We start from the raw sequence: 72,089 nt of genomic DNA, 5'->3' as shown, positions 1-72,089 counted from the left end.
AATGTCGTTTTTTTTTTTTTAGCACAAACAATAAAACCACAGAGGTGATAAAATACCACCAATAGAAAGCTCTATTTGTGGGAAGAAAATTATAAAAATGAAGTTTGGGTACAGTGTTGCATGACAGCGCAATGGTCATTCAAAGTGCGACAGCGCTGAAAACTGAAAATTGTCCTGGGCAGGAAGGGGGGAAAGTGCTTCAGTATTAAAGTGGTTAAGTAACTTTGAACATGGCATGGTTGTTGGTGCCTGTAACAGGAGTCACTTTTGGGCACAGATTGAGCCAGGAAATAAAGAGACATATATTGGATTGTTTTAACATGGACAGTAATCTACTATATATTCTTTAAATGTCTGTAAAGAATATTGTGACCCAACCAGTCAATAGTGACTAATTTCTATGATTAGCCCTGGCTAGTGAGTTGTTAAATGAGCCTGGCTCTTGAAAGGCCTTCCATTGTGTGAGGCTGTTGAGATGCTAACTAAGACGGCTTCTGTGGATTGAAACTGAGAGTCAGCCTGGCTCTTAGACCTTTCATTATGTATACTGTTTATGTGTGGAATGTACTTGTCGGAGACGCAACGTCTTGGGGATAATTAACTCTGAATATCATAATGTAAAAGAATGTGATTGAAGTTGTCATTACATTTGAAACCAGACCACAGAGCAAGTCTCGTTATTCTGAGAAATGGGATGTCTGATGTCTGTTGGACGGTTGGAGTGTCAGATGAGCTGTGGTGGGTTGATGGAAGGTCGTAAACGGTGGTGACCGTTACAGTGCCAGACGGGCTAGTCTGAGTATTACAAAAACTGCATCTACAGGGATTTTCACACACAGCCATCTCTAGGGTTTACAGAGAATGGGCAGAAAAAGGAGAAAATATCCAGTGAGTGGCAATTGTGTGGACGAAAAGGCCTTGTTGATGTCGGAGGTCAGAGGAGAATGGGCAGACTGGTCCAAGATTATAGAAAGGCAACAGTAACCCAAATAAACACTCGTTACAACCAAGGTACTGCCCTTGCTATTTGTAAACAAATTTCAGGATGGAAGTATGCAGTGTAGGTGTCTAGTTACGGTGGCTGTAGTGTTTTTATTTTTTTTTATTATATGTTTTTTATTCCGCTTATGCCCCGTGCACACGATCGAAATTTCCGATGGAAAAAGTCAGACGGACTTTTTCCATCGGAAATTCCAACCGTGTGTATGCCCCATCAGATTATTTCCATCGGAAATTCCGAGGAATTCCGTCGGAGTTTAGATAGAGAACATGTTCTCTTTTACTCCGTTGGAATTCCGATGTGATTTTGGTCTGACAAAGGTCCGCCCGTGTGTAGGGGGCATTAGGCATTACGGGCTAGATTCACAAAGAATCGCGGCGGCGTAACGTATCCCGTTTACGATACATCACCGCAAGTTTTAAACGTAAGTGCTTGATTCACAAAGCACTTGCCTGTAAACTTACGGCGGTGTAACGTAAAGGCGTCCGGCTCAAGCCCACCTAATTCAAATGGGGCGTGTACCATTTAAATTAGGCGCGCTCCCACGCCGGACGTACTGCGCATGCTCCGTTTTGAAATTCCTTTGCGCGAAGTGACGTCATTTTTTTGAACGGCGATGTGCGTAACGTACTTTCGTATTCCCGGACGTCTTACGCCAAAAAAAAATTGAAATTCGACGCGGGAACGACGGCCATACTTTAACATGGCTCGTCTAAAGTTAAGCCATGTAAAAGCATGCTTAACTTTGCGATGGGAAAATATTACTAGCGACGACGTAACGAACGCGAAAACCTTTGTGGATCGCCGTAAAAGCTCATTTGCATACCCGACGCTGGAAAACGACGCAAACTCCACCCAGCGGCGGCCGAAGTATTGCAGCCTAAGATCCGAAGGCGTACGAAGCCGTAAGCCTGTCGGATCTTAGCCAAAAGCCGTCGTATCTTGTTTGTGAATCACAAATTAAGATACGACGCGGCAAATTAAAAATACTCCGGCGTATCTCTTCTGTGAATCTGGCCCTACGTGTTTAATGTGATTTTGTCTATGTATTTGAATTCTTTGTAATAAAACAATACTTTTATGAATACATTGTACCTCTGCCTATAAAGTTCTTATCCTTCTTCCTATTCCAATATTGGCTTTTACCCATGACCTTTCCGTCCAGATATGCAAGTCCTCTCACACAGTCTCCTTCTTTTCTGCTCTGCAGGAGTTGGAGAAATTCTCCTACAAGGGAACTGCTCTACATCTTACATTTGTATTGTGTTTGTATTGCACTTGTATATGCTTGCTCTTGGATGCTTTAGACATAATTAATCTCTTTTTTATGAATAGCGGTTCAACACATTTTACTATAACTATATTTAACTTACCACACCCAAATGTTTTTTTGTTCTATTAAGGCACAAGTTAAGCTCAGCAATAGAACGTGATTATCTCCAATGAAAGTCATGGAATGGGCACTTCAAAATGCAAACAGTTCCAAACCCCAGTGTGCACATAGCCTTGGGGTGCCAGTAGCTGCTATGAACAGAAATTCAAATAAGAAACGAGGGCCAGAAGTAAGCTTATTGTCCATTATTCTTATTGGAATGCAATAGTATATCAGAGTTGTGAACAAAATTATATTCAGGCATTTGTATGATTCCCCCCGTTGTTTTTTTTTTATTTATTTTTTTCAAACAAAATGAGAAATGCCATTTCCCTAGCATCAGGTAGAAAATTCAGTACATTTTTGTTACACAACTCAGCCTGGGGCACATAAATTACTAGGCTAAGGATACAGATGTTATAATGATTCCATCTACTACTGTACATGTTGTGACAGAGAAAGAACATAAAAGCTTGTTATCTAATGCTAACCAGTTTCTTTAAAATGTATTTACTTGTCCAATTATGTTTCCATTGCTTTCTGCATTTTTCTGCTATTTCACTGTAATACTAGGTGATAGAGCAGCCGCATTCAGCAAGTATTACCAATGCTTAGTGAGGTGTCCCGTGGATATAATAAAGCACTCTTTAAAATGCACTATTTGACATGAGCATAGCTGGATTTATACATTTTTTGCCCTCCCCCAGGTCTTCTATCACTATCCTAGATTCATACTAACAAGATCATATCTCACAGCCACACAACAACAGAACCAAGTGGACTCTAAAGAACCTCGCGCTATGAAATAACTTTAAATAATAACAATATATTTAGTGAAAGCTGCTCCCCTCAAAGTTTTGAACTGCAAACTTTGTGAAATGTGGGGTATGTGTAAATTGGAGGTGCTAAGTCAATTAAACTAATTTGCATACAATAGTTGCATCCATATTCAAATAAAGTGCATTAGTGCTCAGTAAATATTATGAATATTACATGAACATTGCAGTGATTGGTCTACGTTTTTATTGATAATATTTTAACGTAAGCGGCCACTTGGTTCATGTTTTAATTAATTGTTTTAATAAACAGAATGTTGCTATAGCCCTGCCTTTTTCGTTTTATTTCTGAACAACATTATGGTGGAGTAACAACCAGATCCCAGGCTCTTTCTCTTGGTGTGTACCAGTGAACAGAAGCAGATCCATAACCATACAAAGCTCCACCTGACCTTCCTTTTTAGCTAAAGGGGTCATGGTGGTCTGGAGAGTAGGCATTCCTACCTTATTCACCGGGTGTATTTTTTGTGACCAGTTTTAATAAAAGGAACATGTTTTGGAGTGCGGCTGTCCAAGTTTTCCTCTATATTTTTTGCATCATTATTGCATTGCCGGCACCCATGGTTTGGATCCAGTGAGAAAGCTCTTTGGTCTTATCTGAGCGGTTACCCTTTATTTTCTCATTCACCGGGTGATGTCTTGGTAGCTGTTGGCAATGGTGATGATGCCCTGGCCCTGAGTCGTCTTATAATAGGACCCTATGGACTTTCTCAAATTGATCACACTTGTCTTTGTTTTTGTATAATTATGCACTTTGTTTATTTGATTAATTATCTCTGAACACTGCAATGTTCACGTAATATTCATAATATATACTGAGCACTAATGCACTTTATTTGTATATGGATGCAACTATTGTATGCAATTTAGTTAATTGACCCAATTAACACATACCCCAAACAACAGAACAAGGCAAGGGTGGCGAGGCAGAAAAAGTCAGTTTGCCTAATTTGTGTCAGTACTTCTAATGCCAAAGTGTAATACAAATTGGTAGATTTACTAAAGGCAAATAGACTATGCACTTTGAAAATGTAGTTGCACTTGGCAAGTGCACTTGCTCCAGAGCTTGGTAAATGAGAAGAAGCTCTGCTGACTTCCATCATCCAATCATGTGCATGCGAAATGCTGTTTTTTCTTTCCTTGCACGTGATTGGATACTCTTTACAAAGTTAAACTTTGTCTCATTTGCTAAGCTGCAGAGGGTAACTGCAAAGTGTACAGTCTATTTGTTTTTAGTAAATCAACCCCAAAGTGTCTGCTAGCTAGAAAGGGTGAGCTATAGGTACGCATCAGACTATTCCATCCAAACAAACGTACAAACAATGCAGGGGTAGCAACAATGAGGACCCAGCTAGATGGTACTGGTAGGTAGGGTGGCACTGGCAATCTGGAAGCTTGTTGCAATGCTGGCAGTAACAAGACTTGTGGTTGTCTGGCCGCCAGACCACTGGGTTTGTTGTTTAATTCCGCAATAACTGGACCAGTGGAGTGCAAAATAATTGAGAATACATAATTGAGAATAATTGAGAACGCAATGAATACTAGCACATTATGCTATTGTCTTGCAGGTTTTTTTTTTTCCAGTGGTTTACTACTGCTTTAATGACATGCAGGTTGTGAATAAGAGATGAGTCATGCTCTGTTAAATATTTACATCATCTTTACATCGTCTTTATATCATCTGTGTAAAAAAATTTTTTTTTCATAAAATCTTGTTTGAAAATGCAGTTTCTCTAATTTTCTTATTTTAGCTAGAAAAGGTGGGCAAACAAAAAAAAATTAAGAAGATCACACCTGTATGTGCCATCAGTTAAAGAAAACAACTTGGACGTCTAATTGTGTACATGTGTAGCAGCTAGAAGAGGAAAATAGGGGAGCTTACAAAATGGGTTCAAGCATTTGAAAGACAAAAGCAACTGAAGACTTGATAGAATTGTAAAGGTTGAAGTTGAGGGAAACCACCTCTCACTCCTACTCTAGATTATTGTGGGCTGGTGTGTTGCTGGTAATCCCTTTCCTCCTCTAATTTGCTTATTCACATGGTATAAAAACCTATCTCACCAAATATGATAGATAAGCAAAAGAAGAAAGGCAGAATCTAGTGCTCGCCGTTTAAAATATCTAATAATATATAAAAAAAGGTAAGGCATAAACTCACAAAGATGGCACTGTAAGCTGTGCAAGCTGAAAACACATTTTAGACACAATAGGTCTCAAGATGGCCACAGAAAAATGTCAATATGCAGGTTCTGTCCCCTAGGTGCGTATCATCAAAGCATCAACTTCTTCAGTAAGAGTCTGAACATTTTAAATGGAGAGCACTAGATTCTGCCAAGGTCAGCTTCTTGCTCTGCTCTGGTCACAAGACTGAGGCCCCGTACACACGACCAGTTTCCTCGGCAGAATTCAGCTTCCGACCGAGTTTCTGGCTGAATTCTGCCGAGGAAACTGGTCGTGTGTACACTTTCGGCCGAGGAAGCCGACGAGGACCTCGGCGAGGAAATAGAGAACATGTTCTCTATTTCCTCGTTGTTCTATGGGAGCTCTCCTCCCGCCGAGGTCCTCGGCGGCTTCAGGGCTGAACTGGCCGAGGAACTCGACGTGTTTGGCACGTCGAGTTCCTCGGCCGTGTGTACGAGGCCACAGGATTTCCCCCCTTTCTGCACTGCCGTTGCACATTGAGTTGGGAGGTAAGTTCTTTAGTGAAGGAGGGCGGTCAGTTTTGGGAGGGTGGGTCTGTTGTGCAAGGTTAGGCAAGGCTTGGAGAGGTACTATACTGAGAGGTTAGGCTGGGAGGGGGGACTGTATTAAAGGGAAATCAGTACTCAAGGGTTGTACTAAGGGTTTGGGTTGGGAGAAAAATCTACTGGGAAAGGGGGGCCTGTACTAAGGGGCTAGGCTAGATGAGGGGTTCTGTACTGGGGGACTGTTCTGAGAAGTTAGGCTGGTAGGGGAGGTGTACTGACAGATTAGGCTGGAAGAGAACGGTACTGGAAAGGTTTGCTAATACAGGGGTGGGCTGGAAGTTGGGATATGGGGCTGTGGGGGCAGATCTGTATTTTGATGGATTGGGGCTGCTGATGCTGACCTGTACTGTGGGGGATGGAGAGTTGTACTGGGAGGAGGGGGTAATTTGAGCTGTACATTGACCTGTGTGTTACAAACTCTAGTCTAGAGCCATGTACTCTTTGCTTTAAGCACTCTCAACCCCTGCATTTTATGCATTGCACTGCTGAGTGCTGCACTCTCTGTATTACATCATTTTGACCCCTACATTATTTAGACTGACACACCGTACTCGCGGGCACGGGCCAGCATGTTATCCTGCTGAACTTCATATGACACCCAGTCAGGATAACAGGATTCTGCTATATGCTGGGCTGGGAAGTGGTAAATAGGGTTTCTTCCCCATTCACACCTGAGTGATTTTCTGCTTGAAGCTTGTAGCTTTAAAACATTCAACAAGCCAAATTCCATTCATTTCAGTGGCCCCTGTTCACATCTGAGCTTTCTGTCACCTGAAGCAAAACACTTGTGGCTCAAAAAAGTACACAAGCTTCTTTTTTGCAGATTACAAGCGTTTTTGGCTCCATAAACTTCAATAGAAACACCTGACTTGAGCGTTTTATAAGTGTTTTGTTGCATGTTTTCTGCTCAAACAGCAGCTCTCCACTCCTATCCTCCTTTCCCTTTCCTGCCCTTAGTGCTTTCTATTGGCTAAACAAAAATTCCTGAAGCTGTAAAACACTTCTAAACTGCTTGTAAAAAGCTGAAAAAGTGCTAAAAATACAACTGAAAAACATTGGTAAATCGCTAAGCTCAGGTGTGAAAGGAGCCTAAAGAAATACTGTCATCAGGTAACACTTTTTGGACCGTTTACATAATATGTTGCAAATTAGCACTTACTGATGATGTGCTTTCTATAACAATTCATTATGCTTTTAATAGTAATAGCCCTCTAGCTTTCTTCACTCTCTGACACTGTGTTGATGGGCTTTTGCTCCCTTTAAATAGGTTTTGCATCCCCATACAATAGTCAGCCTATATTTCGCTCCGCCCCAGGTGCTTAATCATGGGGAACTGCCACTTTTGTTAGACACCTAAGGCCCCTTTCACACGGGGCGGATCAGTAATGATCCGCCCCGTGAACCTCCGCTTGCTCAGCGGGGATCGCTCTGTTGATCCCCGCTGAACCGGTGGATGACAGGGCGGTCCCCGCACACTGTGCAGGGACCGCCCTGTCTTTTCTCCGCTCTCCCCTATGGGGGGATCGGATGAGCATGGACCGTCTGTCCGTGTTCACTCGATCCGATCTGCCAGACGGATGGAAAAGTAGGTTTTTCCTCCGTCACACTTTGGCGGATTGGAGCGGGTCGGATGTCAGCGGGCATGTCACCACTGACATCCGCGGCTCTATAGAGGAGCACGGAGTGCCCATTCAGGTCCGCCTAAAAAACTGGCAGGCGGACCTGAACGGGCCGCCGGTGTGAAAGAACCCTTAGTCTGTTAACCATTTCAGTCTCGGATGGTTTTGCTCCCTTCATGATCAGGCCATTTCTTGTGATACGGCACTGTGTTACTTTAACTGACAATTGCGCGGTCATGCGACGCTGTACCCAAATAAAATTGATGCCCTTTTTTTCCCACAAATAGAACTTTAATTTTGTGGCATTTGATTACCTCTGATTTTTTTTTTTGGGGGGGGGGGGGGGCTGTAAACAAAAAAAGAGTGAACATTTTTGAAAAAAAAACAATATTTTTTACTTTCTGCTGTTATACATATCCAATACAAAAAAAAAAGGATTTTGTTTTTACCCTTTTAATCATTTTAGGCCAATATATATTCTGCTACATATTTTTGGTAAACAAAAATCCAATAAGTGTATATTGATTGGTTTGCTCAAAAGGTATTGAGCCAGATCCAGAAACGAATTACGCCGGCGTATCTATGGATACGCCGCGTAATTTCAAAGTTCCCCCGTCGTATCTGTGTTTTGTATCCACAAAACAAGATACGACTGAATCTGGGCTCGATCCGACAGGCGTACGTCTTAGTACGCCGTCGGATCGTAGGTGCATATTTACGCTGGCCGCTAGGTGGCGTTTCCGTGGAATTCCGCGTCGAGTATGCAAATTAGCTAGATACGGCGATCCACGTAACGTACATCCGGCCGGCGCATTTTTTTACTTTGTTTACGTAAGGCTTTTTTCGGCATATAGTTACCCCTGCTATATGAGGCGTATCATATGTTAAGTATGGCCGTCGAATTTTGTTACGTTGTTTGCGTAAGTCGCTCGCGAATAGGGCTTTGCGTAGAATGACATCACCGTCGTAAGCATTGGCTTGTTCTGGTTTAATTTTGAGCATGCGCACTGGGATACCCCCACGGACGGTGCATGCACAGTTGAAAAAGAACGTCATTTACGTCGGGTCAAGACGTATTTACATAAAACATGCCCCCATCACATCCATTTGAATTGCGCGCCCTTACGCCGCCTAAGTTACGCTACGCCGCCGTAACTTACGGCGAAAATTCTTTCTGGATACGAAAAAAAACCTGTTAGTTACGGCGGCGTAGCGTTTCAGAGATATGCTACGCCGGACGGAGGAATGCGCCGCGCTACGTGGATCTGCCCCATAGTGTCTACAAATGATAGGATATTTTTATGGAAGTTGTATTTATTTATTTTTTTACTGGCGGCGATCAGCGATTTTTAGCGTCACTGCCAAATTGGAAACCTAACTGACACTTTTGACACTAATGCAGTAATCAGTGCTAAAAATATGTACTGTTACTGTACTAATGACACTGGCAGGGAAGGGGTTAACACCAGGAGTGATTAAAGGGTTAAGTGTGCTTACTAACTGTGTGGGAGAACACAGATATCCATGTTCCTGCTTAGCAGGAACACAAAATCTCTATGTTCTCCCCTGTCAGAACGCGATCTGCCTCTCTGGGGAATGATCGCAGGTGGCCAGCAGACATCGTGTCCACCAGACCTGCTGATTGGCTTCCCCTCTGTCCAATCAGCTACTATAGCAACAAAGCGACATACAGGTACATAGTTTCACGCAGTCGGGCGGAAGACGGAAGGCGGTCCAGAAGAGGTTAAATGGAGTGGAAAAATAAAATACTTACTGGCAGGATCAACAAGTAATACATATTTGGATTACATTTTGGATAAAGAAGGAAAATGGTAAACCCTGTCAATTTAATTGTTGTCTTTTATGTGCCAATGAGAAACATTTGGCTTGACTTTCTATTCCAGAGATGCAATAGGAAGTTAGAGGAAATTTCCCAAAGAGGGAGGCCCGGAGCAAAAGCCAGCAAGACTAGCAGAGGGCCGGGCATGACAGAGTGTCTAGTGACACAGGAAGGGTTAAGCTAGAGGGGGTAGGAGGTAGGAAGAGCAAGATTGGTGTAGAGAGGGGCGGGGGAGTTAGAAAATATCAGGTTCAAGAGGAGGAGCAGGATTGGCTGCTAGTGTCAGGGGAGTTACCCTATAAAAGGGTGGGGCGGGGCAAGGCGGTCACTTGCAGTCAGGAGAGCAACGAGGAAGCAGCTTTTCCTCCTGCTCTCGGAAAAACAAAATGGCGTCCGTCGACCTCGTGCTTGCGCGCTTGCGGGCCGAGGCAGCTCATCGGGGCACAGATTGGCTAGAGAGGCGCGCTGCGGAGTGGGTCGCGGACCAGGCGGGCGGATCGGGAGGATCGGGCGGCGGTGAGTTGACCCCACGCGGGCGGAGGTCGCGGCCTCCGGCCCGCTATTCTCCGGGGCCCTCATCCAGGACTGCAAGGGGGGCTCGGAGCCCTCCGGGGGGGCGGTCGGCCCCCCCGCCGAAGCGGGTGACCAGGAGCGAGACAGGGGGGACGGGACAGGACGCACGCCGCCGACCTCCGTCGGTGGGCGGGGCCACGGGCCGTACCGGCGCCGCTTCCCCAGATGCGGGCGGTGGGGGGGGACACCTTCTCCTTCCACGGCAGGAAAAGGGGCTGCAAAGGGCAGAAAGAAGGCCTCAGACCCACCTGGTACGGCCGCGGGGCCCTCTACACGTGGGGCCGGCGGTTCCGCGGGTGGGCGGGGCTCGGAGCGGGGGTCATCAAGCAACACTGAGTCATCGTCGGGTGGTCTGCCTGCTGCAACAACGCGGGGCAGAGGAGCAGAAAAAGGCCGGCCGGAACGGAGGGGGGACTCCGGGGCCTCCAGGTCATCTTCTCCTGGGGGACGGTCGGCCGCACCGATCCCAGTCGGGGAGGACAGGTCGGAAGGTGTGCCATCGGAAGACGAGGATGGGGAGCCGGAAAGAGAGTCAGCGGTGGAGGTCCAGTCCACGGCGGCGGGGGTGTCTCCCGGCAGGCCTGGTAAGTCCACTACGTTACATGTATCCTCTTTAGCTGACGCATTGTGTGAATTGTTGGGAGTGGGGAGGGGGGGGTGCCGGCACCTCCGCCGCCAGTGGCGGTGGCTGCACCGGTGGTGGCGGGCGTTGCGCCTGCCGCCTCTGGGGCTGACGCCCTGTTGACGGAATTGGTGGGGGGCCTCAGGGAGCTTTTGGGCCGGGTGGCTGCGGTACAGGGCCCTTCGCCACAGGTGGCTCCGTGGGCACCTGTGGCTGTGGGCGCGGCTGGGGGGGATGCTCCGGCCGGAGGGGGGGTTGCGTCTTCGCAGCTTCCCCCGGTGGTCCCGGTGGCAGGACAGGTGGGGACGGTGAAGGACAAGTCAGGGGGGGCCCCGGAGGTGGTGACTCGTTCCGATATGGTACGTATTGCGGATGCGGCAAGGGGCGAGGTTTATATCTGCTACGAGTGTCCGCTAGGGGGTCATTTAAAACAGGAGGTGAAGGAAAAAATTTACAAGAGCGAATATGTAGAGATATTCTCCCTGTTGCCGTTGGAGAAATTCAACCTCGATAGGGTGAAGCCGGATGATTCTAAAAAGGAGGATGAGGAGAAGCGGCGTTATAGGTTGATTCCGCGCACTTTCGTGAACTGGCTCCAGGCGTTCGCCATTATGGCTAGCGTCGTTGGCGAAAAAAACCCAGAACATTGCTCGGCGTTGTTCGGGTACATGGATTCAATTGGGGAGGCGCATCGGGTGTACGGGGGGTCGGCTTGGCTCAGGTACGATGAGCAGTTTCGGCAACGGCGGGCAGTTAGGCCCTCTCTGCGCTGGGATCAGAAAGATATCAGCCTCTGGATGCGGCTCATGGCGGCGGCTAAGGCCCCGGCGCAGTCTTTTCACGGTGGGGCCGGGGGTGCTACCTCCTCAGGACCGTCGGCCGGTAAGAAGTGGGGAGTTTGCTGGCAGTTCAATGAGAACGCATGCAAATTCGGTGGATCGTGTAAATTCAAACACGAGTGCTCAGGGTGTGGGGGCTCCCACCCCGCGGCCAAGTGTTTTAAAAAGGGAAAGCGTGCCGGTGACGCTGCTCAAAAAAGGGACGACTCCGGTGAAGGGGGAAAGGATGCGGCCTTTCCTAAGTAGGTACCCGGACAAGGCAGCGGCAGAACTATTGTCCTCGGGGTTCAGGGACGGTTTCAAGATACCGTGTTCGCTGGCGGTGGTGCCGCCGGTGGCACGAAATTTGAAATCGGCTCTCCTTAATCCGGGGGTGGTGGGGGAAAAGTTGGGCAAGGAAGTGGCACTAGGACGGATGGGCGGGCCGTTTGCGGCCCCGCCCTTGCCGGAGCTGGTGGTGTCTCCGTTGGGGGTGGTGCCTAAGAAGGAACCGAACAAATTCCGTCTTATTCACCACCTGTCATTCCCAAAAGGGGGTTCGGTCAACGACTTTATCGATCCGGAGGCTTGCACGGTGTCCTACACGTCGTTTGATGCGGCGGTACGGTGGGTGCGGCGGTGCGGACGTGGGGCCTTAATGGCAAAGGCGGACATCGAATCCGCCTTCCGGTTGTTGCCGGTGCATCCCGACTGTTTTAGGCTGTTGGGATGTTGCTGGCAGGGCCAATATTATGTTGACCAGTGCCTACCCATGGGCTGCTCCATCTCCTGTGCGCTGTTTGAGACCTTCAGTTCCTTTTTGGAATGGGTGGTCAGGGATGTGTCGGGCCTGGACTCGATCATTCACTATCTGGATGACTACCTCTGCGTGGGGCCGCCTTCCTCTGGTGTGTGTGCGACTCTACTGTCAACGTTGCAGCACATTGCGGGACGTTTTGGCGTGCCCTTGGCGGCCGACAAGACGGAAGGCCCCACGACGGAGATTAGTTTTCTGGGTATAGTGATCGATTCGGAAGTAATGGAGTGCCGCCTTCCAAGGGATAAGCTCGAGGCCTTGAAGGCGGAAGTTAGAGAGTTTCAGGGCTTGCGGAAGGTGCAGCTGAGGACTTTACAGTCACTGCTGGGAAAACTTAATTTCGCTTGTAGGATCATTCCCATGGGCAGAGTATTTTGCCGACGGCTGTCGGCGGCTACGGCGGGGGCTAAGGCCCCCAATCATTTCATTCGTTTGGCTAAGGAGCATCGGGAGGACTTGAAGGTATGGTATGAGTTCCTGTCCTCCTACAATGGCAGGTCGATGTGGCTGTCCAGTCCGGTGAGTAACTTCGACGTGGAACTGGTGACGGATGCGGCGGGGTCCACGGGCTATGGGGCTTTCTTCAAGGGGCAGTGGAGCGCAGAGCCTTGGCCGAGGTCTTGGGTGGAGGCAGGTTTTCTCCGGAACCTAGTGCTGCTGGAACTGTTTCCAGTGGTGTTGGCCATTGAGCTTTGGGGGAGGCCTGCAGCAACCTAAAACTCCGGCTGAATTGTGACAACATGGGAGTGGTTCAGGTAGTGAACCGCATGTCCGCGTCGTCACAACCGGTCATTCGGCTCATGCGGCATTTAGTGTTGAGGTGTTTACAACTGAACATTTTCATTTATGCCGTGCATATCCCGGGCGTCGAGAACACGCTGGCTGACTCATTGTCTCGTTTTCAGTGGGACAAGTTCAGAGAGCTGGCCCCGGCCGCGGAGGCTGTCGGGGTCCCGTGCCCGGGCTGGATTTGGGAGCTGGCGCTGGAATAGCCGCCTCGTGGATTAAGCAGTCCGTTAGCACGGCTACATGGTCGGCCTACGCTAAGGTATGGAAGGAATGGTTGGAGTTGGGTGCCGAAGCTGGGGTTGTGAGCGGGGGGCCAGAGGAGCGGTTGCAGGTAATTTATTTTGTAGCCAGGAACATGGAGCTAGGCGTGTCTGTGTCCTCCATTGAGAAAAAATTGGCGGGTTTAGCAACTGTTTTTCGCAGTTGCTTGCAAGAAATGGGCTTGGACAAGTCCGAGTTTTCGTCTCACTCCTTCCGTATCGGGGCGGCTACCGAAGCTGCCAGGTGCGGGATGAACGAGGCGGCAGTACGGAAGATCGGGAGGTGGGAATCTCGGAGGTTCAGGTCATACGTGCGGCCTCAGTTGGTGGTTGGTTAATGGGGAGGGGAGAGATGCAAAAGGGGGGGGGCGTTTTAGGGTTGGTGTTCGTTGGTGAGCATTGTGGATTGTTTATTTCATTTCAGATGGAGGGACTACACGCCTCGTCTGGATTTTCGGACATTCGTACGTTTGCTGGGGGGCAAGAAGGGCTGATGAGAAGCCGGAAGGCAGGCAGCTGGGTATTTCCAGGAAGGAAGCGGTGTTGAGGTGGCTGGGGATACCTGGGATGATGTGGGGTAGGGTGCTACCAGAGGTCGAGAGGTACGCCCGATTGGACAGGCCCCCCGATGTTCTGGTTATACACGCGGGGGGGAATGATTTTGGTGTCCGTAAAATCAGGGCTCTGATTACGGACATCAAAGCGGACTTTGAGCGGCTGCGAGCGGCCTTTCCGGGGACGGTGCTGGTGTGGTCGGAAATTGTCGCCCGCACACAGTGGCGCAAGGCTCGGTCAGTTACCAGGCTCAACAGAGCCAGGACTCGGGTTAACCGGGTGGTGGGTAAATTTTTGGCACGCCTTGGGGGGCTGGTGGTACGCCACCAGGAATTGGAGACTAATGTGGGAATGTATCTGAGGAGGGACGGTGTCCATCTGACGGATGTGGGGATTGCGCTTTGGTCGATGGGGATACAAGAAGGGATTCAGAGAGCGTTGAGGTTGGGTGGGGGCCCTTAAAGGTTGAGGTGTCATCCTTTCGGGCTGTGGCGGTTAGTTCTGTTGGTCCTTTATGGTGGCAGTAGAAAACGTGTGAAAACGGGGGTGGGGGGCTCATCAATTTTATGGGCCCCTTAAGTGTATTCCAGCGAAAGGTTAGTTGGTATACTGTAACGTTTGCACTGCGGGCGGGGGTTGTCTCCGAGCGTACTACACGGACTGGAGGCCTAAGGTTATTGTTTGCTCGCAGTGCATTGTTCATCTGGTATATGGTAAAATGGTGGAGAATGGGTGGGCTGCCAGAAAGGACCAACAGAGTGGGGTTTTTATTGTATGTCATTGATGTTGGATATTTACTGTTTTCATTTAAGTTGGAGTTTTTTATTGCGATTATGTTTTAATAAAATAGGCTGTTGTGGCCAGTTTACTCCAAAGCAAAGGTGTGGTCTCTTTACTATATATTAAGTGGGGGACAATTAAGGGGTGGAGTACATGGGGTCTCAACGGTCAAAGGTTATTGGGTCACATCTGGACTACACTAGTCAAGGGAGGCCCGGAGCAAAAGCCAGCAAGACTAGCAGAGGGCCGGGCATGACAGAGTGTCTAGTGACACAGGAAGGGTTAAGCTAGAGGGGGTAGGAGGTAGGAAGAGCAGGATTGGTGTAGAGAGGGGCGGGGGAGTTAGAAAATATCAGGTTCAAGAGGAGGAGCAGGATTGGCTGCTAGTGTCAGGGGAGTTACCCTATAAAAGGGTGGCGCGGGGCAAGGCGGTCACTTGCAGTCAGGAGAGCAACGAGGAAGCAGCTTTTCCCACCCTCCCTCCCTTATTGCATTACCAGTTGTTGCCGGTGTTTTTTCTTTTGCAGGTACGGTGTTGGACGGTCGTCACGACAGCTGGGTTGGCGGTTAGTTCTGTTGGTCCTTTATGGTGGCAGTAGAAAACGTGTGAAAACGGGGGTGGGGGGCTCATCAATTTTATGGGCCCCTTAAGTGTATTCCAGCGAAAGGTTAGTTGGTATACTGTAACGTTTGCACTGCGGGCGGGGGTTGTCTCCGAGCGTACTACACGGACTGGAGGCCTAAGGTTATTGTTTGCTCGCAGTGCATTGTTCATCTGGTATATGGTAAAATGGTGGAGAATGGGTGGGCTGCCAGAAAGGACCAACAGAGTGGGGTTTTTATTGTATGTCATTGATGTTGGATATTTACTGTTTTCATTTAAGTTGGAGTTTTTTATTGCGATTATGTTTTAATAAAATAGGCTGTTGTGGCCAGTTTACTCCAAAGCAAAGGTGTGGTCTCTTTACTATATATTAAGTGGGGGACAATTAAGGGGTGGAGTACATGGGGTCTCAACGGTCAAAGGTTATTGGGTCACATCTGGACTACACTAGTCATGAGGGAATATTGAAGATTTCCCCTTAACTTTTGTTTTAGGGACAACGCTGAAGTTTGGATTTTTCCTTACTTTCTGTTTCAATTAAAATAGTCACCAGGACAACAATAAAAAAATTGACAGAGGGTCTAATCCCTTCCCACACCATTAAAAAAAAAAAAAATGCCTAAAAATACACTTTATGAATACAGAAAGCATCCCCATCCTATTGGGGTTCAATATGTATGGCACAAATCATATAAATACTGTAAATATAGAACATCAATTATTAAGCTTGTTATATTTGGTAAAAAAAAATAATTTCTCAAAACGAATACTGTAAATATAGAACATCAATTAATAAGCATGGTAAATTCTAAAAAAAAAAAAAAAAAAAAATAGAATTGATCGAAAACAAATATAATTACAAACTTTACTACTTTACTACTTGTTTAGGAAAGAATAGTTATCAGCAAAGATTAATTATATTATTATGATGTTGTTGCTGGAAAAGAAATAACACCCCTACTTGCAATCATTACCAATTAAAATCGTGTATTTTTTATCCCAAGGTTTAAGGCCAAATCAAATAAATTATTTTTCCAGACAAATTCAAATGATACACAGACCTTACTGATAGAAAGAGAAAGAACAAATAATAATTAACTGCATGGTTGTTAGACAAGAAATAACACCTGGGGTTGTGTACAATACAATTACTCAAGTATTTCCTTGACAGGTACTACCCTGCACTGAAAAGTTTCAACTAAGTATTTCAGTAAAATTGGTGGTGGACAGAAATACCTTCAGTCCTGTTGTCTATTTTCTTGAATTATCTTCAAATGTTCATCTTTCTGTAAAAAGCAAAATAGGAATTTACATATATTAGGATGCATCACTGCCTCAGGGCCTGAACCACTTGCCATCATCTAGGGAAATATGAATTCCCAAGTTTATTAAAACATCCTACAGCATAATGTCATGGTGGCCGTCCGCCAGCTGAAACTTAGTAGAAGTTGGGTGATGCAGCAGGACAATGACTCTAAGCATCAAAGTAAATCCCCCACAGACTGGCTTCAGAAAAAAAATGTGCCTTTTTGATTGGCTTAGTCAGAGACCAGACCTTAACCCCATAGAGATGCTGTATAATGACCTTAAAGTCTCATACACACGATCAGTCCATCCGATGAGGACGGTCTGATGGACCGCTGTCATAGGTTAACCGATGAAGCAGACTGATGGTCCGTCGTGCCTACACACCGTCGGTTAAAAAAACGATTGTGTCAGAACGCGGTGACGTAAAACACAACGACGTACTGAAAAAAAAAAGAAGTTCAATGCTTCCAAGCATGCGTCGACTTGATTCTGAGCATGCATGGATTTTTAACCGATGGTTGTGACTACTAACGATCGTGTTTTTCCCATCGGTTAGGAATCCATAGGTAAAATTTAAAGCAAGTTGGCTTTTTTTTAACCTATGGTTAAATAACCTATGGGGCCCACACACGATCGGTTTGGACCGAAGAAAACGGTCCATCAGACCGTTGTCCTCTGGTTAACCTATCGTGTGTACGAGGCCTAAGAGAGCCGTTCACACCAGACATTCTACAAATGTGTCTGAGCCCTGGTTCACACTGGGCTGCGGGAGTGAAGCCGTGCGAGTTCAGCTGAACTCGCACGATTTCACTCCCGCCGGCAGTCCCGATTTCGGCCGCGATTTAAGAGACATCTGTGCAGGTTTCTGCACAGATGTCTATGTAAATCGCGGCCCGAAATCGCAAAAAGTAGTACAAGAACTACTTTTTGAAATCGGTGCAGCGCCGCAGATGCGGCGTCGCACCGATTAGGACGGCGCCATTGCCGACAATTGGCGGCATTTGAGATGCGATTTCACATGTGAAATCGCATCTCAAATCGAATTAAATCGCACCCAGTGTGAACCTGGGCTCAGGTGAAGCAGGTTTATAAGAAGTAATGGTCAAAAATTCCTCCTGTGGGTGTGATCCAGAGCTACCGAAAAGCGCTTGCTTGAAGTCACCGCTGCCAAAGGAGGTTCATCCAGCTGTTAATTACAAGGGTTCACTTACTTTCCCCCCCCAATCACTGTGAATCTTTAATGGGTGTGCTCGATAAAGATGCAAGTAATTAGAATGGTTTGTGTGCTATCTGATTCAGCACAGTGTGCTTGGCTATTACTGTGATTTAGATGAGAATCAGATAACATTTAATGGCAAATTACTAGGGAAAACCAGTTAATTTCCCATTCACATACTTTTATTTGCCACAGTAATATCTAACCAGTTATAAAGACCAATGATAGTCTGCTTGAAAACCAAACCATATGATTGAGGTTGCATAGAAACATGTATTTTTAGTCAAGCTGGAAAGAGTACTATTACCCTGTGTGTGAGAGTATCTATCTTTCTGTAGTAGTTCATCTCCCCCCTCCACAAAATAAGATTTATTGGTAACCTAGCCATAGGTATTCCTCAGTGGCGGTTGCATGGAGAGGGGGGGGGGGAGTTGGACCACTGCAGAGAGACTACTGCTCTCAAACACACAGCACAGCGGTCCTCTCTCCAACTTACTGACAGGATTAAGGCTGGGTTTACACTAGCTGCAGCAGGGGGTCCTGTGTGTGCCTGTTCACCATATCAGGAATGAATCAGGTTGGAATTTTTGGCTGAATTTGCACCTGAAGCGGAGACAAAGACGCACAGGATCCTTTTCCAGTGCACTCTACGGCTGCCCCAGAGCTGTGTGAACTGGCTCCATTGAGAGCCAGTCACAGTCTCCTGTCATGCGAATTCAGGGCTGGACTGGGCCAAAAATGTGGCCCTGGACTTCATCCAGACTGGCCCACTTTGACAGGTCTCTACCATGGCGGTTGGACAACTCCTGCACCCCCCCCCTCGGCCACCCAAGCCCCCTCTTCCCCTTCACTAGCCACTAGCCGTTCTACTTTATTAGAGTAGAATGGCTGGTACTGGTATTCTTATAGGCAGTAACAGAGGGGAAGCTAGAGATTATTTCACCCGGCGCAAAGAATCAGTTTGGTGCCCCCCCTTATGGGACAAGATTAGGCAGAAGTGAGAAACTCCAAGGCCATAGCTGTTGAGTCAGCTGTCTGTCCCCTCCCCCATGCTCCTATGTCATAACCCCTGCTCCTCTGGTCCTCCCCCTGCTTCTTTGCTCCCCCCAGGTGAGCGCTGCGGGGAGGGAGAGGAGGTGAGTGCTGCGGGAAGGGAGAGAAGGAGGAGCGGAGGGGGGCGGCGGTCCGCTGTCACTGAAGCCAGCTCACTGAGCCATCAGCCCACCGGGAAACTCCCTGTAGTCCCAATGGCCAGTCCATCCCTGTGCGAATTGGACTGCAATTCAAGACTGCAATTGCCTTTAATAAACATTACTTGTGAAGTGCAACTAACCACTATATAATCTGAATATGTGAGAAACAGCATTCCAATGTCCCCAATCCCACAGTAAAACTGTGAGAACCAGAAAATAATACCAGCAGCAGTTTTATACCAACCAAAAGAAACAACATCCTGAACTTGTCACAACAAGGTATCCACATATTCATTCATTACAAATCAAGTATCTAATTTATTACTGGCTGGTAGGCTTATTTGTCTTTGTAGTTACAGAAGGAAAAAGAAAGAGAGTTTGTAACTTTGAGGTTGACACACTAAATGTCCCCTGAGCGTAATGAATGAGGTGAAGCTCTGCAGGTTTTTTAACTTGTATGTGATTAAGTGTTCTTTGCAATGTGAGAATTCACCTCATTCACTAAGGTTTGGGCAAAATTCCCTTGCAAACTGCAAGTTCCCTTGCATTATGAATATAAATTGCTTTTAGTAAATAATCAGACAGAGGCAAAATACAATTCAGTCCTTCTTGCCTTCATGCCCTTTCAGTTAGTTCATCTCAATTTCCACTGGTCTCTAGACAAGAGCCATGTCCCTTTGTTAGTGAATGTGAAACTGGTGGTGGTGGCAGGCCAAAAATAGAAAATTGAATGTCAAATACTTACTGCAATTTTCCTTTCCTAATGAGCTTCATGGCAGCACAATTGGGTAGGTCTTTCCCACTCATACACTCACAGGATCATAGCTAAAAATTGCCAGGCTGCTCCCAGGTCACTGTTCCTTCACTTTCCTCCTCGTATGCTGATAGGATCCAGGAAATTGGCATGTCTCCTACCTGGCCTGGATAAACTTCAGGCGGCTTTGCTGGGATGAGGTCCCTGGGCCAGATTCAGAAAGATCAGCGGATCTTTCTGCTGGCGTAACGTAACTCATTTACGTTACGCCGCCGCAAGTTTTTCAGGCAAGTGCTGTATTCACAAAGCACTTGCCTGTAAAGTTGCGGCGGCGTAGCGTAAATCCACCCGGCGGAATTCAAATTCGGCGGGTAGGGGGCGTGTATCATTTAAATGATGCGCGTCCCCGCGCCGAACGAACTGTGCATGCGCCGGCCGCGACTGAATCCCAGTGCCCATGCTCCAAATGACGTTGGCAACTCGTCATGCTTTCGTCGTGAACGTAAATTACATCCAGCCGTATTCGCGAACGACTTACGCAAACGACGTACAAATTTCAAAACTCGGCACGGGAACGACGACCATACTTAACATTAGCTACCCCTCATATAGCAGGGGTAACTATACGCCGGAAAAAGCCGAACGCAAACGACGTAAAAAAAAAGCGCCGGGCGGTCCTTCGTTTCTGAATCGGTGAAACTCCTCATTTGCATATTCCTTGCGTAAAAATACGGAAGCGCCACCTAGCGGCCAGCCTGGAATTGCAGCCTAAGATCCGACGGTGTAAAACACTTACACCTGGCGGATCTTAGGGATATCTATGCGTAACTGATTCTCTGAATCAGTCGCATAGATACGACCATCGGAACTCAGAGATACGACGGCGTATCAGGAGATACGCCGTCGTATCTCTTTCTGAATCCGGCCCCCTGTGTTCACCTACTAAATGTATTATCTGTCAGAGAGCCTATCTGCTGGACTTTGGCAGCTTATGAAGTGTAAATCACTCTCAGTGGGGAAGCAGTGCAATATCATGGCTGGCACCTTAACTACTTGCCGACCAGCCGCCACAGTTGTACTGCGGCAGTTGGGCACGGCTGCACGAATCTGTGTCATTTGCATCATTGGCCGCTTTAAGAAGCTATAGGAGGCAACGCTGGAGCTGATGCACATGGCCGGCGGCCGCAATGTCCGCCAGCCACCCACGATTGCTCCATAGAGAGCCAGAACGCGGATCTGTATATGTAAAGAAACAGATCCCTGTCCTGACAGGGGAGTAGAGAGAGATCTGCTGTTCCTAGCGATCAGGAACAGCGATCTCTCTCCTCCACTAGTCAGTGCACTGCCCCCACAGTTAAAAACACTTAACCCCTTGATCGCCCCCAAGTGTTAACCCCTTCCCTGACAGTGACATTTATACAGTAATCAGTGGCTATTTTTAGCTCTGATCGCTATATCAATGTCACTGGACCCAAAAAAGTGTCAACAATTTCCAATCTGTCTGCCGCAATGTTGCAGTCCCGCTAAAAATCACAGATCACCGTCATTACTAGTACAAAATAGATTATAATAAAAATGACATAAATATATCCCCTATTTTGTAGACGCTATAACTTTTGCGCAAACCAATCAATATACGCAATTTGTTTACCAAAAATATGTAGAAGAATATATATTGGCCTAAACTGATGAAGAAATTAGTTTTTTTATTTGTTTTTTGGATATTTATTAGAGCAAAAAGTAAAAAATCTATTTTTTTTTTTCAAAATAGTTTTTTTGTTTATAGCGCAAGGGGTGATCAAATACCACCAAAAGAAAGCTTTATTTGTGGGGAAAAAAGACATACATTTTGTTTGTGTACAATGTTGCTTGACCGCGCAATTGTCAGATAAAGAGGCACAGTGCTGTATTGTAAAAAATGGCCTGGTCAGGAAGTGGGTAAATCCTTCTGGTCTGTATGTGGTTAAATATAATGCTGCCTCTTAAGGAAACCGGTGTTGTGCTCCTGCACCTGCCTCCGCTGGCTGCCGCTGACACTTGCCTTATTATTACTGATATACCTTGTGGCTGATGCACTGCTGCTTATAGGTCATTGAACAAGTTCAATGTTTTTGCCTCCCTTCTTTTTCTGCAGGAAAGCCCCTAATAAAAAACAGCACCACTACAGAAGGTAGAGGACAGTGTCTATCTATTTAAGGTTTGGACAGGATTGTCGAAGACAGGCTTGATTTTTACAAGTCGCAAACTACTGCCCCCCTACCCTCTACTCCTCTACCCCCCCTTTCCCCCCCCTTCCCCCCCCATCTCTCTTATTTCTGCTCCTTTGCTACCTGTTTTTCTACTTGCCTGCAAAAACTGGGCAGTTTTGTACTATGTATACAGTTCATACAGAAGTTACCCTATTTCAGAATTATTGTTTGGAATTGCAATTTGACATGACAGGTTACTACACTATTGACTCTGGTTTTTACGTTCTGGATGATACTTGTTATATTCCCCTGCAATTTGCCGGCCAACAATGGCCCTCTTCTCAACTTCCCTGGCATTAATTGGTTGTATTTGTACTTTACTGCTACTGGATCATTTGTATATTTCCTTTTTGTATATGTATGTCTATTTGGAAGCTGACCCTTTGCTTTGCCCTTATGTAACTGAGAATATGACATACATCCTGGAATCACAGAAATGTTATTTCAATATTACGAATTCAGTTATCTTAAAGGGGTTGTAAAGCTTTGTGTTTTTTCACCTTAATGCATCCCATGTATTAAGGTAAAAAAACACCTTGCACTCTCTGCCCCCCCGAGCCCCTGCAATCCTGCATTGCTTTCCCCCGGCTCTTCATTGGATGATTGATAGCAGCGCAGCCATTGGCTCTTGCTGCTGTCAATCAAATCAATGACGCTGCGTCGGGGGTGGGGCCGAGTGATACACTCGGCGGCTATGGCCGCCGAGTGTATCACACGTGAGCAGACCGCCAAGCTAACCCCCTAGGGAGAGCGCTTCCCAAAGGGAGGTTAGCTCTTGTGAGGAGGAGCCGAGACAGAAGCCGAGGGACCCCAGAAGACAAGGATCGAGGCCACTCTGTGCAAAACAAACTGCACAGTGGAGGTAAGTATGGTATGTTTGTTATTTAAAAAAAAATACAAATTAAACCTTTACAACCCCTTTAATACAGCAAAGCAAGGACAAGACAGAAGACAAACTTCAGGACCTGATTTATTGTTTTACTCTTTTGTTTGGAGGGTGGAGGTTCTCAGGAGAAAAGGAATGAAAATGGGGGACTTTAAATGAAATGATGTCATTGTTGCTGCACCTTAGTGATGAGGCTGACTCCGTGTCTAGAATGTCAGCAGGGTGGGTGGAATTGTAGTCTCAGGAACACTGGCAAACTGCAAAAAAAAAAAAAAAACCAGTAGCTCATCTATGGTTTACCTGGGCTTTGACCCAGACCATGTTTAGGTTATTTTTAGTTCCTATTAAGATATTAAAATAAGAATTACCTTTGGTTGAAAGATTCTCTAATTATTCCCTAAACCAAAAAGAAAATTAGCAAGTTAAGTTATTTAAGAATGTGAGTTAATTGTCTGTAAAGGTATTATTTATTTCATTCATTTCTTACATTGCGCTTTTTCTTTTTTTCTTTTTTTCTTTTATGATTTGTAAAACAAGTGACGTTGGACCATGCCTTGGAAGAGTTTTATTGCACAGCATATTACAGCAATACATTTATTACCACAGCAGCATATAGATGAAAACAATTGTCTGTCAGCCCTGGGAGTCACAAATAAGAAATGACCCTAACTCATAACTTGTCACAAAGCAGAGCGAATACCCAGGCTGCAAGATAAAAATCATTAATATAATTTAGTGCTCAAAGACCTTCTTTGCTGTGCGCTGTCAGTCTCACGTAAGTTGATGCAATGCTGTTCTAAAGCTCAGGAAATGATAGAACAAAATGTATTTTCTGGTGTTACAAGTTGAGATTAGAACCAGTGATCTAGTTCAGATTCTACTCCATAACATCATCAAACTGTATGCTGTCTTAGTCAGTGGGGAAGAGGCACAGCTGCACATAAATCGATAGGTAAAAAGAAGACAGGCAGCTAGCCAGCTGCAACTCAGTAGGAGGAGAGGAGGCACCTCAGTAATACAAGAGACTAATTGCATACATCCCTTGCATTATAAGTGCAGTTTTGGAGTATTGCTATGAATATACAAAGCGCAACAGACTTTATCTCACCAAACATCTTTGCATATGTAAAGTGCACTAAGAATAGTATAGTGTGTTCTATGTCCTTCATGCAGGCATTGAAGTTTGATAGGCAAGTTCCATTTTATAGGCATAAACATCTGCTCTCTCCAAGTTGTCCTTTCATCAGAGTCTATTATGTAAAAAAATGACTGCTTATATGTCCATTAAAAAATTGCTTTGCTGCTGAATAAAGCAGTCATGTCCAAGGTACCTATATGTGTTGGAATGCCTCCAGTTTTTTTTTATGTTTACATCCTGTATAGAAAATCTGCAAAAACTATTTGCTAAGGGTTGCACTAGAATGGATTCTAGATTAATGGTAGTGAATAGGTTATATGTCTTTTTGATCATTTCTTTTTATGTTTCCATTCGTTTTTTTTCTTAGTGGGTGAAATTCATCATAAAAGAAAAAAAAAATAGGTCACCAGCACATCACACATGTCTTTGTTGTTAGGCACATAAACTGTAAGCTCTCTTGATGTGGAATAAAGACTACTGTAATATGAATGTTTTAATGTTCCATGCAACTGTTATATATATATATATATATATATATATATATATATATATATATATATATATATATATATATATATATATATAAAAATATATATACGACAAATAAAAAAAATCTGTGCTGTTTATTGAAACCTACAGTTTTTACAAAACCAACTCTAAAATGACTAACCTGGGTGGGGCAAAACATGTCAGAGGGCATGGCTTATGGAGTGGGTAACACATGTTATTTGGCAGTAAGAAAAAGTGAGATGTCGTAACATTAGATCTCGAATAAACACTTTGGCCCGGATTCACGTAGAATGGCGTATCTTTGTGCGGGCATAACGTATCCTATTTAAGTTACGCCTCCGCAACTTTTACAGGCAAGTGCTGTATTCTCAAACGAAAGTTGCAGCGGCGTAGCGTAAATAGGTCGACGTAAGCCCGCCTAATTTAAATGTGGTAAATGTGGGCGGGTGTTATGTAAATTTTATGTGACCCAACGTAAATGACGCTTTTTACGAACGGCGCATGCGCCGTCCGTGAAAGTATCCCAGTACGCATGCTCCAAATTAACCAGCAAGAAGCCAATGCTTTCGACGTGAAAGTAAATGACGCCCAGCCCTATTCGCGAATGACTTACGCAAACAACGTAAAATTTTAAAACTTTGACGCGGAACGACGTCCATACTTAACATTGGTACGCTGCATGTACGCCTCATGTAGCAGGGGTAACTTTACACCGGGAAAAGCCTAACGTAAACGGCGTATCTGTACTGCGTCGGCCGGGCGTACGTTGGTGAATTGGCGTATCTAGCTGATTTAAATATTTCTAGGCGTAAATCAGCATACACGCCCCTAGCGGCCAGCGTAAATATGCAGTTAAGATACGACGGCGTAAAAAACTTACGCCGGTCAGATCTAATACAAATCTATGCGTAACTGATTCTAAGTAACTCGTACGAGAATCCGGGCCTTTGGTAGTAACACAGTTTCAAAGATGAATGCAAACAGGATTTATACAAGCACACAAAAGCTTTAATCTTTTTGATACACACTCTAATATTTTACATGTAATTTACTTCTGGATACTTCCTGTTGCATGGCTCACATTTCCACTCTGGCATTCTACTTGTGCACATATTTTATTCAAATAGAAATATTACAACAAATATAGACAGTAGCCAAGTAGTATATTACAAGAAAAAAACTTTTTGGTGGAACAGCATGTGTATTCAGGTTGGTTCTGCTCAAGCTATTACAGGAATAAGTAATCACATATCCATCAAAGATTGTTCAGAAACCAGGGTAAGAAAATAAACAAAAAGATGGTGAAGTAAACAATAAAAATGTTGGGTTGGTATTCAAGGAACTGATGTGAAAATGTGTTTATAGATAGACTTGTATATAACTGTCAGTACCATTAGCGCTAACCCCAAGCCACACTCGGGAATACCGCCAGGAGGGTTAAAATTCCTTTTAAACCAGACATGCCCAGACAGAACATGCTTGTTATAGGGAAGTGGTAGGTGTTTTCAACTTATTTCTACAAAAACAGTGGAGAATAATAGAGAACATCAAAATGGGGTTGATTTACTAAAATTGGAGAGTGAAAAATCTGGTGCAGCGCTGCATAGTAACCAATTAGCTTCCAGGGGCCAAATCCACAAAAGGGATACGCCGGCGTAACTGCTGTTACTCCGTCGTATCCCTGTTCCTAACTATGGAACTGATCCACAGAATCAGTTTTCCATAGTTAGGCAGAAGATCCGGCATGTGTAAGGGACTTACACTGCCGGATCTTAGGATGCAGTACCGCATCCGCCGCTGGGGGCATTTCGTGTCGAAATGCCGCCTCGGGTATGCAAATTAGCACTTACGGAGATCCACAAAGCTTTTCAGCTTAGTTTTTTCTCCGTAAGTTTTAGTTTGCATACGTAAAATTAGGGCTGCTTTTACAAGGTGTAAAGTTAGTACACCATGTAAAAGCAGACCTTTCTGTCCACCGACGCAATTTTATTTTAATTTTAATTTTTTTTTTTCCCGCCGTATCTTTTTTTCTTCCCGACGCAACTTTATTGACCCGTCGCAATCCACAAAGCTCGGCGTAACGTAATTTCGCGCTATGCATGTCGGGAAAATTACGTCACAAGCATGCGCAGTACGGCCGGCGCGGGAGTGCGCCTAATTTAAATGGGAATCGCCCCCATTTGAATAGGAACGCCTTGCGCCGGCGGAATTTAAGTTACACAGCCCAAAATTTCTAGGTAAGTGCTTTGTGTATCGGGCACTTAGGTAGAGATTTTTAAGGCAGTGTAACTTAAATGGAAAAATTTACGTTACGCACGATCTTTGTGGATTTGGCCCCAGGTTTTTTGTCAAACCTTAATTGAACAAGCTGAAGTTAGAAGCTGATTGGCTACCATGCACAGCTGCCCCAAATTTTGCACCCTCCAGTTTTAGTAAATCAGTCCCAATGCTGTCTTATTCAGAAGGTTCTTTTTTGCATTCTATTAGCCTTCAAAAGCCCCATACACACTATCAGTTTTCCTGCAGCTTTTTCTCTTCAGGTTTACCAAAACCATCTAATATGAGGTCAAACCTTAAGAGTTTCAATTTGTATGCAATCAGGCAGGCCCTTGCACTACATGGTTTTGGTAAACCTGAAGAGAAAAACCTGCCGGAAAACTGATAATGTGTATGGGGCTTTAATCGTTTGCACTCATTAAAAATGCCATATGGTAAGTTTTTTGCAAAACTGTGTTTGAGTTTTTGGTGTAACAATTGCTTGCCATGCATGGATACCGGGGGAGCACTGGGACAATGGGCAGGGAGGGATTCTGGTAGAGGGAAGTCTGCCAACACCAACTTCCTTTGCAATTCTGAAATGTCATGTAATCAAATGCCAAGAGCTTTAAGGTCACAGAGATATGAACCCACTGGAGCCTCTTTGTAAATGATTCAGGGCCCAGATTACCTAAAAGAGATTGGCAATGCCAGACACCTTTCTATTTTGCATCCATTAGGATAGATGGTTCTATCCGAGACCTTAGCGAATGTAGTCTTTATGTCCTGTATTGGAAAGTGAATTACCAAGATATAACTTCTGCGTACCTCATTAACCACTTCAGCCCCAGACCAGGCTACTTTTTGCAATTTGGCACTGCGTTGTTTTAACTGACAATAGCGCGATCGTGTGATGTGGCTCCCAAACAAAATTGACATCCTTTTTTCCCTACAAATAGAGCTTTCTTTTGGTGGTATTTGATCACCTTTGAAAAAAATAATAATATTTTTTGCTTTTTGCTATAATAAATATCCCCAAAAAATATATTAAAAAAATTTCCTCAGTTTAGGCCGATACATATTCTTTTACATATTTTTGGTAAAAAAAATCACAATAAGCGTTTATTGATCGGTTTGCACAAAAGTTATAGCGTCTACAAAATAGGGGATAGTTTTATTGCATTTTTATCAATATTTTTTTTTTACTAGTAATGGCAGTTATCATAGATTTTTATTGTGACTGCGACATTATGGCGGACACATCGGACACTTTTGACACATTTTTGGGACCATTGTCATTTTTAGAGCGATCAGTGCTATAAAAATGCACTGTTACTGTGAAAATGACACTAGCACTGAAGGGGTTGACCACTAGGTGGCACTGTAGGGGTTCAGTGTGCCCTGATGAGTGCTTCTAACTGTAGAGGGGATGGGCTGTGTGTGACAAGACAGTGATCACCGCTTCCAATTACAGGAAGCGGTGACCACTGTCATTGTCACTAGGCAGAGCGGGGAGATGCTTGTTTACACAAGCATCTCCCCGCTCTATCTCTCTGTGAGACGATCGAGGGAATCCCCCTCAGCGATCGAGTCCGTGGGACCCGCAGTCAGACTCACGGAGAAGGCGGCAGGGTCGCGACCACATGGCGGCATCTTAAAGGGGACTTACCTGTACTTACATATGCCTGTCAGTGCCATTCTACCGACCTTAATATACAGACGCCGGTACTTAAGTGGTTAAATTATTTTTAAGAGTTACAGGGAGCTAAATGATCGATATGTTCAGTCACTCTGGATGTATTTGAGCTCCTCTTCCCCTGACCAATCTCAATTAAGCCCTGCATGGGTGAAACGCGTTAGTGGGGTGGTCCTAGGTGGAAGAATGCAGTGTGTGCTATCAGTATATTGAAAGAAGTTGGATTTGAACATGGGTGTGCAGCCTGTTTTGTTTGTACTGTTGAGTAGCTGGAGCTTGAGTGGGCTTCTGGGATTTAACACCTTGCTGTTTCACAGAACGAAGGAGGAAACAGGTAGCTTAGGTGCAGTGAGTGATCATATAATCAGTCATATAGTAGTCACAAATAATGCTGCAGGGGAAGATAAGTGCCTTGGACAAAGAAAACTTTATAATACTGCAACACAGACACTACTGGTACTTTATTTTAGCTAATTTCAAACAACCAGTGTTACATTTACAAGAGATGTATTCAGCAAGGAATATTTCTCTTAAAATATAACTTCAGTTTTGCTGAGGAAAATACTATTAGGCCCCTTTCAGACATCCGCTCCGCCTGTCCGTTATTACAAGTCCGTTAACGGACTTGTAATACATCCCTATGGGATCGCGTCCGTTAGCGTCCGTCGGGATCCGGTTTTTCGGACGGAAGAAAACCCTATTTTTCTTCCGTCTGGCGGAACGGAACTGATGCACTGTGTGTGGGGACCGCCCTATCCGCCGACAGCTGAGCGGGGATCCCCGCTGAGCCGACAGAGACACACGGAGCGGACCCAGAAACGGTCCGATCCGTGTGAAAGAGCCCTTAGGTAGATTCACGTACCTTGGCCTAAAATTAGGACGGCCTAGCCTAGTCTTTTTAGGCTACACCGCCGTAAATTATTTAGGCTAGTAGTGATTCTTAAACCACTTACCTGCTAATTTTCGGCGGCGTAGCCTAAAATGAGCGGGCGTAAGGGCGCCTAATTCAAATGACTGGGAGGGGGGCGTGTAGTATGGAAATGAGGCTTGACCTCACGTTTTTTGGCGTTTTTGTACACTGCGCATGCGCCGGGTGACTACATTTCCCAGTGCGCATTGCGGCTAAGTAGGCCGTACGGGCCTATTGATTTAGACGCGGACTTAAACGACGTAACTCCCGATTCGCGGACGACTTACGCAAACGACGTTAACTTTTCGAAATTTGCGGCGGGAATGGCGGCCATACTTAACATTGGCTAGGCCACTAGAGCATAGCTCTAACTTTAGGCGGCCTATCCCTTACGGAAACGACGTAATTTGACGGCGTAGGCCTGGCGTACGTTTGCGTTCGGTCGTGAATCGGCGTATCCCCTCATTTAAATATTCTACGCCGGCCGCAATGGAAGCGCCATCTAGCGGCCAAAAGAAACATTGCAATCTAAGATAGAATGGCGCAAGCCATCCTATCTTAGATATGTTTAAGTGTATCTCTGTTAGAGAATACACTTAAACATAGGTCGGCTTAGATTCAGAGTTAGGTCGGCTTATTTGTAGATAAGCCGGCCTAACTCTTTGTGAATCTACCTAATTATTTTTAGTTGACCTTTTTACATTGCAGAGATTTTAGAAAAACTTTGTAGCAAATTCATTTCTTTTTCTGTTCAGTTTCCCCATTCACATTCCTTTTTGTCTTTTTTTATGATCACCTAATAATATAAGTGCTTTAATAAAAAAAATCTTTGTCATCTGCATCCCTTTAATCATACTGAGCTTTAGAAAGTATGAATTTTTAAGGATACCCGTAAAATACTCTGTACAACCAACCAGAATACACAGCATGAGCGATGTAGTCCACTGCAATGATGCTGCATTGTAATAGTGTGTTGGGAAGTCTATTAGAAATCTATTGCACCGCAGGACCCCATTTACCATGCATGTTACATAACATAAGGGTGAATAGGCCTTAAATGAAAACATTACCAATTATATAAGTTTGATCTTTTTTTGTGAAAGTTAAATTCTTCTTTAAAATGTGTAGAATTTTTCATATATTATATATTAATATTTGATTTGACCTTGCTAACTGTCATTTTACCGTCCTTTTGGTAATTTAACAAGGTTTCACACAGAACTATTTCTAAGCACCTCTGTTGCAAAGACTCCAATGGAGATTAATATGTGTGTGTTAGCTGGCTGAGGTCTTAACAGGCAAAATTAATGAGACCAGCTTCAAATTAATTAGATCACACAAGTCTTTTGGCCAACTATGCTATATTACTGCTCAAACTTGTAGGTACAATTTCATTTATGCAGCTGTGAACTCTGTAGGAGTTTCAAAAAGTGGAATGTTGTGCAGGGTTGTAGCAGAGATTCGTTAACAAATCTATTTTTATAGTTCATTAATTGCAGGTTAACTTTCAGTCTGTCCTAGAAATAAATAGTCCAGTAACACATGAATGCGTGCAGTACGCTTGTCTTCCTGCAGGGCAAATGGCAATGCATGGCGTATTATCATCTGCTAGACCAAACTGAGAGCTGACCTCTTCCATCAAGTGATAAACAGCCTGTTATAGAGGTTACAGCTGTTCATTATGACAACAACATCAGAGTCAACAGTCTCGAAAGAAAAAAAAAGTCTAATTATTGCATTTTTAATTTAATATATAAATATAAAAAAAAAATGGTTTTAAAGAGAGGTAAAAAGAGGACAAATACAGTAATAAAAAAAAAGTAAAAGCTAGCAAATTACTAGCAAATATAGAGTCTGAAAACTGCAAATTATAACACATTGGGAAAGCTCTGTTTACATTTCTAATCCCTCATTTCTTGCTGCAAGAATACAATCTTTCTACTCTAGAGTCTGCAGGAAGACTAGATCCTGTTAACAGAAAATGATAGCCTTTTTAGGGCCCAATCACAATCATACAGTAATGATGATCAGCAACCAGTAGCACGCAACACATGTGCACTGCAGTTAAACTACATGGCATATGATGTTCCCTTTGTTATGCCGTATTAAAAATTGCTCGGGGACACTTTTAATGCATTAAAGTGATATTGTAGAGATAAGTGTAAATTAAACACAGCATGAGTCAGTGAAAATAAATATAAATTATTTGTCATTATCCCTCTCAAGGGATAATGACAAATACCACACCAAATAATAATAAATTAATTATGGTTAGTGTCCAAACGTGATACTGTTGAAATGTCCAATTCACATGGTGACAACAGGAAAAATGTAATCAAGTGAAGAGAAAAGTCCACCACCGATTTGATTGCGAGTTGCATGGACGTTACTGTTCCTCAAGATCACACCAGAAGTGTAAGTAAACACCCTTACCAGAAGTGTTGGACCCCCTGTTAGACGAGGTCATACAGGCATCAACATCCACCCTGGTGGGTAATGAGAGATCCCAGCGATGGTACGTTGCTCCTCTCCCACCAGATCCTTGTTTGACTCCTGCCTATAGGTATCCCATCCAGATAGGAGCCCTCAGGCAGATGATTCCCCTTGCGCCAAACAGTCAGCTCCTACGTTCAGCGTCACAAAGGGGCTGCCGAAAAAATGGGAGGCTCACAATAGTGAAGTACCGTACTGGTAGTTTTATTGTATAAAAACACAATGCATATAAAAACGCTGTTTAAAAATTGAAAACAGAAAAAATAAAACAAAACAAACGTACACCCGTGCTTCCGGGGTCACGTTAACGCAGTGACGTCAGTGCTTTTTTCTAGATTCTGTTTACATGAATATCAAATGTTTTTTAGGTGTGCAGCTTTTTGTTTAAAAAATATATTTATTTTTTCAAGTTTTTCTTCTTAGCGCATTATATTTTCTTTGTTTGTTAAAGTGATATTAAAGCTTTGTTTTTTAAATAAAAACATGTTTTGCACAGAGCAGCCCCGATCCTCTTTTATTGGGGTCTCCCGCTGGTGCTCCTGGCTCCTCCCCCTCGAGCAGTGCCCCCAGAAAAAGCCCAGAAAAAGCTGCTGCGTGCTCACGCCTGAGTCACTGCACTATGCGTCCATAAGCCATATAGAGCCATGGCTTGGCCCTGCCCCTGCTTTCTCCTTATTGGCTCACTGGCTGTGAGCGGCAGCAGTGGGAGCCAATAGGTTCTCCCTGCTGTATCATCCAATGAGAAGGGTGATTCTACATACAGCCAAGGCTATTGTCCACGTCGGAGGGGGCTCAGTTAAGGATTGTGGGGCCTTAGGGGGCGCTGCACACAGAAGGTTTTTTTTTACCTTTGTGCATAGAATGCATGAAGTTAAAAATAAAAAACTTGGTGGGGGGTTCTATTTTTTTGCGCTATAAACAAAAATAGAGTGACAATTTTGAAAAAAAGGCAATATTTTTTACTTTTTGCTATAATAAATATCCCCCCCAAAAAATATAAAAAAAACACGTATTTTCATCAGTTTAGGCCGATACGTATTCTTCTACATATTTTTGGTAAAAAAATCGCAATAAGCGTTTATTGATCGGTTTGCGCAAAAGTTATAGCGTTTACAAAATAGGGGATAGTTTTATGGCATTTTATTAATAATTTTTTTACTAGTAATGGTGGCGGACAGCAATTTTTATTGTGACTGCGCCATTATGGCAGACACATCGGACACTTTTGACACATTTTTGGGACCATTGTCATTTATACAGCGTTTAGTGCTATAAAAAGGCACTGCTTACTGTGAAAATGCCACTGGCAGTGAAGGGGTTAACCACTAGGTGGCGCTGTAGGGGTTAAGTGTGCCCTAGTGAGTGATTCTTACTGATGGGTGTATGGGCTATACGTGACAAGACAGTGATCACCGCTTCAGATTACAGGAAGCGGTGATCACTGTCATTGTCAGTAGGCAGAGCAGGGAGATGCTTGTTTACATCAGCATCTCCCCGTTCTTCCTCACCGTGAGACGATCGCGGATATCCCTGCGGGTAGTCTGCAGGCTCACGGAGCTTGTGGCGGGTGCACAAGTGCGCTTCGCAATGCCGCGATTTTAAAGGGGACGTACAGGTACGTCATTTTGCCTGTCCGAACTGTCGACGTATATCGTCGTGCGCTGGTCGACAAGCAGTTAAGGTGTGCTGCTAGATGACTAAATGAGAATTTGTGAATATGTCCATCCTTAAGTGTATAAGTCAAGAACAAAAATGTAATATATTGCAGATTACCAGTCCTTAGATGTGGTGGATGCATTATTTTTAGGTCCCTATATTTTCTCTTGGTGACCTTGCAAGTAAAACGCCTCTTATCTTAAGGTGGCAATGCTCATTCTACTGAATATACGGAGGAGCAATGTAGCCACTCTTAAACAGCAGCGTTATCAACCTGTGGATTAGTGGGACAAGTGGATTTGCAGTACATACTTTACATAAGTGACTAACTCAAGCTAACACTTTTATGCAGTTATAGCAACAATCTGTTTCTTTTGTAATAAACATTGTAAGCACCCCTGTTAGTGTTTAATGGTTTGTCTTAACTTTGTAACTGCCACTTTTGATGGGTGCCTTAGTCAGTTAAAGGAAGTTGTAAAATAATAGACTTACTGGCATGGTCAACAAGTAATACAACTATGTTACGGAGGTACTCTTGTAAAATAAAGACTGTTGCCTAATGCTAGTGAGAGACTGCATCGTAAATGTAATGTATGATTTTGCCCATTGTCTCAAATTAAATTAATCATCCTTTTAACCACTTCAGCTCCGAAAGGTTTTCCCCCCTTCATGACCAGGTCATTTTTTGCAATACAGCACTGTGTTACTTTAACTGACAATTGTGCAGTTGTGCAATGCTGTACCTAAACAAAATGTGTGTCCTTTTTTCCCCACAAATAGAGCTTTGTTTTGGTGGTATTTGATCACCTCTGCAGTTTTTATTTTTTGCGCTATAAACAAAAAAGGCCGTTAATTTTGAAAAATAAACAAGATTTTTAAATTTCTGCTATAAAACACATCCAGTAAAAAAAATTAAAAATCAAATTTCTTCATCAATGTAAACCAATATGTATTCTGCTATATGTTTTTGTTAAAAAAAAAATCCCAATAAGTGTATATTGATTGGTTTGCACAAAAGTTATAATGTCTACAAACTAGGGGATATTTGTATTTATTTATTTTATTTTTTACTAGTAATGGCGGCGATCAGTGACTTATAGCGGGACTGCGATATAGCGGCAGACAGTCGGGACACTTACTGACACTTTTTGGGGACCAGTGACACCAATACAGTGATCAGTGCTATAATATATGCATTGTCACTTTACTGATGACAGTGGCAGGGAAGGGGTTAACATCAGGGGTGGTCAAAGGTTTAACTGTGTGCCTAAGATGTGCTTTACTACTGTGGGGGAGGTGTTTGTACTGGGAGAAGGCATGGATCGATGCCTGTGCTTAGCAGAGGCACAGGATCCATGTCTTCTGTAGTGACCGAACGGCAATTTGCTTTTATTACATAGGCAGACCGCGGCTCTGTCAGTGTACTGAAGCATTCGTGTGTGCCAGCGGACATTGAGTCTGCCATACCTGGCAATCAAACGCTCATGCGCCCCAAACCCGGAAGTGCTGGATCACATAATAGGTAAGTGATCCGGCGCAGGAGAGCCCCTTTGCTGCCATAGATTTACAGTATGTGGTCGGCAAGTGGTTAAAATGTGTAAGGTGAAACGTAACTGAATCTCAGCACTGCAAACTAAAACTTTTGAACATTTTTTATATTTACAACAATCTCATCCATCCATGTCTCCATGCTTATTTTGTTGCAAAATCACTTTGAAAAACACAACCTAGCATTTCTAGTCATGGCCATTTTGAGTAAGGGCAGAAGATTCATGTAGCATTTACTTCCTGAAATCCATATTCCCTTAGCTCAGGCATGCAGGCACAAGGGTATGCTTAGCTGAAAAAAACCCTCCTTTCCCCTCCTCCAGATGAAAGAAAAAAAAGTGCCAATGAAGGCTTCTGGGATGTATGACATCATTTTGGCCTAGGCCAAAAACCAGGAAGCAACTGAAGAAATGTCATAAAGTTTAAAGCAAGTAAATATAATAACAGCATAAGGAATAAAAAATGTTAATTTTAATAAATGTTTAATGTTTTTAATGTTTTATACTGGGGACAGTCATATTTAATGACTATGTACATGGTGTGCTTCATATTTAGTAATGTGAATCATTGTTTTACTGTATCCATCTCAGTGGAAATCTGTCAATCTTCTCACATATTCAGAAATGATAAAATCTCTCTGTACTTCACTAATGGCTCTAATTACTTATTAGACATAAGCTAGCCAGAGAATTTAGAGAGTGTTTTGACATGCAGGCACTATCTGGCCTCTCTTGAGTATAAATATCTTTAAGATGCTAAAGAGTGCCCCAAGAGATTCTATGCTCTGCCAAACTGAGCATACAAGTCTAATTGCTGATAGAGCCAGAGAAGTGAGAACAGAAAAGAGAGGATTTTTCCAGCATGTGACAGAGGGGAAAAAATAATGATTGCTACAGGTTTTCATACCACGATTTACTGAGAAGTTCTATGATCCTATTACAGATACAGTACTTTGTAATCAAGACATTCCTCTTATCTATTTAAGGTGGCTAGCAAGGAACACTAGTGCATTCCTTGAGCAGTATTCACTTGAATGTTACATCATATACCTTTACATATTTGTAACTAGGGATGAGCCGAACACCCCTTGGTTTGGTTTGCACCAGAACATGCAAAGAGGCAAAAAATTTGTGCAAACACAGTTAAAGTCTATGGGACACAAACATAAAAAGTGCTAATTTTAAAGGTTAATATGCAAGTTATTGTCATAAAAAGTGTTTGGGGACCTAGGTCCTGCCCCAGGTGACATGTATCAATGCAAAAAAAGTTTGAAAAACAACAGTTTTTTTCTGTAGCAGTGATTTTAATAATGCTTAAAGTGAATTAATGAAAATAAAATATTCCTTTAAATTTCGGGCATGGGATCTTAGTCTGCCTGTAAAGTAGCGCATCTTTTCCATGTTTATAACAGTATCGCAGCAAAATTACACTTCTAATGAAAAAAATTTAATTTAACATTTCGGCTGTAATGTATTGCCAGATGGTATGGATATTAAGGGGAACTCCACGCAAAAATAATAAAAAAATGGCGTGGGGGTCCTCTCCAAAATCCATACCAGGCCCTTTAGGTCTGGTATGGATTTTAAAGGGAATCCCATACTAAAATAAAAAAAAAATGCGTGGAGGTCCCCCCAAAATCCATACCAGATCCTTATCCGAGCATGCAACCTGGCAGGCCGCAGGAAAAGGGGGGGATGAGAGAGCACTCCCCCTCCTGAACTGTACCAGGCCATATGCCCTCAACATGGGGAGGGTGCTTTGGGGTCCCCCTAAAGAACCTTGTCCCCATGTTGATGGGGACAAGGGCCTAATCCCTACAACCATTGCACAGTGGTTGTGGGGGTCTGAGGGTGGGAGGCTTATTGGAATCTGGAAATCCCATTTAACAAGGGGGCCCCCAGATCCCAGCCCCACACCTATGTGAATGGGTATCGGGTACATTGTACCCCTACGCATTCACCAAAAAAGTGTCAAAAAAGTGTACAGTACATCCCTTTTCAATCACGTCACTGATGGCCTGGATAAAAAAACACCAAAGAAACGGAAATACTCCGCCTCCATGGGAGGTGTCCCGCCGACTGCCGTCTTTTCGCTTTGACAGTTGTTATATAGCCATCGGCTTGGCCACCCGATGACGTAAATGGGTGACCCCACTCCACATCTGACGTCACATGATGTCACACGGGATTCCCTTCTTCATTGACTGAGACAGCAACCTGGCACCATTGGCTCCCGCTGCTGTCAATCAAAGTCATTTAGCCAATGAGGAGAGAAAGGGGGCGTGGCCTTGCTTCTGTTCTGTGTCTGAATTGATACAGGGAGCTGCAGTTTCTTTCGGGTGTCCCCATAGCAAGCTTCTTGCTGTGGGGACACTCAACAGGAGGGAGGGGCCAGGAGCACCAAAGAGGGACCTGAGAACAGGAGGATACGGGCTGCTCTGTGCAAATCCACTGAGCAGGGCAGGTAAGTATAAACAGGTTTGTTATTTTTAAGTTAATTTTTTTTTACTTTAGTACCACTTTAAACTGACTGATTGCTCTCACTATGCCCCATGGTAAACTATGTATCTATGCTGCTGCTTTTCACATCCACCTCAAACTGAAACTGACTGATTACTCACATTTCCCTATTGAAAACTATGCATTTGTCTGGCCACAGCGCAGCTGATGCTCAAAGTGCCCATTGTGCCAGGCTCAGGCGCACAAATATGCCCATGTGACATTAACGTTGGCACCAAATGCCATATATAAGTGCAGCAGTTGCACTAGTGCTTTGCTGTCTGATCTGCAGCTGTACCTGTGTTCCTGAACCTGATCCTGCGTATTCCTGTATTTGATCTGGCTTGCCTCTGGCTCTGTTGAACCTTTGCTACCCTGACCCTGGCCTGTATCTGGACTTTGCCTCTTGTCCTTTGCTTATCTGCCTGAACTCACAGCCTGTACCTTGACCATTCTTTGCCTGCTGTCTATGCCTGCATCTGACCGTCTGGTGTCTCTTCTGCTCAGCATACACCTACCTGGCTCCAGCTGCCTGCTGCTACCAACCCAGAGTCTTCAGGTCTGCCAATGCCTGCCGTCTAGCTTTCCTGTCCACCCTGGTAATGCACCATCACACATAAGGTGGTTCAGGCACCCCTACACCTCTGTGCTCTCGAGGCCACTGTTACAACATCCGTGGTCCCTGAGCTGGGGTTGTATGAGAGTCCTTCCCTCTGCATGTCAGGCTCAGCCGTCAGGTATGTAACAGCATCTATGCTGCTGTTTTCACCATCTGTAGCCTGGTCCACATAACTGTGACGTTTACATGACTCTACTTTGCGCTGGTTACAATTCTACCTCCTCCTCGCCTCTTGCTGTTTTCAATGGGGTCCCCAAAGGTTCTGTTCTTCTGTGTCTCGTATTCTCGATCTACACTTCCTCCCTGGGTCAGCTGATAGCCTCCCATGGCTTTCAATACAATTTCTACATTGATGACATCCAAATCTATTTCTCTACCCCTCTGCTCACTCCAATAGTCTTCACATGCATCACTAATTTACAGACATATTAGTCTGGATGTTGCACTACTTCCTCAAACTCAATCTATCCAAAACCAAGCTCATAATAGTCCCCCCCCCAACGCGCCCTTTTTCCTTCTTTATCAAGTTAAATAGCACAACTATCAACCCGCCCCCTGCATGCCAGGATGCTAGCTGTAATCCCGGGCTCTGAACTCTCCTTTTGGTGCCACACCCAATCACTGACCAAATCTTGCCACCTCAACCTCTACAACATCTTCAAAATACAGTATATCCCTTCCTAACCAGTGATAAACCTTCTATTTCACTCCCTCATTATCTCTCGCCTTGAATACTGCAACTCCCTCCTCATTGGATTACCTCTACATATACTTTACCCCTTTCAGTTCTTCATGAATGCTTCTGCCAGACTCATCCACCTTATCAACCGTTCAGTGTCTGCTACCATCCTCTACCACGAATGAGCCCAGCAGCTCCAGCCACTGTCTTGGGTCCTCATTGGACAGATTGAGAGCAGCAGGAGCCATTGGCTCCCACTGATATCAATCAAATCTAGTGACATGGGAGCCGGGGGACAGGGCCATGTCCTGCTGTCTGTGTCAATGGACGCAGCAGCAGGACTTGGGAACGCGCCCACACGGGTGCCCCCATAGAAAGTGTATCTTTACGTGGGAGCACTCCTCAAAGAGGAGGAGCCAGGAACACCACCGTGGGACCCCAGAAAAGGAGGATAGGGGCATGTTTGTTATTTTATTTTATTTTTTAAACCAACCCTTTACAATCACTTTAAGATAAAAAAAATCTGCCTTTACAACCCCTTTAACTATACTTTGTGCACTGATACTATACTTTTTTTTTACAGGTTCTGTAACTTCCTGATGTCCATCTTGAATCACAAAGTGTAATTTCATCAAAGTGAAGTTTTTCCTTTATACAGAGCTTTTATTTTATCACAAGTTGATATCTAGTACTTTCTAATTCAGAAGGGGGATACAATTTCTTTCAGCCAGCACCTATAATTATCCAGAATATGCTTTGAGTGATTGAGTGACATTACATTTAATTGGAAAACCACTCAAATCCAAATGATCTGATTTCATATAACCCACAGGTGATTATATGAAATAGATTCTCTCTTTATAGTTTGAGAATAATTATTTTGTGATACATTTTAGAACAAGCAATTGTGAAAATTTAGGAAAATTGCATTTTTGTGTATAGTGACCTGATCATAAACTGCAGTTAGTTTACAATTTAAATTTTTAAGCTACAGTATGGGGCATAGAAGAATATAATGAACATATACCACTAAAAAAAGGTGACATGTGATGTGGACATCAGTTTATATAGTCTCAAGCAGGGTTCTTAGTATATTCAGCTGGACAAAGGGTCAGCTCAACTTTCTTCAGTAATTCTAATATTCACATTCCAATGCACAGCCCTTGGCCCCTTTTTCATTATTCAATCATTCTGGTTCCACATCATAGTTTATTTATATTAGCAGATTGACCCATTAAGACAGTAGACACACACTGTGGCAGGAACAAATACGAAACACACTAGCAGGGAACATGCTTTAATAACATAAAGTCCAGTATTGTTCACCATCGCTCATTTGGATCACAAGCTCCTCTTACATAAGTTTTTTTTTCCACATAATACACTTATCTTGCTCTTCTTGTACCAAGAATGATTAAGCATGATTGGGGTCAGATGAATGCCTGACACTCTTACTTAAAACCAGCTTTGCCAGGGTTTTGGAATAAAATTGCTTTACCTGTGACTCTCTATCTGTCCCACACAGCAGATACATCAACTTTTGTTTTGCATTATACTATCTGCTTGACAAGACACTGGCATCTGATACACCTCTATTGTTTCTCATATTAATCAGAAAGGATGAGCACTTTCAATTAGAGAGTGTTGACAGTAACTTTGGCTTAGCCCCAGTATTCTCAGCAAAAGTACAGTGCACAGGCTTGTGGAATGCTATGGCCATCTTGGCCCATGAAACCAGTGGTGCTGTTCCAGAAAGATATGAAAGATCAGCCATGCCAACCTGTCTCGCCACTGCATAAAAATACTGATCCAAGCACTTTCCATACATACTGTACACAGCAAAAAGTGAACAATTCCCACCAGGTAAGACTTCTCAATAGTAAAACCAGCAATAAACACTGTAAACAATAAGAATTTTTGTTGTAGATATAATGAGAATATAACATCACTGATGTGTTTCAACTATACTTGGTCCTAAAGTATAACTATGGTCAAACTATATTATCACATATGTGATGTAGGCTACCAATACCGGTAAGACTGAGCTCTTCATTTTACAAATGTCCTGTGGGACATATTAATTCTGCCAAAAGGACCATTGAATTGGCATTTCCTTTGATAAGGTGACAACACTCTTCTTTATTCAGTAATGTTGCCTCAATGTTGTTACCCTTGTGAATGTTAAGATGGTGTCACTGTTGATAGCCCTCTCAGTGAAGAGCCATATCTAGCCATAACCAGACCCCTTAATATTGACAGAATTCTGGTACATATGTGATGTAGGCTACCAATACCGGTAAGACTGAGCTCTTCATTTTACAAATCTCCTGTGGGACATATTAATTCTGCCAAAAGGACCATTGAATTGGCACTTCCTTTGATAAGGTGACAACACTCTTCTTTATTCAGTAAAGTTGCCTCAATGTTGTTACCCTTGTGAATGTTAAGTTGATGTCACTGTTGATAGCCCTATCAGTGAAGAGCCATATCTAGCCATAACCAGATCCCTTAATATTGACAGAATTCTGGTCTATCTGCATAAACCCTGCTATGTCACTCCAACCACTTCCCAATTTGCATTAGAAATGCCTGTTTATCCCATTATTATTATTATTACTGTAAAAATGACTGTTCATCACTCTGAAAGTAAAACAATCAGAGGCATTAAATGGACTTTAAAGGGGTTGTAAAGGTTCAGTGTGGTCCCAGAAGCGGAGTCTTCTCCGTTTTTTTATGTCCTCAGCGAGGCAGCTCATCCCATCCTTCTGAAAGACGACCCCCACTCCTCCTCTATCCCGCTCGGTCTCAATTATGAACGATACCATGAGAATGGAGGAGATGTTGGCCCTTGACAACAATACCCTTGACAAATATAAAATACTGTGGTCCATCTGGCTCCACTACTTGGCCTCTGATACCCTCCTGAACATGTTAACTGGAACACCCTGCAGCATTGCCTGACGTTGGAGTGGGCTGGGATGTATATGCCCTGGTTCCCTCATCCCCTGTCTACTATGTTTTTGTTTTTCGTACGACTCTCTCTCTTTTTCTCTTTCCCATTTCATCTTCAAATCTGACTCTTTCTTTCCCAACTCACGCCCATTCTTGGCCAGCTCCTCCCCTTCTGGTTTCTTTCTAAACTTTTTCTTAATTTCTTAATTTTAATTGTCACACATACAGAGAAATAAACAATTTAATTATTCCATCAATCATATGAGCTCCAACGAATCCATTCAAAATCCAATTAACAGCATTACTTCTATCTTAAATACATCCACAGAAAAACAATAACTAGTTATTTGGGATAGTCCCCATTCTGCCTCCATTAGACCTGCTTCTCTTGTATGCCCTGACAACATACTTTACTAAGAAGAAAAACCTCTACATATCTGAAGAGGAAGAAGGAGAAAGTAAAAAGCCCCATGAGGGAAAGAATTCCTAAAAAAAAAAGAGGAAAAAATCATAGAAAGAGAAAAGGAGAAAAAAAAGACACTGATAGGGGAGGGGGAGTCGGAGCAGAAGGGGAAATGTACCATGGTAAAGGTGAGTTTACTATACCATCACCCAGGGGAGTGAAGGTACCCCTAAGGCCCCCCACTCCTCTCTTTTTCAAATATTCTCAGGAGCAAAGAGGGAACTCCCATCCTCCGAGAATTTAAATGTATTCCATTGGCCCCAAGTTTCTAAATATGTCTCCTTTCGAGATTCTTTTTCTTTTGTCATTATTTACATATGTAGCCAGATTCAGAGAGAGTTACGCCGGCGTATCAGTAGATACGCCGTCGTAACTCTGAATCTGCGCCGTCGTAAATTTAAGTGTATTCTCAAATTGAGATACACTTAAATCTAGCTAAGGCCCCGTACACACGAGAGGATTTATCCGCGGATACGGTCCACCGGACCGTTTCCGCGGATAAATCCTCTCAAGGATTTGCGAGGATTTTGATCCGATGGAGTGTACTCACCATCGGATCGAATTCTGCGCCGAAATCCCATCGCGATGACGTGTCGCGCCGTCGCCCCGATGATTTTTATCCGCTGGAAATCCATCCCAGGGGATAAAAATCCGCGGAAACAGATCCGCTGGATTGTACACACCAGGGGATCTATCCGCTGGAGCCGGTCCGCGGATCAATTCCAGCGGATGGATCCTCTCGTGTGTACGGGGCCTAAGGGGCGTGTACGCTGATTTACGCCTAGAATGCGTAAATCAGCGAGATACGCCTATTCACGAACGTACGCTTGCCCGTCGCAGTAAAAATACGCCGTTTGCGTAAGGCGTTTTCAGGCCTAAAGTTATTCCACCAAAAAGATGGTGCAGCCAATGTTAGGTATGGACGCCGGAACCACGTCAAATTTTTTAATTTTTACGTTGTTTGCGTAAGTCGTCTGTGAATGGGGCTGGGCGTAATTTACGTTCACGTCGAAACCAATAAGTCTTTTCGGCCTAATTTGGAGCATGCGCACTGGGATATGTCCACGGACGGCGCATGTGCCGTTTGTTAAAAACTTCAATCACGTCGGGTCACGATTCATTAGCATAAAACACGCCCACCTCTTCACAATTTAAATTAGGCGCGCTTAGGCCAGCACATTTACGCTATGCCGCCGTAACTTAGGACGCAAGTGCTTTGTGAATACAACACTTGCCTCTCTAACTTACGGCGGCGTAGCGTATATGAGATACGCTACGCCTGCCTAACGTTAGGCACCTTTACGTGAATCCAGCTAATGGAATTGTTTCTTGATGAACAACATGGCCCCTTGGCCAAAATTCATCTAGAGATTGAGCGACAGTCGTTAATTTTAGTACTATACTGCGTAATAGGGGGAGTCTAGCTATGGGCGATAGCCATTGGGCTGACTCACCATATATGGTTATCTGTGACTGTCTATAGAATGTAACTCCTTATGTTGTTCAATGTGACATCTGTTAAAATGATAATAAAAACTTTTTCAACCCTAAGTTATTAAGCCTGCTGAATAGTAAAGAAACACAGCACATGCCCTTTAGGCTGCATACAAAAGAACAGCTGAAAGATGAATGATTTCCAAGGTTTATTGTATCGAGGTGCATTTAAATAAACAACTGAATTATCAGTATCCAAAAATTCACAGCAAGGCCCTCTTGCACACTGCAGCTTGAAAAAGCTCAGCACAGATTTTTTTATACTGAGCTAAAATACAGCCCATTATCTGTAATGTCCCTATGCACACAGGCACATAAACAAGTACTGTGCATTCTTCAGAAGAAAGAAAAAATACAAAAATCTGCCTTTCTGGTCAGTAATTTACACCAAAGGTCCATTTACATATTGTGCAGTACGAGAATGCGAGAAAAAATTGCACATAAATACGCACAAATACATTCAAAAAAAAGTCTGAAAAAGTAGATGCTCAAACAGCAATAGGCCTTATAGATACACTGAAACTTCTTTGTGACAATAATAGTAGAGCAGAAAATGTAGCAATGTATTAAATTGAACAAAATGCTCCATTTGGGATAGGCAGCTCTAGACAAACTTGAGCATGGTGAAGGAGTCTTGGAATAATGCACATTAAATGAATAAAAAAACAGAGGCACTCTCAAGCCCAACCACAGGGAAGTAATTATAACATACTAGCCAGAATAGATACACAGTAACTCTAAAAATATTAATCTCGTAGGAAACAAATCCACATCACATCATATCTCTGATTTATTCCTAATGGAGAACTAGTTCTCAAGTGAAAAAATCCAATATATTTCTCTCCTTAGTATTTTTTCTTCTAATCATAACCTCTTTTCCCCAAGGTTACCTTTGCTATTTTTCGAAAACAAAAGAATCTAAGATCACCATTATGTACTCAATGAAAATGCTTTGATACATAAGAGCTACGTAGGGTATTGGGACATTCGTCTGCCAATCCTTCAATCTTACAATAAGCACACATTATAAGATATACTATATTGTGGATGTTACCTAACAAGGAAAATTCCTTATTGAAAGCACAGTAAACATATTTTTACATTCACTACATTTGTATAAGCATTTTTACCTTCTACAAAGTAGTTGTTCCACTGGCAAAATGACTCGTAGAAAGTGTAGGGATAAACTATCCAAAAAAGAGGGTCTATGGCTATTACACGAAAATCCATTGGACAGATCTCCATTGGACAGATCTCACTGGCACACAAAATAAGAATATTCTTTTTCACAATAGACTTAGTTAACAAAGATAAGGATTTATGTATTAACCATGTGCCTGCAATTTTCGTATCTCATTGCACTCATTTGAAAAATCTGTATTTTGGTTGTCATTGTGTCCTATCAGATCTGAATTATTATTATTTTTTTATTTTTAGACCTTAGCATCCAAGAGAATATTTGCCAATGACTTAACAGAGATGAGAGAACTTGAAAAAAAAATGAATAATTGAGAAAAAAAATACGTTTTTTTGTAAAGAATTTTTTTTTTAATTATTTTCTGCATAAATAGCAAAAAACAATCTTTTAAAATGATAAATAATATATCTATAACAAGGTACTCAAACTATATAACATGAAGACTTTAATTAGAGATTTCTGAGACTTAAACTGATTGTAAAGTCTTGTTTTTCTTTAAATAATAAAGAAGTTATACTTACATTCTCTGTGCAGTTGGTTTTGCACAGAGCAGCTTGGATCCTCCTCTTCTGGGGTCCCTCTTCGCTGCTCCTGGCACCTCCCTCTTGTCAAGTGCCCCCACAGCAACCAGCTGTGTCACAGCTTCGTGTGTCCATTCTGACATGGAGCCCGACCCAGCCCCGCCCCCTCTCTCCCCGATTGGCCAACTGACTTTGATTGACAGCTGTGGGAGCCAATGGCGCTGCTGCTGTGTCTCAGCCAATCAGGAGGAGAGTCCCAGATGGCTAAGACACTCGTGGACATTGCTGAAGAGAGATGGGGCTCAGGTAACTAATTAGGGGGTGCTGGGAAGACTGCTACACACAGAAGGTTTTTGCATAAGATAAAAACCCATCTGCCTTAACAACTCCTTTATTGTAAAGTCTTAAAGTATTGCAAGTTCTCTCAGCGGAATACAAGCAAATCCTGTAATACAATTCAAGTAACACTGTACTTCTCAAGGTTCAATTGTCTGCCATATTCATTTATTTTTTTAATTGATGTTCACCATCATCACAGCATAATATTTCCCTATAGTCTGGTCAGTAGCTTGTTTTTTTTTCCTCCTCTCAGTAAAATGGTGAGACCAGCATCTAGAGTTTGAAATAATTTCCATAGTGCAAATTCTGCTGAGAGCAAAGCTGCAATTTGCAAATATTGTGAGAAGAAATATTATTTTCCAAATGCTACAGGAATGACAAAACACATCCTGGCATGCCAGAGTTGCCATAAAGACATTAAAAAATACTTTATGAAATTAAATGATGAGGACCATACCAAAGGTGTGATTAGCTTTACTGTCCATAAATCTCATTCCAGGAATTTTATTCTGCTGCTTTTGGATCATCAATAAGGGGTCGATTTACTAAGGATGGTGCACTCAGAATCTGGTGCACCTGTGCAAGGTAGCCAATCAGGTTCTAACCTCAGCTTGTTCAATGAAGCTTTGGCAATAAAACCTGGAAGCTGATTGGTTTCTAGGGAGAAATGAGCCTGATTTTGCACTCTCCAGATTTAGTAAATAAACCCCTAAGTGTTTCTTCCCCAGCAGCATCTTCAAGTAAGGAAGTGTTGCAAACCACTGCCTCCCAAAAATCCCTTCATTTATAGAAACAATGACACCTGAAAATCAGGAGAACATTGATTAAGCCCTTGCAATAGCAATATATGCTTCTGGATCAGCATTGTCAATAACTGAGAATGCATATTGGCAGGAAGCCTTTAAATTATTATCAGGGAAAGGGGGGTAGTTACCTGTTCTCGTGTATATTTGAAAAGTCCTTAACATATACAATGCTTGTTAATTCATTTGTAATAAATTAAATTTTAAAAATCAAGTTTTGTTTATTTACTGAAGAAGCTGTGCTTTCCTTTCAAGCGTAATCATTTTATATACACTGCATTGCACATCCCCAGTGTAACTAAATGACTTTTAATTTGTAAAACTACTCCACACTGATTTTTTTTTTTGTTTTTCTCAAAATTTTAAATTTTCTGGAAGAAAATGGCTTCAATTTTTCCCGAAATTTTGCCAGTAAAGCAATACCTGTAAAAGCAGAGTGTAAATATGTACCTTTGCTTCTGCTCATGCCACTGTTTACTGCTCATATCTAAGTAACTGTTCTGCAGCGCAAGTTCTACTGACAAACTGACACTTCAGAGGGTGTTATTCTCCTGGGTCCCCAGAATGCTCTTACTGGTTCCCCTTACTAAAGCTGGCCATACAGCAGTAGATTTTTTAACCAACATTCATTCAAAAATTCTCAATACATTTGATCACTCAAAATGTATTCAAAGCTATGTTTTCTTCTAACATTCCGTTAAAGTAACGCAGTGCTATATCGCAAAAAATGGCCTGGTCATGAAGAGGGGTAAACCTTCTGGAGGTCAAGTGGTTACATAGTGACAGGATCGTTTTAAGTGTATGGGGTTACAAGTATCTGTCTTTAACCACTTCCATACCAGGCATTTACGCACATTCCCGCCCAAGCCAATTTTCAGCTTTCAGCGCTGTCGCACTTTAAATGACAATTGCGCGGTCATGCTACACTGTACCCAAACAAAATTGGCTTCCTTTTTTCCCCACAAATAGAGCTTTCTTTTGGTGGTATTTGATCACCTCTGCAATTTTACTTTTTTGTAAATAAGTACGTTTTCTCTTTCAATTACGGGTACGGATATGGCGGCACTGATGGGCACCGATGAGGTGGCACTGATGGACACTGATGAGGTAGTACTGATGGGCACCGATGAGGTGGCACTGATAGGCGGTGCTGGTATGCGGCACTGATGGGCACTCATAGGCGGCACTGATGGGCAATCATAGGCGGCACTGATGGGCACTCATGGGCGGCACTGGGCACTCATGGGCGGCACTTATGGGTGGCACCGATGGGTACTTATGGGTGGCACAGATGGGCACTGATAGGTGGGCACTGGGCATAGATGGGCACTGAGAGGTGGCACTGATGGACACTGAGGGGTGGCACTGATGGCATTGCTGGGCATCACTCCAGTCAGTGCCCATGTTGCCAGTCAGTGCCCATTTGTGGGCACTGATTGGCATTTATTGTGCATTTTTTTATTTTTTTATTATTATTTTTTTTTGTGGTGCCATGGTGGCTTCCCTGGTGGTCCAGTGTGGGGATCCGAGGGGGGGCTGCGCTGATAAACAATCAGCGTGAGCCCCCCCTGTCAGGAGAGCCGCCGATCGGCTCTCCTCTACTCGCGTCTATCACACGGGAGTGAGGAAGAGCCGATCCACGGCTCTTCCTGTTTACATCGTGATCAGCCGTGATTGGACACAGCTGATCACGTGGTAAAGAGCCTCCGCCGGAGGCTCTTTACCGAGATCAGAGATGCAGGGTGTCAGCCTGACACCCCGCATCACCCGGCATGAAATCCTGCAGGACGCCAATAGACGTCCAGTCAGGGTTTCAGAACCACTTCCTGGACGTCAATCTGCTATTGAACGGGCGGGAAGTGGTTAAAACAGATTTCCCTATAGTAGCTTTATGCACTCAAACACCTATAGCACATGCTAGGAATTCCTCAAATTTGGGATTTTTCCTCACTTCCTGTCTGAGTGACAATGGTTTCCAGGACAAACAAGAGGGTACATTTCCCCAGCAGGGACACAGACAGCAATAAAAACGTGACAAAAAGTTTAAACAAAAAAAGTTTAAACACTAGTAAAATTTTGTTTGAAGTTTTTTATTTTAAGAACATTTGAGTAAATGTGGTTTACGTTCAGAAAAATCCATTCACTCCAAAATTGAATGTTAAAACAAAGGTTTTTTTTGAATGGCATTCGCCATGCTGATGAGAATTTTTGTACAAATGTTTAGTTGAAAGTTCATTTGAAAATCTACTAGTATATGGCCAGGTTTACCCTCCCCTACACTGCTACTCATATGATGACACTTTTTGAAGTGGGAGTAAACTCCTATGGTTGACATTTACCTTTAGGTAAGCCTGTATTAAGGTTTACCTATAGCATAGCTCCCAATTGTCCCTGATTTCGAGGGACTGTCCCTGATTTGGAACAAAGTCCCTCCATCCTCTTTCCTCCTCATTTGTCCCTCATTTTGGTCTGATCTATATAGTTTTATATAAAATGCACTTTTTAGCTTTAAAAAGGGTTCCCCAGTGCTAAACCTTTTATCCAATTTCTAAATTGTTCCATCTGTAAACTCCAAAAGTCAATACACTGGAGTAATAGTGGTAAAAAAAGCATTGAATTTAACCAATCTTTATTTGTATAATGTAACTTTAAGGGGTCCTATGCCTACTTACCATTTTTAATAGGTGTTCCTCATTCCTATCTCAGAAAGTTGAGAGGTATGCCTATAGGTACAGTAAATATCTCCTAAACGTGCACGCGATGCATACTAGCACATTATTACGTTACCTTGCAGGTAAAAAAAAAAAAGCATGGTGGTTTACTACCCTGTTTCCCCAAAAGTAAGACCTCCCCCGAAAATTAGACCTACTTACAGTTTTGCCTCTCGCTGAAATATAAGGCATCCTCCTGAAAATAAGACCTCCCTGATAATAGGGCCTCCCCCGAACATAAGGCATCTCGATAATAAGGCCCCCCGAAGCTACCGTATCTCTATACCCTGGACCGTAGCAGCGGGCGCGGCCACGCAGGTCACTATTGGCCGCAGCGCAGACAGAGCAGACAGGAAGTGCGTGGCCTCTTTTTATCAGAGAGCCTGCATCACCGCCAGGACAAGCTGCTGCCTGCTGCTCACTCTGCCCTGACGGAGTCTGGCCGACTCACAATTAGACAGTGAGTAGCGCGGAGCAGGAGTCGGGCACATTGTGTGGACACACAGGGGTGACTGAGGTAGGGGGGAAATGTCTGATAAAGGGGTGGGGGGGATGTCTGGTGAAGGTGTCCACTGGCACAGGGGTGGGGGGGGATCACTTAAAATGACACAGGAGGATCCGAGGGGGGAATCAAAATGACACAGCAGGATCAGAAGGGGTTATTAAAATGGTAATCCCCCCTCTGATTCTCCTGTGTCATTTTGATGCCACCCCCCCTTTATATACAGGTAATAAATCTCCTTTTTTTTTGTTCAACAATAAATGTGTACCGTATTCTTCTTCATGGAAAAATAAGACATCCCCTGAAAATAAGACCTAGCACATCTTTTGGAGCAAAAATGTATATACGACACTGTCTTGTTTTTCGGGGAAACAGGGTACCGCTTTCAGCTAATAATGCTTGAAAGTATTGCTAGGACAATATACGTATCAGTTAGGACTAATATTAATAGCTTAAAACATGATTTAACATAGTGAAAGTATAAATTTCCTTCAGTAGTAGAAGTAATTGACAACAATCAAAGAACATTAGCACAGCAGCCTTCGCTCTGCAGTGTCAGTTACAGCTTAATAATTTGACTGTGGATATGAAAGTGCAGCTAGAATGACTGCTTTGATGGAGGCTATTTAGTGAATTGTGTGAAATATAAAGCAGACAAAGGTGCTCACAGCCTGTCTTGGGTTCTTCGGCTTGTGTTTGACAGCAATGCCTTTTATTTGCTGGGTCTTTGTCTATCACACACTCCATGTCAGACACACAGCCAGGACATCTCAGTACATTTTAGAAGCATATCTTCTGCATATCTGTTCTTATCTGTCTTCCCTTCTGAACTGCCATAAAAGTCGCCCTCCTCCTTCTTTTCTTAATCCTGCTTTCTTTCCCGAAATAGTTTTCTGCTGCTCATTAAAGGAGTTTGAATGAAGAGATATCACAGTTTCACAGCAGCTATTGATCGCTAGGCAGTTGAATGTATCTTCTAAGAAAAGAATATCTATAGAACAATACACATTTCTCAAGAAAAAAAAATAAAGCTAGGAACACAGTTCAATAACTCAAAGCAGCCAATCAGAAATGTATAGTCTATGTAAAAAATCTTTTGTGGGTGAGATTGTAATAGTTGCTACGGGTTTCTGTACATTCTAGATCTTTGCACCTTTGGAATAGGGAAGAATTGAGCAAAAAATGCCTATCAGGTTTATTTTTTAAAGAGAATGCTTCTTGCAGCTTCTTGCTTATTGGCTATTATTAAATTCATGGTTATATACAATAGAAAAAATAAGGACTAACATGACCACAGCAGCGATGAACATTGGTTAGCCAAATGGTAAGCAAGTAGGTTTGGGGATTATAAAACATGGGTCTGTCTTCCCAAGAGTCCTGACTCCTAAGGCCCCGTACACACGTCCGAGGAACTCGACGGGCAAAACTCATCGTTTTGCTCGTCGAGTTCTGTGTGAAGCCGCCGAGGATCTCGGCGAGCCAACTTTCCTCATTGAACAAAGAGGAAATAGAGAACATGTTCTCTATTTGGCTCGACGAGGAACTCGTCGGCTTCCTCGGCCGGGTTTCTCGGCAGAATTCAGCTCCGATCGTTTCTGGCTGAATTCTGCCGAGAAACTCGGTCGTGTGTACGGGGCCTACTCTACAATGTTTTCTAGTTTCACAACCACAATCTTTGCTTTGATTATTCTAGAACGTGTTTCAGGGAGAGGATATGAACTTGAAATGATAAAAAAACTAAGGATTCTTTTTGGGCATAACACTGGGGGATTCTGAATTGACTGCAAGATATCATCCACAATTATGCTCCAGGCCCGCTCTTCTTCTTCCTAGCTGACTGTGCCTGAAATTGTTTCTGTATGATTCTCCCCAAAGCACATCTATTTGAGATGTCCAAATTAACTCCTTTCAGTTTAAAGACAGATCTCTCAGGTTAGAAAAATGTACAGTATGAAGAACAATTGAAATCCTTGGTAGAAATGGGCTATCGAAAATTGGCCATTTCGGCCAAGGAACGGAGATTTTTGGTACCTAGTAGTAGCAGGATCCCTACGATATATACTTTACCAAAGATTCATAAGGATCTTCAATTCCCTCCTGGCAGACCCATAGTCAATAGTATTGGATCTCTCTCATCACGTTTGGGCCAATTCTTAGATGTCTTTTTACAAAAAAGTGTGGTCCGAACTAAGGCCTACTTAAAAGACACAAAAGATCTCCTTATACTCTTACAAGATATAGATCTATCAGGTAAAGATGAAGTTTTTCTTGTAACCGCTGACGTATCCTCACTTTACACTGTGATTCAGCATGACGATGCCCTTTTGGCCCTTAATTGGGCACTTTCACAGAGAGATGACTTATCTCATACCTTGAAAGTTTTTTTACGTGATTCTTTAGATTTTTGCCTTGGCCACAATTATTTTTGGTACGATGGACATTTTTATTTACAAAAAACAGGTGTTGCTATGGGGGCTAAGTTCGCGCCCAGTGTAGCGAATTTATTCATGTCAGAATGGGAAGATAAAACGATTTTTAAAACTAAACGTGACCATCTGATTTTATACCGAAGATATATCGACGACTTATTTTTTATCTGGGCTGGACCCATTTTATCACTTGAGGCTTTTTTAAAGGAACTCAATGACAATAAGTGCAATATTAATCTAACAAGCGAGTACAATCAGGACAGTATCCATTTTCTAGATATAAATATTTATCGTAGTGGTGACAAACTGGGCACTAGGGTATACTTCAAACCCACGGATTCAAACAGTTATTTACCCACTCTCAGTGGGCACCACCCAAGCTGGCTACGGAATATCCCAAAAGGGCAATTCACCAGAGTACGGCGCAATTGCACCAACGATGAAGATTTCCTTGCTCAAACTAGTATACTAAAAGAGAAATTTTTAGAAAAGGGATATCACGAAAATCAATTGTCTAAAACCATTGAAGATCTGGCTTTGATACCTAGAATTGAGTGCCTTCGAATAAAACCACCAACCACTAAAGTGAACACTCATGAGTGGAGCTTTGTATCAGGCTACCACTCTCAGTACAAAGAAGTGGAAACAATCTTTTCATCACATTGGCATGTGCTTTTTCTGGACAAGATTTTAAGAACAGTCATCCCCATCAAACCGAATTTTATCTACAAAAAAGCACAATGCTTTGGAGACAGGGTCGTAAAGAAGGTAATAGACCCCCCCAAAAAACCTCCCACTTTTTGGGACAAAGATGGCTTTTTTGCATGTCGAAAATGTCTACCTTGCAGGGAAGTTGATAGACCGATGAGAGCTATTGAAAATATCACTTCGACATCTAATAATATGATATTCCCCATTAAGGAATTCATTACATGTAACACTTCATATGTAGTGTATGTCTTAGAATGCCCATGCAAGTTAATGTATGTAGGCCGTACAAAGAGAGAATTGAAAGTCAGGATTGGGGAACATATAGCTAATATTAAAGCCGGTTATAAAGACCATAATGTTTCCTTACATTTTAAAATTTTCCATGATGAGAACCCAGCAGGTTTGAAATTTTGGGGAGTTCGTCACCTAAAACCTTCTTGGAGGGGTTCGAATCGTGTAAGGGAGCTGTCAAAACTTGAAACTGAGTGGATCTTTTCTGTTGATACATTGGTGCTGAAAGGGTTAAATGTCGAGCTAGACATCAACTGCTTTATTAGCGACTATTAACCTCAGTATTGTTCCCTAAATATATTTATATCTGTGCTTAGCATTATCCCCAAAAAGTGGTCCCTATTGCCTTTTGGAAGACTATACACAAATATTCATATGTTATGTTTACATATTCTCTCTGAGATTTTAATTTCGATTTTATCTCTAAGTTGTGCTATTTTAATTTTAATTTTAATTCTATCTCACTGTAAAGTGATTTCTCCAACCTTTATTATTATTATTAGCTTTGAAATTAACTTTTAAAAGTAAATTTCTATTATTTTTGATATTTATATATCTATTTTATATTTATTGCTAATTTATTGTAATTTTATATGTTTTGAGGTTTATCCTCTTTATATATACTGATATATTATTCCATTTTTCCTCTTCCTTTATATATTGAATTATGTATCAATGTGTTATATACACATTCTGGTTTGTGCATTCTTGCTTTGCCGTATTGTAATGCACAATGATATATGCTAATATCACGCTTTGCCTTGTAAGATTGAATGTGCACTTAGAGATCACACCCAATAGTTGATGGCTGTATGAAGGGTTAATGGAATCGATATTATGTTTCAGATTCTTCATTGACCTGTTTGTCACTTTGATTAATCATCTCCTTAGCACTCATGGACTATAAGCATATGTGGACTATTTTTAATTCTAAGATGTATAATATTTATTATGACCTCCTGTTTATGAATGCCTGCTAGTTTGCGTAATTGCAGATTTGGTGGTGTTAAATCATATACTTTCGATCGCGTTACATCATTGTTGTGATCATATGTGCAGGGTCCTATAGTAATTGCTTCGTGTCTGTGATTGGGTTCCCCATGATCTGTCCTCGGCTGACGTCTGCTCCTCCTTCCGTCCCTCGATACACCAATGAGAACGGAGGTGTGTGCGCGCCATACCCAATAGCCGCCGACCGGGAACTACATAGACACGCAATGTACGCCGAGTAGCCACGCCCTCTGTTGAAGTTCGGATGTGACGAAACGCGTCAGGGCGTGGCTACGACGGCGTATCCAGGAAGTTGTGAAGAGTGCGTTCCACCACTGTACCTTCCCTATCAGACCAGGCGTTCTCAGCAGCGTGCATCCAGCACAAGCGCGACCCCCTGTGTGTGGAGGAGAGCGGTGAAGTTGACTCTTTATTCTTATGCTCATTTACAAGTAGATATATTGTACGTAGATAGGAAGCGGGGTGTGTTATCATACGGGATTTTACTTTATTAAAGCGATATTACACTATTTTGGTGCCATTTGTTTTCTTCCATGAACCCCTGCTTGGAGTTGTTTTAAAATCCTTTGCTGCTTCTGGAATGAGGTTGGAGGTCCGATCATGATGATTTGTGTCAAGGCTATTTTATATTGATCTTCTGGTGAGTTTAAACCCCAGAGGGGAAGTGTGTCTCACGGTTGGTGAAGATTGGAAATCGGTGGAGGGTTTACTACCATTCCTTGAAAAAAAAACATTTCAAGTAGCACCTTGAACTTTATTTGATTCACTGATCTATGGACTTTCTTTCCAACACCTTTTATCTACATGTTTATGCATAGCGCTGTTTTATCATTTTTGAACCTATATACACTGGTTTTATTTGATTGATACTTTGTTTATATTTATAGATGTTTTATCTATTTTAAATAGCTGCTGCAATATATATATTACTTCTGGTTTTTTAACAGAGATTTTATTTCTGTTGAATTTTTATATATATATTAATTTTATACTTGATCCTTATCCTGTACATTGGAGTTGATAGCTTGTCCTTAGCGCCGGGAAGTGCACTGCGTAGGTTCCCTTTGAGCAGTTTTCTTTGTGTGCACTCTATTTTTTTAGAAAAATGTATCGCTGAACATGGCCATGGCTGCAGGTATAAGAGACTGTGGCCCGGATTGACATACCTTGGCGCATAGTTATGCCGGCGTAGTGTATCGAATATACGCTATGCCGACGTAGCGCAGAGCGGCGAGCACAGTATTCACCAAGTACTTGCTCCCTAATCTACGCTGGGTTCCCTCGGCGTAACTCGTCGTAAGTGGCAGTGGGCATGAGCCATGCTAATGAGGCGTGACCCCATGTAAATGATGGGCCGAGCGCCATCAAGATACGAACAACAAACGGCGCATGCGCCGTCCCATGGACGCTTCCCAGTGCGCATGCTCATAATCACATCAAAACAACTGCCTAAGTTACGTCGAATCACTGCCTACAACTTGAACGTAACCTATGACTAGCCCTATTCACGTACTACGTAAACAACGAAAAAAACGACGGCTGTGTTCCCTGGTGCAGCCATTTGCATTGATGCTGCTGACTTACACCTGCTTTATGAGGCTTAACTTTACGCCGGACATACGACTTACGTAAACCGTTTATATCGATGCACCGGGCGCAAGTACGTTCGTGAATCGGCGTATCTCACTCATTTGCATATTCGAATCCTAAATCAATGGTATCGCCCCTTGCGGCCAGCGTAAATATTCGCCTACGATACGACGACGTAGAAAACTTACATCGGTCAGATGAAGCCTATTTTCAGGTGTATCTTGCTTTCAGAGTCAGGAGCATAAATACGACGGCGCATATGTGCACTTACGCGGCGTATCTCGAGATACATCGGCGTAAGTGCTACGTGAATCCGGGCCTGTGTGTGTAATGCATAGTGCCTTTGGCAGCGTGAGTGTCAGCGCATATGATTTAACATGCGCTGACAATATGCATTGCAGTGTATCTTTGCATACTCTGCAATACAGCTTTTTACATGTATTGTGTTGCATTTGTATTGCTTTTTTACTTTTAAAAGATGATTTTACTTTTCCTTTTCTTCTAAAACATACTACAACACATCTCAACATGCTGCACTGTGTTAAAATGTGATCTGTCCTCTTTTTTTTCTTGTATAGCCCAGCACATGTGATGTGAAAGAACTCTTAAGCCCTGCACACACGATCGGATATCTGATGGAATCTAATCTGATTGATTTTTCCGTCAGATATCCAATGAAGCTGACTTTCATCAGTCTTGCCTACACACCATCAGTCAAAAATCCGACTGTGTCCAACGTGGTGACGTAAAACACTACGACGTGCTGAGAAAAATGAAGTTCAATGCTTCCGAGAATGCGTCGACTTGATTCTGAGCATGCGTGGATTTTTGACTGATGGACTTCCACACAGACGATCGTTTTTTTCTATCGTTTTTTTTATCCATCGGAAAATTTTAAAACATGTTAAAAAAAATTTCACCGATGGAAAACAAACCAATCGGGGCCCACACACGATCGGTTTGTCCGATGAAAACAGTCCATCGGTCTGTTTTCATCAGACAAACCGATAGTGTGTATAGGGCTTAAGGCACTGGGTTCCCCACTATGTCCCAGGAAAAAAAACAAAAAAAACAACAAAGTTACAATTATTTTCATTTTTTTTTATTCTGTGCATTTAGGTTTATATTTATCAACCAAAACAGAAACAGTAATATAAGACATAAAACAAAGTAAAAAAACACAGTGATACAGGGAAATGTTAACGACAAGTAAGTTATAAGATAAGTATATATATATATATATATATCTACAGTGCCTTGAAAAAGTATTCACACCCCTCCAAATTTCCCACATTTTGTCATGGTACAATCAATAATGTAAATGTATTTTATTGGGATTTTATTTGATAGACCAACACAAGGTGGCCAATATTAATGAAGTGGAAGAAAAATGATACATGGTTTTCATTTTTTTTTTTACAAATAAAGAAGTGTGGCATACATTTGTATTCAGCCCCTTTACTCTGATACCCCTAACTATAATCTAGTGGAACCAATTGCCTTCAGAAGTAACCTAATTAGTAAACAGAGTCCACCTGTATGTAGTTTTATCTCAGTATAAATACAGCTGTCCTGTGAAGCCCTCAGAGGTTTCTTATAGAACCTTAGTGGAGAAACAGCATCATGAAAGCCAAAGAACACACCTGACAGGTCAGGGATAAAGTTGTGGAGAAGTTTAAAGCAGGGTTAGCTTATAAAAGAATATCCTATGCTTTGAACATCTCACAAAGCACTATTCAATACATCATCTGGAAATAGAAAGAGTATGGCACAACTGCAAACCTACCAAGACTTGGTCGTCTACCTAAACTGATAGGCCGGGTAAGGGGAGCATTAATTAGAGAAGCAGCCAAGAGGCCCAAAGTAACTCTGCAGGAGCTGCAGAGATCCACAGCTCTGGTGGGAAAATCTGTCCACAGGACAACTATTATGCCCCATATAAGTGAAGTGAACTCCTGCGCTGTCTAGAGTGAGGGGACAAGTGAAAAGTGGGGATACTGCTGCAAATAAAAAAGAGGTCTACCTCGATAGACAAAACGTGATAATTGTAACAAGTGAAATATTTGCGCTGTAAAGTGTTATACAAATTAATGTGTGTGTGCATATAACCACATACATATACAAGTACAAAAAATGGGTGGGGAAAGTCCAAAAAAGGGGGAGTGACACTAATATACCAGTAAACAATATTGTTGAATAGTCATTAATCGAGGGCACAGTGCTGAAGAGGTCCAGGTACAACAAAATCCAACCATGTAGGGGTGCAGTTCATCAATACTTTATCCAATCAATAACGTTGTGAAGTGAAAAATGTTGAAAAACACAACAATAAAAATAAAATATAAAAATAGAAATAAAAATAAATATAAAAATAGAAATAAAAATAAGAATAAGGGTCAAAGTATTTCAGAAGAAGGAGGCCTTGTATCCAAAAAGGGTGAAAGATAGAGAGTGAGCCGTAACCAAGATCTCATATATGCACCTCTAGTGATCCCAGCAGCTCACCTCTAATCTGGCAAGCTGGATTAAATCAGCCTGATCCTGATGGGTGTGGTCCGTTGTTGAATATCACATACGGGTCTCCATAAAGTGTATTACATGAAAAAGTAAAAGGAGTAGAAACCAAATGGTGTGATAACGTCACAGAGAGGGATAGCAATGTCTTCTGATTTAAACCAGTGGAGATGCACTCACATGTGGGTGAAAAAGCTGGTGCTCTTATCCACGAACGCCGAGCTCGTCAGTCCCTCCTTCCTCTCCCTTACTGATTCTCCAGGGTTAGGAGTCCCGTGTCCCCAATGGTTCACGAGTCGGCTCTTGTTATGTATGAGGATCTCGGTGGTGTATGTGGGGTAAGAGAGAAGGACAAGCCTGATCGTGTGATATCATCAACAATAACAAAAAAAACCCCAGGAATGCCCAGGTAGTAATGCACTCACATGAACAATATAACATAAAAGACCTTCCTCCACGAGTGCGGACTCGCAATTAACCTGTGCCTCCAACACTTCCCCTCTATCTGTGGCTCAGTCCGGACACTCAGATGTGGCAGTCATACATGATGATCCCCTGATGAAGTCACATGTTGACGATACGCGTCGGGATTGGAGGGCTTGACACACTCCAGCATCCGACCACTGGATATACGAGTTCGCCACTCGTCGGATTGATGCAGCAATTTCGATTTTAAATGTGAGTTTTTAAGTGCTTTTAAAATAAACTTTTCACGTCTGACTGGGCTACGCTGTGGTTGTTTATTCCACTTCCCCCCATGTATGACTGCCACATCTGAGTGTCCGGACTGAGCCACAGATAGAGGGGAAGTGTTGGAGGCACAGATTTATTGCGAGTCCGCACTCGTGGAGGAAGGTCTTTTATTGTTTTTTTGTTTATTGTTGATGATATCACACGATCAGGCTTGTCCTTCTCTCTTACCCCACATACACCACCGAGATCCTCATACATAACAAGAGCCGACTCGTGAACCATTGGGGACACGGGACTCCTAACCCTGGAGAATCAGTAAGGGAGAGGAAGGAGGGACTGACGAGCTCGGCGTTCGTGGATAAGAGCACCAGCTTTTTCACCCACATGTGAGTGCATCTCCACTGGTTTAAATCAGAAGACATTGCTATCCCTCTCTGTGACGTTATCACACCATTTGGTTTCTACACCTTTTACTTTTTCATGTAATACACTTTATGGAGACCCGTATGTGATATTCAACAACGGACCACACCCATCAGGATCAGGCTGATTTAATCCAGCTTGCCAGATTAGAGGTGAGCTGCTGGGATCACTAGAGGTGCATATATGAGCTCTTGGTTACGGCTCACTCTCTATCTTTCACCCTTTTTGGATACAAGGCCTCCTTCTTCTGAAATACTTTGACCCTTATTCTTATTTTTATTTTTATTTTTATATTTATTTTTATTTCTATTTTTATATTTTATTTTTATTGTTGTGTTTTTCAACATTTTTCACTTCACAACGTTATTGATTGGATAAAGTATTGATGAACTGCACCCCTACATGGTTGGATTTTGTTGTACCTGGACCCCTTCAGCACTGTGCCCTCGATTAATGACTATTCAACAATATTGTTTACTGGTATATTAGTGTCACTCCCCCTTTTTTGTACTTTCCCCACCCATTTTTTGTACTTGTATATGTATGTGGTTATATGCACACACACATTAATTTGTATAACACTTTACAGCGCAAATATTTCACTTGTTACTATTATGCCCCATACACACGGGAGCATTTATCCGCGGATACGGTCCAGCGGACCGTTTCCACGGATAAATCCTCTCAAAGATTTCCGCAGATTTCTATGCGATGGAGTGTACTCACCATTGCATTGAAATCCGCGCGGAAATCCTCTGGCGATGACGTGTCGCGCCGTCACCGCGATTATGACTGTAACTGTTCGTTACGTTTTTCCTGAACCCGGACCCGAACCCGAATAATTGGAAAAAGTTTGGGTCCGGGTTCGGAGTTTAGGAAAAAAAAATGCGCGGAGGTCCCCGCAAATTCAATAACCAGACCCTTTAGGTCTGGTATGGATATTAAGGGGAACCCCGCCGTCAATTTAAAAAAAAAATTATGTGCGGTTCCCCCTAAATATCCATAACCAGTCCCTTCAGGTCTGGTATGGATATTAAGGGGAACCCCGCCATCAATTTAAATAAAAAAATGACGTGCGGTTCCCCCTAAATATCCATAACCAGACCCGTTATCCGAGCACGTTGACCTGGCCGGCCGCAGAAAAGAGGGGGGGACAGAGTGCGCCCCCCCCTCTCCTGAACCGCACCAGGCCACATGCCCTCAACATTGGGAGGGTGCTTTGGGGTGCCCCCAAAAGCACCTTGTCCCCATGTTGATGGGGACAAGGGTCTCATCCCCACAACCCTTGCCCGGTGGTTGTGAGGGTATGCGGGCGGGAGGCTTATCAGAATCTGGAAGACCCCTTTAACAAAGGGGACCCCCAGATACTGACCCCCCTATGTGAAATGATAATAGGGTACACTGTACCCCTACCATTTCACAAAGGAAGTGTAAATTCTTGTAAAAAAAACACACACACCGTAGAATAAAGTCCTATATTAATAAAAAAAAAAAGAAAAAAACTCCAGCGGTGATAATCCACTCGTTCCCTGCTTCCTGCTCCAACGGTGTCCTCATCCAGCGACGGGTGCGGGTGATCTCCAGCGATGAGAAGATCCATCCATCCAGAGCGCAGCATCGCCGACCTCCTCTCACCGCTGGACACAGCCCAGCGATTGACACGCTGAAGCTGTGACATTACTTATATAGGGGAGGCAGGGCCACCCGTCACGTGACCCCGCACCCTCTGACGCACCCTCTGCTACGTCACTGAGTAAGCCCAGTCTTCCCTCTTCCTGGGCTTCCCCAGTGACGTAGCAGAGGGTGCGTCAGAGAGAGCAGGGTCACGTGACGGGTGGCCCTGCCTCCCCTATATAAGTAATGTCACAGCTTCAGCACGTCATTCGCTGGGCTGTGTCCAGCGGTGAGAGGAGGTCGGCGATGCTGCGCTCTGGATGGATGGATCTTCTCATCGCTGGTGATCACCCGCACCCGTCACTGGATCAGGACAACGTTGGAGCAGGAAGCCGGGAACGAGTGGATTATCACTGCTGGAGTTTTTTTCTTTTTTTTTTATTAATAAAGGACTTTATTCTACGGTGTGTGGTTTTTTTTACAAGAATTTACACTTCTTTCGTGAAATGGTAGGAGTACAGTGTACCCCATTACCATTTCACACAGGGGGGGGTCAGGATCTGGGGGTCCCCTTTGTTAAAGGGGTCTTCCAGATTCTGATAAGCCTCCCGCCCGCATACCCCCACAAGCACCGGGCAAGGGTTGTGGGGATGAGACCCTTGTCCCCATCAACATGGGGACAAGGTGCTTTGGGGGGCACCCCAAAGCACCCTCCCAATGTTGAGGGCATGTGGCCTGGTGCGGTTCAGGAGAGGGGGGGCGCACTCTGTCCCCCCCTCTTTTCTGCGGCCGGCCAGGTCAACGTGCCCGGATAACAGGTCTGGTTATGGATATTTAGGGGGAACCGCACGTCATTTTTTTTTTAAATTGACGGCGGGGTTCCCCTTAATACCCATACCAGACCTAAAGGGTCTGGTTATTGAATTTGCGGGGACCTCCGTGCATTTTTTTTCTAAAAGTCCGTGTCCCATTGACTACAATGGGGTTCGGAGTTCGGGTTCGGGTTCCCGAACCCGAACTTTTTTTTAAAGTTCGGGTTCGGACCCGAACCCGTACATCCAGGTGTCCGCTCAACTCTATTTATGATCACTGACAGGTCGAATTAATAACATTATGATTATCTCATTACAATGGTATCTGAAAAATTGTGCGATATTTTAGACAGCAAGAAAAATGTGTTGAAGGCAGGAAAAATTGAGCATCACAGATTGTTGTGTATGGGACTGCATAGTCACAGAGCACTCAGGTCGCCCATGTTGACCCGTGTTCACAGCCAAATGCGCCTACAATGTGCACGTGAGATCAGAACTGGACAGCAGAGCAATGGAAGAAGGTGGCCTGGTCTGATGACGTTTTTTTACATAATGTGGTTTACATTGCTTAACTGGAGAAAAGATGGCACCAGGTTACAGTACAGGAGGAAGGCAAGCTTACAGAGACTGCGTGATGCTTTAGGCAAAGTTCTGCTAGGAAACCTTGGTCCTGCCTTTCATGTAGATGTTACTTTGAGGCCCCTTTCACATGGATGGTATTCATTCAGTCATGTTTTTTCGAAGAAAAAAATAATTCCGTTTACATCAGTTTTTATACCAGTTTTCAGTTCAGTTTACATTCTGGAAATGGTTTAGAGAGGTAACTACTATGATCATATTAATTAGTGGTTCCAAATGAATACTAACTACTGTAGTAGGGAACAGAGGCTAAAAGATTTACTCAGCATTTTTCTAAATTATTGTTCTGTTTATTTACACATTCATATTACAAATATATATGTACTTTTAAGGTAACAAGGGACATTTTATAGCCAAGCTAATTTCTTATCAGGACTAGAAAGAATGCAAGTACTTAATCAAAACACTGTTAGTGTTGTGTGCACAATGAGTGCAGTGTGCAATACATAAGCAAAGCATTACAAAATGGAATACAGTTATATAGAAAATTGACAATTTCTTTAAACTTTTATATCAGTTTTCATAAATTTGCACATTCAATTTAACAGCCCCCGTCAACGTCCTTAATAACAATGACTCATCCCTGCTGTTTATATATACAGTAGAAACATCACAGTCACGTGTGAGTAAATCTTATTTTTCTTATCTAGCTCATCACCATGCTATATCCATGTAGGAGCTCAGATGGGGGCGGTCCCATCCATGTATTGGAGATATAAATAGCTGTGAGTCAGCACGCCGCTCGTACCCCAGGATGAAGTCATTTGTGACGAAACGACGTAGGGTGAAGCGGCGTGCTGACGTCATCACTACATCACTACATACAGAGTCCCGGAGTGAACGGGCTGTGTTAGCCGGCTGGCTACAAATTTTCACATGCGATTTTTTTATCTTCATATTGTAAGTGCGATTTTATCTATCTAATTTTATATTAAAATGTTTACTGGATTACGCTATGTCAGTCTTCTTTCCTTCCTCACTTGGTTGTAATCACAACTGACCATTTGTGAGCAGTGGAAGACCCATTGGATACCGGAGAAACGATATCCTGGTGCATAGGCCCCTAGGCTGGGTTAGAAAGCCATACGCCAACAGAAGATCTCTGGTTGGGATCTTCTCTTTCGGTAAGAGGCAGCTGTATAAGAAGGTGGAGGTTTTCCTTTCTATCACATCACTGTTCTGCGGGTTCTTTTGGTTTGATGTCACCATTTTTATCTGTAGGAGAACAGCAAATCTTCAGCTTCTGACCATCATTTGATGCGTCCTTTTTTAGGAAAGAGGACATTTATTTGCTCACCTTTTTTCACTGGGACTTATCAGAATGTAATACAAGTAGGGCAACCTACCTGTTGCAGTGATTTCAATATACCTAGAGCACAATCATTTCAAACATTTATGCTTGTTGAGCTTTTGGTTTGAATTATCACATTTATTGCGCAGCTTGTTTTTTCTATTAAGTTAAGGGTGCCGAGAATTTTGACTAGACCATTTTTGAAGTTTTGTGCGACATTATGTTTTGTTCCAATACACACAAAGGGAATAAACATTTGTATAGCAAAACATGTGTTACTGTAATAAATTTCTGTGAGAAATACTTGATTTTCTGGAAACATTTCTGGGGTGCCAACAATTTTGACTATGACTGTATATATATATATATATATATATATATATATATATATATATGTATATATATATATATTGTGACAGGAAGTCAGGTAAATCTGTGGGTGTTGTCACAGACATGGTTATCGAGCATCGGCTACAAATGTGGCCAGGAAGGCTAAGGGCCGTTGGAAGACTCCAGCTGTTCAGAGTGAGGCAATTAAAGGCCTCTATAAGAAGTCCAGAGGGTTACCACTAATTGGCTGCGTCACTCCTAAGGCTGTGTGAGTAGGAGAGCAGTGCCAGAAGGTCTTCTGTGAAGGTGAGAGAGGATTGATTTTTCTGTGTGAACAAAATCAAAAGACTATTGTTTGTGCTGTATGACCAGCACTGTCTACCCAGCAGTAGGCTGTGTTAGACTTCATAGATAGGTTCCTGTGTGGAAGGTAGACGCCCAGAGTGGCTAGGATTTATTTTATGTTTGATTTTGTTTATGCTGTTTGGATGCTTGCAATTGTTTTCCAGCAAGATGGAAAAATAAACCAAAAACGTTGTTTTCAACCGTCTTCGACTGCCAGTCTGTATACATTCAGTGTGTGGTGAACCCATCCAAGGGGTCACACACCCCGCTACCGAGCTAACCCCTCACAATATATATATATATATATATATATATATATATATATATACATACCGATATAGATATTGTGGTTAAACTGCACACACATACTTGATGCTGGTTAATACTTATTAGCTGAGGGGGGTTGGGGGGGGGGGGGGGGGTGGGGGCATAAAAGAAAGTTACTTATGAGAAAGAAGGAGCACAGGTATATAGATATAACATTACATATAACAGTAAGCTATAATTACTGTGTAATTACCATAAGACTGATAGTTTAACCATCATTGCTGCTAAAAAATATTCTAGAATTTTCATTATGGATCTCCTGTAATCATTCATAGATACGTTTTATTGTTGAGGGTTATGTTAGTGAGATATCTGCGCGTAAATTGATATGTCTGCCCCCCTGCTGTGGCTATGCTGGATTTTTTTTATATTATGAAGAATGCAAAGGGAGCAGCTAGAACATGCAAAGGTGTGGCACAAGGTAGGAACGAGAGCTTTCAAAGGACTTGTTAACATTTCTCTAATAGAAGCTAATCTGAAAGTTATAATGCGATGGTATCTGGTACCTAGTAGGGTGGCGGCGATGTTCCCGACCGCCTCACCGCTATGTTTTAGGGAATGTCAAGCCCAGGGCTCCATGCTACATATTTGGTGGGAGTGTCCAAAAATTAGAGGATTTTGGAATAAAATCTTTCACCTCCTCAGAAAAGTAACGGGCTTCCCGGTGGTGAAGTCCCCTCAGATAGCTTTGCTTGGTGTCCGCATCCCACAAGCCCCCAAAATTACTCAAAAACTGATTGATTTTATGCTCTTAGGGGCAAAAACTACTTTAGCTGGGGCATGGAAACAACCTACGGTATCTGTCTCGGCGGCCCAGAGGAAAATATCTTGGATCATGAACCAAGAGAAAATGATTAGCTCAATTCTAAACACTACTAATCTATTTGAGGCGATTTGGGAGCCCTGGGCTAGACATATTGGTATATCCCTCACGCTGGAACCTTAGGCGAATTCTACAGTTGTTTACAGTCTGTAGCTGGCAATATCCTTCTTTCTTCTCCTTTTCTCTTTTTCTGCTCCTATATCTTAAGGCTATCTTTTCTTTTTTCTTTTTTTTTTTTTTATATATTATTTATTTCTGTTGTTCTCACTAATACAACGTTTGATAGCAGTCACTGTACCTCGGTCTGCTTTAGCTAGAACTTGCTGCTCATACAGCTCTAGGACCACAGGAGCTTCTGTATGCCTCGGTAGGTATCGTTAGGATTCTCCTAACGAACTACTAGATCCTAGTATTAATCTCCTCACTTTAGAGCTCTCGACCGACTGGAGGTTTCTGTTATTCTGGAGCCGCGAGATGAGTTCTGTATTTAAGAATGTATGTCCTGAATTTATCGAATTAGCCTGTCCCCGACACAGTTTGTGCCCATAGGGGGTGTAGGGACTGGCAATAGAATTAAGTGCACTTATAGGGGATACCTGCTTTTATGTAATTGTTAGCATACGAAGTGGGTGGGTGACCTGGGGTTTTTTTTCCTCTAAAGATGGTCGTTTATCTGACATGAATACTTTGACAAGCATTGTACGTATTTAATACTGGCCCCAGAATGTGCTGGCGGCAATAACGTGTACTGTACTGCTCTTCAATAAATTTATTTTAAACTGAAAAAAAAAAAAAAAAAAAAGAACATGCAAAGGTGACAGGGAACACATCTCAGCACCTCTTGGTGCATTTACCAAATTATAAAATGAATAAGACAAATTTAACAAGGAAAGGGAGAACCGTTCATAATGGTCAAGACAGCTGTGCCGGCTGGTTAACTGTCAAGATACAATATATAAAGTGTCAGTTGGTTACAAGGGCTCATTTACACTTCCAGGTCCTTGACATAGAGAAGCTGACAGGCATTCAAAAGCTCATACTGCCGGTTCCTGAATGTTATTTTTAGGTTATTTTTGGGTGTATGGTCAGCGAGCAGTAAAACTGTGGCTCAGCTGCCTATTTTTTTTACAGCCCCTTGACTGCAAAACTAAAAAAATCGCACGCTCACACAATTTACCTTAATTATAGTGGCACAAATAAAAGCCTTACACATACCGTATATATAGCCCTCATCACAAAGGTTAATTTCTTAAAATTAAAACTCTTTCATTATACATGCCTTTCTCTGCATAGATTATGGGGGCACACAGCACACATTGTCTGCTTTAAAAAATAACTTCATTAAGGCAGCAGGGGTTCAGTTTGTTCACATTGACCGTTTCAGGTCCGATCAAATTTTTGGCTGAATTCGGACCTGAAACGGACCAAACACGCACAATTCGCTTCGGAACTGCAGCAGAGTTATGTGAACCGGCTTCATAGAGAGCCGGTCAAAATCTCCTGCTATTGCGAATTGGACAGGGGGAACCCGCATACAATTTGCAATAGTGTGAACCCAGCCTTAAATAATTGGGGACTACATAGCAACAAGCAACTGTTAAGACAATAAACATTGTGGTCAGGAATATGTAATGTACATCACAGATTAAATATTGCAGTGGTCAGGATTGTAAAACACAAACCACAGAGTATTCAGCAGTCAGTAGTATGCAAGGTAAAACATCAGAATTAGAACACACAGCACAAGACACAGCGTGCCAAGTATGTAGCATAGTCTGGCCTGCTGGTCAGTGTTAGCAAAAATGTCATGCCTTTGGCAGTCAATGGGAATAGGTCTCCTAAGCTTGGCTGAATATTCTTAAGCAAATGCATTAACATCGACATAATGAATAACAACAAGTCTCACTGTCCACAGATTCGTGGGGAAATAAATCCTTTTTCTCAAGCAACCGATGGCCAGTGAATTAACTCAATTTACTCCCTTCACAAATGTGTTTCCTGTTGGTGGTCAGTGTTGTATCCCCCCCCCCCTCAAAGGCATTCATTGGTGGTCAGTGGGGCTTTCCCTCCTCCTTGATGTTGATGTTCAGTGGTCATTTGTGTCCCCTCCCCCTCTTCAATCCCTGCAGTGTTCAATGAGTGACAGAGCAGATCACACTTACCCTTTCCTGTGCTGTGTTCTATGTCGCTGTCTGGATCCTTGGGCTGCCAGAATTTTGTTGAAATCCTGGGACAGTCCTGCAGAATTTGGGATGGTCAATAGCAGGGATATGCAATTAACGGACCGCCAGCTGTTGCAGAACTACAAGTCCCATGAGGCATAGCAAGGTTCTGACAGCCACAAGCATGACACCCAGAGGCAGAGACATGAGGGGACTTTTCAACAGTTGGAGGTCTGCTAATTGCATATCACTAGTCTAAAGGTATGGGTATGTCCTGGTTTCAGTGAGAAATGCACTAGTATTAATGGTAGTCAAAAATACTCTGGCTTCAGTGGAAAGACAAAACACCCTGTAGTCAGTGAGAGGAAAAAACCCTCTGGCGTCAGTCACTGCTGAAAGGTGATTTAGGGGGTTAAAAATAAAATAACAAAATGCACACATATGTAATGTAAATTCAGCGGATATAAAAAGTCTACACACACCTGTTAAAATGTCAGGTTTCTGTGATGTAAAAAAATGAGAAAAAGATAAATAATTTCAGATTTTTTTCTACCTTTGATCTGACCTATAAACTGTAAAAACTTAGTTGAACTACAAACTGAAGTATTTTAGGTGGAGGGATGTAAAAATAAAATGATAATTAACCACTTCAGCCCCAGCTAATTTTGCTGGTCAAAGACCAGGCCACTTTTTGCGATTCGGCACTGCGTCGCTTTAACTGACAATTGCGCAGTCGTGCGACGTGGCTCCCAAACAAAATGTACGTCCTTTTTTCCCACAAATAGAGCTTTCTTTTGGTGGTATTTGATCACCTCTGCGGTTTTTATTTTTTGCGCTATAAACAAAAATATATTGAAAATTTTGAAAAAATGCAGTATGTTTTACTGTTTGCTATAATAAATATCAACAAAAAAGATATAAAAAATTTTTTTCCTCAGTTTAGGCCGATACGTATTCTTCTACATATTTTTGGTAAAAAAATCGCAATAAGCGTTTATTAACTGGTTTTGCGCAAAAGTTATAGCATCTACAAAATAGGGGGTCGTTTTATGGCATTTTTATTAATATTGTTTTTTACTAGTAATGGCACCGATCAGCGATTTTTATTGTGAGTTCGACTTTATGGCGGACACATCGGACACTTTGGACACATTTTTGGGACCATTGTCATTTTTACAGCGATCAGTGCTAAAAAAAAAGGAACTGATTACTGTAAAAATGACACTGGCAGTGAAGGGGTAAACCACTAGGTGGCGCTGCAGGGGTTAAGTCAGTACTAGGGAGTGATTCTTACTGTTAGGGGGCGTGGCTACACGTGACACATCACTGATGACCGTTCCCAATCACAGGGAACAGCCATCAGTGACAGGGTCACTAGGCAGAATAGGGGAATGCCTTGTTTACAAAGGCATCCCCCTGTTCTGCCTTTGCTGACCGAAATCGCGGGCCGCCCGGGAATATCGAACACCCGCGAGCATGCTCACAAGGCACGCCGGGCTGTGCGCGTGCCCGCTAGGCCGCAAATTAAAAGGAACGTACAGGTATGCCAATGTGCCTGCCCGTGCCATTGTGTCGACATAGATCTGCGTGCGGCGGTCGGCAAGTGGTTAAACTAATACTTTGTTGAAGCACCTTTTGATTTTATTACAGCACTCAGTCTTTTAGTGTATGAGTCTATTAGGGATGAGCCGAACATACCCGCGTTCGGTTATTGTTGGAAAACGTCTTTGAGAACCTGGGTCTTGCCCCAGGGAACATGTATCAATGGAAAAAAAATTGTAAAAACTGTAGTTTTTTCTTGAGCAGCGATTTTAATGATGCATAAAGTGAAAATAAAAATGTGGTACCTGCTGGGTGTCTATAGTAGTGGCACGTGTTTAGAAATGTCCCTGCACAACATGAGATTACTCTCAGAAAAAAGTAATTTATTACTGCCTGCGGCTTTAATGTAATATTTGGTCCCTGCAATTTGGATAAAAATCATTGAAAAAAATAGCATGAGTTTCCCCGCCACCACTCCCCCCAGGTCATTACAAGACCCAGTGCCGATCCTGACATCCCTGTGGCCCTAAGCAAAATGACATGGCACATTAAAAATGAGAATCGGGGGGGGGGGGGCGCTGACGACAGTGACATGTCACATTTAAGAAAGTTGAGAAGCGGGGGGAGGGGGTGTTCTGCTGTCGGAAATTACTCAGCCAGCGAATTTAGAAGTGGGGTGAGGGGGCGAAAATGACTTCTCACCAGGCGGGGCCTCTAGTACTTTGGGGGGCCCTTCGCGGCTTTGCGGGGGCCCTAAGCGGCTTGCATAGTGAGCCTATAGTGAGGATCGGCCCTGACAAGACCTTTTGGCCCTATATACTTTGAACAGCAGTATACAGGCGTTGCAAACAAGATAAAGACTGTAGGTTTCTTAAGTAGAATCAGAACCATGTCATACTTTGCTCCTGCATATTGCACAATTTCTTAAAGAGACCCTCAACAAACTACATGACACTTGTGCCTGATGAGGCCACTGATGTTCCAGTGGTGGTGGCCCGTGAGACTGTCCCTACAGGCTTGGCCCCCCAAAGTGCACGTGCTGTGTGGCAACAATATGTCGATTATTTTAGGGGTGGGGGGGGGGCCATTACAATGCCAGATCTTGGCTCAATAAATTATTTTTTTTGGGAAAGAAAAATTCTAGAGAAAAGGGGGGTTGCCCTCCGGGGCCTCCTTTGAACAAATTCTGTGAAGAACTCCTGTTCTCTGAAGGCCTCCATTATTTCTGCAAGTCAAAATTTAGCAAAAAAATACTAATGTCAGTCAAGCCTTAGCTTTCTCCCCATATCTAACCCACAAACTCATCCACTGATCATAAAGTCCAAAAATCAAGTTTCGTATCGTCGTATTGCACGATCGTTTTTCCGACGTTTTCTACCGACTGTGAACGATGTTCTCATTCACGCAATATCCCTTTATACACTGTGCATGTGAGAAGCTCTGCACGTTTCCACGCCCATGACGATCGTTCTAGTGATGGACACGCCCCTTTTCAGTCGGTCAATGCAAGACTCTGAAGAAATGATGGAGGGGAGACAGCAAGCTGCAACCAGGCAGGAGAGAGGCCAGGCACACACCAGGAGGGGAGCAGGAGGTACAAAGCCACCAACATGAGCTTCGACGAGATGGTAGAGATGGTGGCTGTTCTTAAAAAGGAGGACTACGACGGCAAAAAAAGGGCCTTACAAGAACCCCAATAAACTCAAGGCCCAGATCATGGAGAAGGTACAGAGGACTCTCCATGCAAAATTTGGGGTGCAGAGGTCCAGGGAGCAGTTGCGCAAGAGATGGTCTGATTTGAAAATCAGAGAGCCGGACCAGATGGAGAGAATTAGAAGAGTTCTCAGAAGACGTAAGTAATTTTCATGTGTACTCTGAATATTTGTTTTTATTATTTTGCGTCATGTGTTTTTTCTTTCAGGTTGTGTATATATACAGTCCAAGAATAGATGTTTCAAGGTTCATGTTTGTGGGCATAATAATTGGTTGTTCATTGTATTTAAGATCTTTTTACGTGAGACCAATGTTTTATTTAATGTAGATATGTTATTAACTAGATTAAAATAATCTAACTGAAGTCAATATACAGTAAAAGGAGAGTATGCTCAGCACAGCAGTTGATTACACATATGGACTCAGTAGCACAATGGTTGGCATGGCCGATCTGCCCTATAGGCTCGCTATGCAAGCCGCTTAGGGCCCTGCAAAGCTGCAAAGGGCCCTCCAAATAACTAGAGGCCCCGCCCAGTAAGAAGTCCTTTTCGCCCCCTCACCCTGCTTCTCAACTCGCTGACTGCATGGGAGAAGAGGCAAGAAGTCAGCACCCCTTGCTTTTCAATTTAATGTAAGATGTCATTTCCGACAGCAGAACACCCCCTCCCCCCACTTCTCAACTTTCTTTAATGTGACATGTCACTGTCGTCAGTGCCCCCCGCTTCTCATTTTTAATGTGCCATGTCATTTTGCTTCGGGCCCCAAGGAGGTCAGGATCGGCACTGAGTGTTGGTCACAAGAACAACCTAGTTAGCGTGTCACACAGAGGTGATCCAGTGTATACTTGTTGTTTTTCCATGTAGGAAACTTGTCCAAAGATAGAGAAATGCAGCAGCTTTTAAGCTTAGAAGGATTGTAAAAGCAGACAATTGTACCACACTTTTTAAAAAGAATGATTGATATTCCTCTTTCAGGCCTCTAATCTTTTTGATTCATCTATCCCTT

The sequence above is a fragment of the Rana temporaria genome, chromosome 2 (assembly GCF_905171775.1).
Source record: "Rana temporaria chromosome 2, aRanTem1.1, whole genome shotgun sequence".
Taxonomy (NCBI): domain Eukaryota; kingdom Metazoa; phylum Chordata; class Amphibia; order Anura; family Ranidae; genus Rana; species Rana temporaria.
This window is presented reverse-complemented; position numbering follows the sequence as displayed.